This window comes from Saimiri boliviensis, chromosome 2 (assembly GCF_048565385.1).
Source record: "Saimiri boliviensis isolate mSaiBol1 chromosome 2, mSaiBol1.pri, whole genome shotgun sequence".
NCBI lineage: Eukaryota > Metazoa > Chordata > Mammalia > Primates > Cebidae > Saimiri > Saimiri boliviensis.
In genome coordinates this window covers 69,377,398-69,447,529 of record NC_133450.1, presented here as the reverse complement: position 1 = coordinate 69,447,529, position 70,132 = coordinate 69,377,398, and the positions used below count along the sequence as shown (strand labels likewise).

The window sequence follows — 70,132 nt, the reverse complement described above, 5'->3', positions numbered from 1 at the left end:
AGCTAGACAAGGTCAGCATTTAGGCAAGAAACCAAGGCCCGCTGACTCAGAGGCCCATGTTCCCAGGCCAGGTTCTTATCCACTTCGCCATGAGGCCTGGGGACATTAACAGCCACTTTCTACTCCCTGGGAAATAGTGAGTTATATAATATGATCGTAGGATGTTTGAAATTCACAGTATTTTTAGCAGCCCACTCTTTTTTTCTCAGTTAAAATCTTCAGCCAGGCGTGGTGGCTCACGCCTGTAATCTCAGCATTTTGGGAGGCCGAGGTGGGTGGATTGTGTGAGCTCAGGAGTTCGAGAGCAGAGTGGGCAACATGATGACATTCCATCTCTACAAAAAAAATAAAAAAATTAGCCGAGTGTGGTGGTGCATGCCTACAGGAGGAAGAGGTGGGAGGATGACTCAAGCCCAGGAGGCAGATGCTGCAGTGACCCATGATGGTGCCACTGCACTCCAGCCTAGACAACAGAGTGAGACCCTGTCTGTGAAAAAAAAAAAAATTATTAAAAGGTAGATCCATGTTAAATGCTTTTACTACAATAAAAGAAAAATCAGAGAGAAATTTGGGGGAATCGCTTTGCTTCACAATGCATTTCCTCCACCGCAGCATGCAAGTGTTTTGTGTTTTACTTTGACCCACCTGGGACCCACAGAGTCCCCTTTGCAGAGCAAAGTTCTATGGGCCACACCTTCCGGGCTCTCGGGTTACCCACCTGACCCTCCTAATGAGCCTGTGGGCATCTGGGGCCCACACAGACAAGCCATATTGGACCACTTTTCTCTGCCACCCCTCCATCCCCCCACCCAGGCACAGGGCCATGGGGAGCACAGATGCCAAGCCTGGTTTGGTGAGATTTTCTCCAGCAGGCCCTGTCTGCCCTGCCCTGCTTACCTTCCCTCCTCCCAGTCCTGGCAGCTGCAGGGGGATCTCTAGACCTGCAAAGTGACAGGGCTGTTGTGGCCCAGGGGCCAGCTCTGAACAGCCTCTGGAAACAATTTCTTCTGCTATGCTCTGGGGGTCTGTGAAATTTTCTCTACTGTCTCCCTGCTGCCTTTCTCGGCCACATCCCCGGGGCTCTGCTTTGCCTCCTCCCCAGCCTGCTCTGTGTGTGTGTGTGTCTGTGTGGGGGTGTGTGTGTGTGTCTCTGTGTGTGTGTGTGTGTCTGTGTGTGTATGTGTCTCTGTGTGTGTGTGTGTGTCTACATGTCTGTGTATGTCTCTGTGTGTGTGTGTCTCTGTGTGTGTGTGTGTGTGTGTGTCTGCATGTCTGTCTGTGTCTGTGTCTCTGTGTGTCTCTGTGTTTCTGTATATGTGTCTCTGTGTGTGTGTGTCTGTGTGTGTGTCTGTGTCGCTGTGTTTCTGTATATGTGTCTCTGTGTGTGTGTGTCTCTGTGTGTGTGTGTGTGTGTCTGTGTGTGTGTCTATGAGTCTATGTGTCTGTCTCTCTGTGTGTGTCTGTGTGTGTGTGTGTCTGTGTTTCTGTGTATGTGTCTCTGTGTGTGTGTGTCTCTGTGTGTGTCCATGTGTGTGTCTATGTTTCTGTGAGTGTGTCACTGTGTGTGTCTGTGTGTCTGTGTCTCTGTGTGTGTTTCTGTGTGTGTGAGTCTGTGTCCGTGTGTGTGTTTCTGTGTGTCTGTCTCTGTGTCTCTGTGTGTCTGTGTCTCTGTGTGTGTGTCTGTGTGTGCCCGCCTGCTGTCTTTGGTATGGCTCTAGGACCGGCATCTAGTAAGAGCCAGGTGTAGGGTAGTTCTCCAGATAACCTTGGATGGTCCAGCTCTCCTCCATTTCTTTCTCATTTGTAGTCCTCAAGAATAACTGTAGCACGTGCTGGGAATGCAATACCCTGAGACAGGGAGAGACTGGCCAGGACAGCCCAGGCTGTTCCCATAGAAACATGATGTTCTTCAACACTTCAGCCCAGCAATCACGTTACCCCTGTGTATAAAACCCAGTGCTAAAGATTGGATATGGTTTGTTTGGCCCCACCATGTCTCATGTCAAAATTTGATTCCCAATGCTGGAGGCAGGGCCTGCTGGGGTCCCATTCGGATCATGGGGGTGGATCCTTCATGAATGGCTTGGCGCCACTTTCATAGGAGTAAGTGATTTCTCACTCAGTTTCTGAGAGCACTGATGTTAAAAAGAGCCTGGTGCAGCCCGGCCAACATGGCAAAATGCCATAAAAAATTAGCCAGGCGTGATGGTATGTGCCTGTAGTCCCAGCTACTTGAGAGGCTGAGGTGTGAGGATTGCTTAAGCCTGGGAGGTTGAGGCTGCAATGAACTGTGATCACGCTATTGCACTCCAGCCTGGGCAACAGAACGAGACTCTGTCTTAATAAAAAAGAAAAAAAGATCCTGGTGCCTCCCTCCCCTCTCTCTTGCTTCTGCCCTCCCACCACGTGATCTCTGCACACGATGGCTTCCCTTGTCTTCCACCATGAGTGGAAGCAGCCTGATGCCTACTCCAGAAGCAGATGCTGATGCTATGCTTCTTGTATAGCCTACAGAACTGTCAGTCAAATAAACCTCTTTTCTTTACAAGTTACCCAGCCTCAGGTATTCCTGTGTAGCAATGCAAACAGATCAAGACACCCGGGGCGGGCTGCCGTGCAAATGGAGCACACACAAATGAGACCCCATGTTCCCCAGGCAGCTTTCCTACACCTTGGGGACCCAGCTTGCAATGAATCCTAGGCTTCTGCTGTATTTTCCTTCCCATCTGTCAGTAATAAACCCATTTAACTCACGTGTGGGTCTCACTGGACTCAGGCAATTTGGTCACCAGTGTACAGTGAACCTGCTTTGCACCAGATGGAATATTTGGTCTCAGATGTGCCTGGCCCTAAAGCCTGTGTGGGTCTCTTCTTTTGTGCAGTTGGAGATCCAGGAATGTGAGCCAGCTGACAGCCAAAGTCACAGTTGCAGAAACTTACATGGAAGATGATATGGTTTTTGGCTCTGTGTCCCCACCCAGATTTCACCTTGGATTGTAATAATCCCCATGAGTCATGGGACGGACCTGGTGGGAGGTAATTGAATCATGGGTGTGGGTTTTTCCCATGCTATTCTCATGATAGTGAATAAATCTCATGAGATCTGATGGTTTTATAACAGGCAGTTCTCCTGCACACACACTCTTGCCAGCCGCTATGTAAGATGTGCCTTTCTCCTTTTTCACCTTCTGCCATGAGTGTGAGGCTTCCCCAGCCATATGGAACTGTGAGTCCATTAAACCTCTTTTTCTTTATAAATTACCAATTCTTGGATATGTCTTTATTAGCAGTGTGAGAACAGAAGAATACAGAAGGTAACTCACAGTTACAAATGTCCACTGTGTGTCTAGACTGGGCAAAACATCTTTATTTAGGATACTTGTTTTCCCCAATCTACTCATTAATAGGTGACCTTAAAGCAAGCTTTGTCTGTAGGCTTCAGAAAGGTATTGCTCATATTTTTCTCAACGCCACATGTGGATTAAGGGGCCAGTGTCACTCCTCTGCCCCACTGGCCACACCAGCTTAACCTCTCTGGGGATTATGGGGCCAAGTGCATTTATCAACCTGTTGCTCAACGTGTGACCACCCTACCAGCAGCCTCAGCATCACTGGAATCTTATGAGAAAGATGGGACCTCAGGCCCCATCCCAGACCTATTGAATTAAAATTTGCTTTTTTCCTGTGGATCTTTTGATCCACAGGAAATTTGTACATATTGTAAAGTTTGAGATTCATTAATTTAGCAAAATGGATAAGACTGAAATGGAGCTCACCTGCTGTCTAGCTCAGTGAGCCTGGGCACGTCTTTAAAATTCTCTGATCCTCAGCTATGGTAAGGGTTGAATCATAAGAAATTGCCCTTTTTTTGTATCTACAAAATATAGGTACAACCCAAACGTAAGCAATTTCATATGGTTCAACTAAATACTTACCTTGTTAGATTGTTGTGATAATTCATTGTAAAATGAGATAAGAGATAGAAAGCATTTGGTGCACAGTAGGTGTTTACTCAATGGTAGCTGCTAACCGTATGTGGGAGAACAGCCTTGTTCAATGTTACTATCCTCATCCCCACAGGTTCCTGTGAAAACCAAGCAAAAAACCCAGGTATATGTAACTTCTCATTAAACTTGAGCCTGCAATAGAAGTTCCCTGTTGTGTAGGCCATTTTGTTTCCTCTGAGTCGTCCAGCATGTCGGAGAGAGCATTATCCCAGCGGGTTTACAATCTTCCCTCGAAAAAGCATGCTTCTCGTTTCCATGTGGAAAGTCATCATCAGGGAGGGCTGACTGAACTCAGTACCTGAAGTGGGTGGGAGGTCAAGGTCTGGCGAGGCTCTGGGGTGAGCTGGACGTTGGTGGCTGCAGCAGCTTCAGAGCCCTTCTCATCCAGAGTCATCATGGCCTTATGAGTGACCTGCAAGGAAAATTCTAGAATCATCAAGCCACCACATAAGATGCAAAAACCAGGCCTTGATGTTGGGGCCAATTTTTTTTCTATTCTGTTACTTAACGCCGTATGTATCCATCTGTTCACTTACCCAGTCAGTCATTCTTCTATGTATCCTTTAAAATCTTCTACTCTTAAATACTCCTGTCTGATGCTTGTCCATTTGTCATTGATCCATTCAACCAGCCAGCCAGCCAGCCATACTCCACACCCCCTCAGCCATTCACTTATCTCTGCATGCACCCTTCATGTGTTCATGTGCCTGTCCATGCACCACTTACTTACACACCCATCCACGCATCATCCATGCACCCTGCTACCCACGCATCTTTCCATCCACGATTCCGGCTATTCACTTCTCACCTATTCATTCATCCAATCACCAATATCCCCATCTACACCCATTTTTATGGCTGGCATCTGCATTACATTGGTGGCAGTTTATTTTGAATATCACACCAGCATCTATCTGTCCACCCACCCATTGCTTCATCTGTGTATCCATGCATTCATCCAACCACTCCTTCACCCAATCCTAATTGACTTATTCTTTCATTCACTTCATTTCACTCATTTCTCCTCACTCACTCCATCACCCATTTAGTCATTCATTTATTCATTAAGCATTTACTGACCACCAATGCTGTGCAATCCACTGTGCCAGAGACGGTAGGGGATAGAAACATGGATTGGACCGACTTTGAAGGAGCTCATCATTTGATTGAGAGGATAGGACAGGTAACGAAAGCAAGAGTGGAAAGCCATCAGGAGAGATTTCTTTTTGAGAGTGGGGGTGAAGGATGTGTGCAGAGAAACCTTCACGGAGAAGGTAACATTTGCGCAAGACCTTAAAGGCTTGATATCATTTGAATATTCAGAGATGGGGAGAACATTCTGAGTGGTTTAAATATTAAAAGTCTGAGCCAAAGTGAGAAGGTAAAAACTATTGGGGCATGTAGGATGCCGTGAAGCTCAGCCACGCAGCATGCCTTGGACAGGAGACATGCTCTGGGCAGGAGGGTGCTGACTAGATCATGGAAGACTCAGAAACCTGCGGTTCCCTGAGGACCAAGCTGTTCCCCATGTTCCCTCTCAGTCTCTTCTTTCATAGCTTGTCCTTTAGGCCTAAAAGCAGGAGTGACCTCCCCAGGAAGCGTCCTCTGCTCTCTCAACCTGGGACATGTTGTGAATATCTAATGCCTTCCCTCTCCGTATTTCCTTCGGGATCCCCAGTGTCCTGGCAAAGGCAGGTTGCAGTCATGGAATCAATGGAAGGAAGCAAAGAACAACTTGCAAAGTTGAAGGAAACAGCATCTCCTGTCTCTAAGGAGGTCCTGGACCTCTCCCTCCAGTGTTCATCCGAAGACACCAAGAGCTCCTCTGAACTCACCATCCCCAACTTACTTTAGAGATGTTCAGTCCAGGCTGCCTGGGGAAGCCTCCACCCACAGTCACTCTTGGGAGGAGTATCTCCAGTCTGTGGGTTCTGGAAATGGAAAACTTGGGGAAGTGGAAATCGAGTTCTCTGTGGAGAGACACAATTTGGGTTGCAGTAGAGATCCTGAAACAGCCTCTCACCTTCTTCCCTGCCTTGGGTCCCTCTGCCCCCCACACCCACTCCGGCCCATTCTCCAAAGGGCAGTGGGTGTGAGATTGCTAAACGGCATACAATCCCCAATTCACCTCGGTGTGGAAAGGGGGTTGTAGGTACAACGACATGGAAGCCCTATGAGGAAGACACTGTTAATCTCATGTGATAATAGCAGGTGATACGATGATGCTCCCAGGAACCCAGAGAGGGCACACCTTGCCTGTTCTGTTGAGCCATCAAGCCTTCACAGAGCAAGTGATAGCTCTGCTATGCCATGAATAAATAAGAATCCCAAAGAGGACTGGGTCAAAAAAGGGCACGCCAGGATGAGAATTTACACACACAAAAGCCCAGGGCTGAGGAATAGCCTGGCAAATGCAAGGAACTGCAGGGAGCTCAGTGGGTTCCAGGAACAAGCATTGAGGGGTTGGGAACACAGAAAGAAAGGCAGAGGAGGGAGAAGGCTGAGACTGGGATAGGCCAGAGCACCAGGCTCTTAAACAGTGTGAGGGGCTCAGGGAGCCCATGACAGGTCACGGTGTCTGCAGCAGAGTTGGGACTGGGACCAGCCTCCAGACTGCTGGGCCAGTGCTCTCTCCAGCCCTTCCTCCCCAGCACCCAAACTGATATCTTCAAGGAGGCCAGTGACAGTGTCCTGGAGGGTGACAGAGCCCTGAGGGGTGACAATACCATGAGAGTGACAGCATCTTTGGGGAGTGACTGTGTCCCTGCGGTGACAGTGCCATGACAACGTGTTCTGGAGGTGATGATGCCGTAGGTGGGAGATGATAGTGTCCTGGGGGCAACAGTGTCTTGGAGGGGTGACAATACCTGTAGGGTGACAGTGTCCTGGAAATAACAGTGCCCTGGGGAATGACAGTGTTCTGGGTGTGACAGTACTCTGGGAGAGTGACAATATCCTAAGGGATGACAGTGTCTTAGAGGTGAGAATGTCCTGGGGGTGGCAGCATCCTGGGGATGACAGTGCACTGGGAGTGACAGTGCTCTAAGTAGAAACAGTGCCCTGGGGGGTGACAGTGCCCTGGGAATGACAGTGTTCTGAGTAGGGATGGTGTCCTGGGGTGACTGTGCCTGGGGATGACAGTGCACTGGGGGTGACAGCATCCTGGGGGATGATAGTGCCCTGGGGTGACAGTTCACTAGACATAACAGTGCCCTGGGGTGACAGTGCCCTAGACATGACAGTGCCCTGGGGGGTGACAGTGTTCTGAGTAGGGATAGTGTCCTGGGGCGACTGTGCCTGGGGTTGACAGTGCACTGGGGGTGACAGCTTCCTGGGGGATGATAGTGCCCTGGGGTGACAGTGCCCTTGGGGTGACTGCCCTGGGGACACTGTAGAGTGGATGAGGGAGACAGCAGGGCCCAGCCTCCATGGGGCTCTGCTGTGTGCAGACTACCTGTCCTGAGCAGACCGTCCCATTTAACCAGTGTTTCAGGAAGCAGAGCATCTTCCAGCTGCCTCACCTTGCCCCTGTTGGGGAAGATGAAGAAGGTGGTGGTGTTCCCAGCATGGTCCATCTGCAGCACAGAGCACCTCAGCTGAGGGTCATGCAACTCAAACGCTTTGTGTTTCCTGAGCTGGCTTGAGGGCACGTATGGCACAAAGTGATGGGCAGCTTGAGTGCAGATAAGGTTCACAGGGGTAACGGGTCTGAGTCTAACTGCTTTTCTTCCAGCTTAGCTTGTTATGACTTTACTTTTACTCTGCTTATCCACTGTCTTGATGTCATGGTCACACAGTCACCTCTTGTTGACTTCCTAGCACCTTCAGTTCTGGATGTTCATGTAAGGGATGGCACAGCAGGGGTCTATGATGAGATTCATCGTATTCATTCATTCACTCAGGCATTCATTCATTTATTATGGAATACTTGCTGCCTCTGAGGATGGTGCATTAAGAACTGAGGAAGAAGGCACAATCCTGCTTCAAGGTGTTTTTTCTATTTTAATGACTTGACTTAGATAATTTATATATTATTCATTTCACCCACGCAAAGTGTGCCATTCAATATTTTTAATATATTGACAGAATGATTTAACCATCACCACAATCTAATTTATTTATTTATTTATTTTTATTTCAGTAGGTTTTAGGGGAACAGGTGGTATTTGGTTACACGAATAAGTTCTTCAGTGGTGATTTCTGAGACTTTGATGCACCCATCACCCGAGCAGTGTACACTGCACCTATTTGTGGTCTTTTATCCCTCGCCCCCTCCCAGCCTTTCCCCAAGTCCCCAACGTCCTTTGTATCATCTTATGCCTTTGTGTCCTCACAGCTAAGCTCCCACCTGTATGTGAGAACATACAGTGTTTGGGTTTCCCTTCCTGAGTTACTTCACTTAGAATAATGTTCTCCAGCTCCATCCTGGGTGCTGTGAATGCCATTATTCTGTTCCTTTTTATGGCTTAATAGTATTCCATGGTAAAAATACATACAGCACAGTTTCTTTATCCACTCCTTAATTGATGAGCATTTTGTCTGGTTCCATATTTTTGCAACTGCAAATTGTGTTGCTCTATAAACACGCGTGTGCAAGTATCTTTTTTGTATAATGACTTCTTTTCCTCTGGGTAGATACCCAAGAGTGGGATTTCTGGAGGATTTTTTATTATGGAATGATGCAAACATAGAAAAACAGAGAGAGAATGGTGTAATGAACCCCTACATGCCCGTTAGCAGCTTCAGTTATTTTCGATGTCAGACCAATATCATCTTTTGATTCCTCCCAATCTCTTTCTCCCTGCTCAATATTTCAAAGAAAATCCTATGCAATATTTCATTTTATGTATAAAAACTGCGGAAAAGACATAATTGCAGTAGCATGTCACGATTTTAAAAACAATAATTTCTTAATGTTATCAAGCCATTGTTTCCCTAACTGATTCCTAATTGTTTTCTTTTTCTTTGAATGCTAGATGTCTTCCTTCCTTTCTCTCTAACATCACAGACTTTGCATGAAGATACATAGCCATGACAGCAGATTTCTTTTTAAAGCTTAATAGTAAATATTAAATATCTTTCTCCATTTAAATTTTACATTACTCTGCCAAGAAAAAACAAAATAAAACTCAACTTAGCTGGGCAATGTAAGAGTTGGAGGCTTTATTCTTTCTGTTATGTAAGCAGATCCAGGCCCTAGAAAGATGGGACCAGGGTATTCAACTGTTTTGAAAAGTGTGCTACAAAAATGGATAGCCTGCTTTAAACCAGGATACAAAGTAAGGATGGGAGTAAGGGAGGAATATTTTCTTCCAGAAGAAAGAGCATTTCTCAAGAGTCCTAGTTCATAACTTTCCCAAAATGGTTGGGGCAAAATCTCAACATGAGCTTCAAAGTACTGTCTCTGTGGGGGGCCGGTAGTTGCCTTGCTGAGGCAGGTGACTGCTGCGGAGGGAAGGGATGAGTTTCACCGTGTCCCATCCTCTGCTAGCAGAATGGAAATGGCTAGGTTACTGCCCAGTGGGTGTGAAAGTGGCTGAAGCTTGGTTGGTATTGAATTCTCTAAGAGGTTTCTTGTAGAAACAGACAACTCAAAGTCTTCCTCTCACTTCAGCAAAGAAGATACTTTTAAAAGTGCCTGGGCTGAGTGCAGTGGCTCATGCCTGTAATCCCAGCACTTTGGGAGGCCAAGGTGGGTAGATCACTTAGGTCAGGAGTTTGAGACCACCCTGATCAACATGGTGAAACTCCATCTCTAGTAAAAATACCAAAATTAGCTAGAAAAATACAAAAAATAGGCACATACCTGTAGTCTCAGCTACTCGGAATTCTGAGGCAGGAGAATTGCTTGAACCCAGGAGGTGGAGGTTGCAGTGAGCCGAGATGGCGCCACTACACTCCAGCCTGGGTGACAGTGAGACTCTGTCTCAAAAGATATAAACTAATGTAAAAGCACTTGAGAGGTTCCTCCTCCATCCCTGAAATGGGAAGGTTCAGAGAAGGGAGTCATTAGTGCAGCCACCTGGAATTCCTGAAGGTTGCAGACCCCACAGAAGTGGACAAAGGCCACTGTCACCATGAGGACATGGAAAATCGGCTGAGACTGGAACCATACATCAAATTCTCCAGGAAAGAAGTGTTCAGGAATTCGAGCAGCACAAAGGCCAGCTCTGGTGATGTACGTGACAGTCATGAGGAAGAACCAGCCCATCTGGCCCACTGTGGTGACCTTGGCAAAGTCCTCACTCAGTGGTAGTAAAGGAGGACACAACACCACTCAAGCCAAGTCCCAGCAACACCCCGGCCCTTGTCTGCCGGTGCTTAGAAATGGCAAACAAGTCCCACTGTGCCACAAGGATGGCAGAGATGACCAGGACACAGACGATGGAGAGGTGGACAGGCCGTGGCTGTGGGGAACAGTAGAAGGAGGAACAGAGCCAGGGGAAGAAGCTTCTTATAATCAGTGGAGCAATCCCTGCATAGCTCAGTTTGGAAAACGTGTGAGAAACTTTCTCTGAATGACAGTTAACGGTGGGGATGAGCCAGGAGGGGATGAGCCAGGAGAGGCTGAGCCAGAGCACGACACCCAGAAAGAAGATCCCCTAAACCACCTTCTCCTGAAGAGGATCCATGAAGTACATCTTTGGTCTGAGCATGGTGAAGATTCCCAAAAAGAGAAAGAGCACGAAGTGAAGCAGATGGGTCCAGATGTTGCCGATTTCTGTACGGATGGAGAAGATGCTCTTGAAGCAAGGCCAGAAGGAGGGCATGGGTTGTCTATGGCCATATAGCAGAGAGTTGTGGTACTTCAGCCAACCAGGGGGCATATCATACTGATGGTGGCAGCGGCCTGTCTGTAGCTGCCACTGCAGGGATGCCAGGTACAGTGGGGGATTCACAGCCAGGGCTGTGTGCCACAAGATGGTCCCCTACCAAATTGCTCGAGTGGGAGTCCCATGCATTCAGGTGCAGGTGCAGCCGTCCAGCCTCAACTCCAGACTCAGGCATCTCTGTGCTCTTGGGGACCCAGGAAGCCCCTCGCCCTAACAGGTTTTAAATGCCTGCTCCAGTTTCCAGTGTCCACTCCAGGATGGAGCAAAGTTGTGGCCGAGCCCAGGTGCTGTTGCAAGCCAGCTGGGTATGCGCATGCTCAGGGCAGTGTTGACAAGCCAGCCCCCTGTCGCCTCAGCACGCTCCATACTTTGGGCTTTGAGGAGCACAAGAAGGAGGTCAGTGGGGTGCTGAGGGTAGTACACAGTGGGCCTGCAGGCACCCCACAATACAAACAGCCTGGGTGCTGTGGACAGCAGGTTAATAGCAAGAGGCAGACAGATTCCTGGACTAGAAAGGGTGGGTCCCCAGTGAAACTCCACCTTCAAGCAGAGGACAGCCTGAAGCCTGGGGACCAGGCTGCCAGTTCTGGGTGGGGCTCTTGGCCCGGAGCGAGAACATGATGCTTTTTCTGGGCCTGCCCATGACACCCGTGGACCCATTAACATGCGGTTTCTCCCTTCTGAGCCTACAAAATTCCCAGATTCAGCCAGACTCTAACAGACGCCAGGACAGCCTGCCTGTGGAAAGCAGCTCTCCCCTGCAGGTCTCCTGAGAGCTGTCCTGTTACTCAATGAAGCTCCTCTCTGCCGTGCTCACCCTCTATTTGTCTGTGTACCTCATTCTTCCTGGGCGCAGGATGAGAACTCGGGACCCATCGACTGGCAGGACTGAAAGAGCTGTAACGCAGACAGAGCTGAAACACGTCCCACTGCTCACCACGTTGTGGGCAAAAAAAGGAGCGAAGAACTGCTGCCTTTTGGGGAGCCCACACCTAGGGGATCCCCAGGCCAGGGCTGTGGGGCTGTGGCACCCTCTTAGGGGCTCTCTGGTTCCTGGTGTCTCCAATCTTCTGGGTGCCGCCATGTTCCCCTTGTCCAAATGTGGGTGCCCACAGCAGAAGCCACGTGTGGTACATCTGGTCCAGCCACAGCCCTACATGGAGCCAGCACCTGTGCCAGTGCCTAGAGCTGCCCGCCGAGCCCCAGCAGCCAGCATGTCTGCATGTGCGCTGTGGCCAGACCCTGTGCTCACTCACTCACACACCCCTCGCCGCTGCGCTCCTGGCTTGCCCCTGGCAGGTGTGGGATGCGGGCTGGTAGTGTGAGCTGAGTGCAGTCTGCTGAGCTGAGTTGGCGGAATAAGCCCAGCAGACACAAGCAATACTCAGGCATTAGGTGCTGCTGGCCACAGAGTGTGCTGACTGGCAAGGCGACCCCTTCCCCCCAAGGTTCCCATGACAATGTGGGATGACCCTCTGACATCTATCCGTCCCAGATCTTGGACACAGACTCCTCCATCTTCTCCATGGTGTGGCAGGCTTGCAGGGGAAGTCTCAGTACCGACACCTCCTCCTCCTCTTCCTGGGGCACTGGGCACGTTTGCTCTTCTTCAGCTTTGGTTAGGTTGGCGATTACCCATTTGCCCTTCTGTTGTAGCAGGGGTCCCAGTTCAGAGTTCAGCCAGTTCTACCATGTCAGTTTCCCTGCTACTGGCAGGAGCCCCCCTCCCGTGCCACCACTGGTCCTTTGTGAGAAGACATCTGGCTGGTACCTCAATACCCTGCAGCTTCAGCTTGGGGCATGGTTGGGGTTTCTCAGCCCCAAGGGGCAGAGATCTCCCTGTGATGATAGACAAGCCAGGCAGGTGGGCTCTGCTGGGGACCATGGTCCTCCAGGCTACATTTCATGGTACTGGAGGAGGCCTGTGGCCGAGAGATCCTGATCTTCAGTGGCCTCCCTGTGCCAGAAGGGGCATGTAAGCACCATCCTCATTGTTTTTTATAGTTGGTTTGTTTCAATTAGGATACAAATACGTTCTATACACGACATTTAGTTAATTTCTCTCTCTCTCTCTCTCTCTCTCTCTTTCTCTCTCTAATTGAGATAAAATTCACATTACCTAAAGTTAACCATCGTAAAGTGTTTAATTTGGTGACATTTAATACATTCACATGTTGTGTAACCATCACCTCCATTTGGTTTCAAACTATTATCATCACCCCTAAAGGAGATTCCTTACCCATTAAATAGACATCCCTGTTCTTTCCTCTCCTTAGCCCCTGATAACCACTAATCTGCTTTTGTGTCTGTGGATTTACCTGTTGTGGATATTTACTTCAATGGAATCACACAATACGTGGCCTTTTGTATCTCGCTGCTTTCACTCAGCGTAATGGTTTCAAGGTTCATCCACATTGTAGCAAGTACCAGTGCTTCACTCCTTTCAAACAAATCTGGGTTTATTAAACTCTCTGAGCAAGGGAGAACACCATCTTGGCTGCTCAGCAAAGTCTGGAAGGAGGGTAGCTAAGAGAAATACAGGGTTCCATGGGCTGGAGTTGGTCTATGGTAGTTTCTGAGTGGTACTTAGAAAGCATGGTCAGGATTTGTAAAGTAAGCAAGTAGTCAGTATTCTTACCTATAAAACCTACAAATCTCTGTGGACTTACTCTTAGAAGCAGTTGCTATGGCCATTCCTTTGAACACATGGGTCTGATATGCTGCTATAGATACATTCTGGACCTAATACATGGAACAAGTTATGTTCCAGGTAGAGTTTGCCTGTTTTGCAGATCCCGATTCAGTTTGCTTTGCAAATTCTGATTTTGGTTTCATTTCTTATTGGGGTCAACAATTTTGCCCAGGGAGGATGCTCTGAGGGTCTGGGGAGAGGAATGGCCATCAGGAAAGTTCTGTTGAAATGCACAGTGGTCAATGGTTTTTTTTGTTGTTGTTGTTGTTGTTGTTGTTTTTTTTTGTAGAGAATTGAAACTTAATTCCTCTGTGCCCTTCTTGGCCACAACAATCACAGCCCTAAGCAGTACCTGTGGGCACAAGAGGGCATCACGGATGTTTCTGGTGTGACAGAGGCTGTGGTCAGTGGAGCACGGGTTGCGGAACCCAGCCAGGGCTTTGACATGTGTCATTGTTATTATTCTTTGTAATCCTGCAGAGGCAGTAACAGTGATGCCAGGTAATTAGGCCAAAATCACGTGAGCAAGATCTGAACTGGACTTTGAAGGTTTGCTGACCCGAAAGTCACCATGGGAGCTGTGTGGCAAGTGGAAGGGCTCTGAGAAGAAAGGGGGAGTAGAGAGGAGAACCAGTTGTGTGGAATTTGTGGGCGTTATTTCCTCATTTCCAAGCTGGTAGATCTGGGTAAAAGGGACGTGGAGAAGGTGGAAGGAACCCTTTTATCAATTTATGAATTACCCCACATCTTCGACCTCAGTGTGCCAACCCCTATTCAACTTCCAAGTGCCATCTTGTTTCCAGACACCTGTCACCCATCAGCTCTGCCTGTTACGGCTCCTTGATGTCCCCGGCCTGGAATATGAAAATCTCATCATTTGAATGACTCTCTGATTAATATTTTCAGATATATTCATTTTTCCTGTGTCAACCGCTTATGGTCCCTCCTTCCTGTAGCCAGGGGAAATTTCAGCTACAGTAGCCACCTGCAGTCTATCCCCTTTTTGTCGTGTGTCTGAACTGCTGAGTATACCTGGAACCACCCACCTGTGCAGGCTAATGACACAGTGGTCTACAGCCCCCAAGGGTTCCTTATTAGTGCCTGCTAGAGTGTCAGGTTTCCTGATGTGTCCTTGTCTCCCCTCATCCAGACTTCTAGGTTTTTTTGCTTCCCCATGATGGACTTAGCAGATAACATCTCTTTCTCTGTCACAGGCAAAAATAGAAGTCATTTGGCAGGACTGTCTTCACCTTTTTGCCAAGAAGAAATCCTGAGGTCCATCCCTCCCACCCGAATTTCCCTGTTGAACTTAGATCCATAGAGCCCATTCTCCACTGGACTTGTCTTCTTAGATGACATGCAGGCACCTCCAAACCCACATGTCCACATCAGGACTTACCTTCTTCCTGCACAAAACATTATTCATTCTGTAATCCTTAGCTCATGGAATGGCATGTGAATTTCAGTTCCCCAAGTTCCCAACACAGCAACTTGGGTGCCATCTTTGCTTTCTTTCTGTCCCTCACACAGTCAACCATAAAGTCTCATCACTTCTGTCTAATAAATATCTCTCCCCTCAGTCTCCTTTCCTCTGTATCCTCTCTCATTTCCTAGCTAAGGCTGAAACTCCTGGTCATTCTGTTTCTCTTCATTTCACCAGACACTCCAAACCCCATCCATCCTCCACATTCAGCCAGGGTGATCTTTCTAATGAAATCCATCAAAACGCACTCCCTGTGTATATAAGATTCACTGTGTCTCACCACTCTTTGAATAAACTCTGAGATCCTTAACATGGTGTACAAGACATGGTTTTGTTCATGTTTTTATCTTTAGCTCCACAAATGACCACGGTTCCCTCAAACACAGTTATCCAGACCATAGGATCTTCTTCTAGCTCTGTGGACACATTGCATTTTGTCTCCTTTTCTGCTGGTACAATTCCCTGGTGTCTCCTCTTCACTGTACAGGATTTTGCATTTGAGGACAGCTCTTCTAGTTGACCAAACTTGACTCTTCCAGTATGGGGTTGATTGCTGCCTTCTCTTGGCATCCTCTACCCCACTCATCAGGGCTGCTGGCATATCCATGTTCAGTTTTCTCTCTTGTCCAACAAATTGAAGATTCTATGAGGGCAAATTCCAGCTCCACATTGTTTACTTGGGAATCCCCAGAGCCAAGCCAGGGCCTGCACTTAGAGGGTTGGAAATTTGCGTGGACTGAAAGAGAGAGTCGGTAGGTGTCTTTTATTGGTGTCAACGCCTCTCACCAAGTGGTCTTCACTTCTGCTTGGTGAGAGAGGGAATAAGTCAGGACAGGGGCTGGCTTGTCCCTGTAGCTAGTGTCGGGAAGCCATTTAGGGCCAATAGTGACCAGAAGGTGGATGGGTCATCAGCTCCCAGGAGAGGGAGAAGAGTGAAACCCAGCCTCACCCTCACAGGTCTGGGGCCCAGGTGCCCCCTTAAGGGAGGAACTCAGTTTACAGCCAGCAATTATGAGACCGAAGTCACAGAGGAGAATGAGCCCTGGGCTGTGGTAAGTCTCCTTAGACACCTGGACTGAGGCCAGGAGGGAATGGGGGCAGGAGCTGGGCAGGTCAGAGCCTTGTCCTGTGCAATGCCATCCAGCCCCAGCTGAGGGATGAGAAGCCATGCCAGCCTGGATAAGGAGTTAGTTCACATGGAAAAGATCATCTCGGGAGTTTTTAAATTGCTGTCCAGGGAACGTTCAGACTCAGGAGCGAACATTTCAGTGACTTCCTGACTTCTTACACATGGATGCTCACAGACATGCACACGCTATCATGCACATCCTATCATGGTTTCCACTGTACAGGCGAGAAAACTGAGTCAATGAGAAAAAACCCTCGTGAGGGGGAAAAGTAGCCTTTATAGTTCATATGGCACTTCTAACAGGTCATTCCTTGCCCTCCTGCGGACCCCATCTCCCCATCCTCAGGCTTCCCCAGTGATCAACTCCCTCTGCTCTCATTCGTACACCCCAGTGCTGGTCTCAAGTCCACACTGGTCTCAAGCCTTCTCTCTTCTGTAGCTCCAGCCCCTTGACTCCTGTCCTTCTGATCAGCGGTTGGCCTTCTTGAAACCCACAAGAGCGCTGGTAATGTCACTACTCAGGTGACTTTGCCTTCCACACTAGGAATCATCAGATTCATCAGCGGAGAGGAGGTCTCACCTGATCCTACCAAGAAACACACACTCTCACCGGCCCCCTCACCCCGCTCCCTGCATTCCCTTCACAGTGGAAGCCTTGATCCTTGATCCTTGCCCTCCACCTGTGCCCTCTCCCGTGATGCTTCATGCTGCCTGGCTGGCTGCTCACTCTGTAACTCCAGGTTGAAGACGGTGTCAAACCACCTGCGAATTGTGACCTTAGGAGCTGTGCCACTCTGCAACCCTGGTTGCTTGCCGCCCTGCCTTCTGAATCCTTTCTCTGGTTATGAAAGCTTGCTCAAGGCTCTGACATCTGTGGAGCACTGCAGTGAACTTCAACTTAGCACCCACTACCCACGACCCGCTCTCTCCCCTCCCCTAAAGGTCAGTCTTTAAATACACATTTGCAGGCTGTGTGGCCTTCCCTCTCTTACTCTCACGCTCACTCTCCAGCCCCCTCCTGTCCCCCTTAATTCTGCTAATGGTGAGCCCCGAGTAGCTTTACATCACTGAATCCTATGGACACATTCATTCCATTCATTCATCACTGTTTCTGCATTTTCTCCCCTATCCTTGGATAAGTCTCTCCTCTTGGTCCTGCGGTGACAGCTTTCTTCCTGTCCTCTTGTCTCCTGCCCTATGCTGGTGACTCTCCTTGGTGGGCTGCCCTTTCTTAGCCGGTCCTTCTTTGGGAATGGGGGATGTTCTCCTTCTCTTTGCACTCCATGGCATTCATTTGAAGGGACACCTCAATACTCACTTGTCCATCCCGGGGGAGGAATCCTGAATGCTCCCCTCCAGCCCAGGTATCTCTCCTGACTTCAGCCCAGCTGCTTCCTGAGCAAGTCCCAGGGGATTCTCCCAGGAACCTCAGACATGGGAGTTCCAAATCTGAATGTGTCGGCTTCCGTTGCCAGCAAGAACCTGCTGGGTTTCCTAGTCAGAGAATAGGTAGTCACCACCCAGGTGCCCAAAGCCAAATACAGTTCTTCTCCCTTCCTCCCCACCGCCAATCATAAATTCCCACCCACTCTTCTCAAAGCCTTCAAGCAGAATCATCCCTGCTCGCCCTCCCCAGCTCTGACCTACCTTTGCCCCAGTTCCCACAGAGGCCCCTTGATGTCCAACCCACATCCTTCTCCTGGGGCACGAATCCCGTTTCTGCTCAGCAGCCAGAGTACTTTCCTAGCACGCAGCGCTGCCTCCATCGCCTCTCTGCTGAAACTCCCTTAGAGCTCCCTGTGGCTCTAAGGAACCACTTGGGAATCCTTGCGGTGGCCCGCCCCTCTGCAGTCCAGCGGCTCTGTCGTGGCCCGTTCCTCTCTGCAGCCGCTCAGCCTCGCTGCTCTCTGCCCCAGAGCCGCTCGTCTTCTTTTGGTTTCTTGACTGCTACCATTGCTCTTTCTCCCGTCTGAAGCACTGTCCTCTCTCTTGGCTTTACCACCTTCACTTTCTCTGATCTTAGAGAAGCCACCTCCTCCAAGAAGCCTTCCCTGAGTTCCCAGAATGAGTTTGGTGCTCTCCCTCAGCTTCCACAGACTTGTTTCACCATCTATTTGCCATCAGGTTGTACATTCCATGAAGGCAACTCCTGCGGAAATCACTTTGTGGTTAAGAGTGCGCCTCTGGTGTCAGGAGGGTTGGGATAGTATTCTACTGGGAATAATTACTAGTTATGTGGCTTTGGGAAAATGACTAAGCCTCTCTGTGCCTCAGTTTCCTCATCTATAAAATGGGACTATTAATAGGATTTATCTCATCGGGTCATCAGGAGGATTCAACAGGATATTTCAGGGAGATCTTAGCAGACTGACTGGCATAAAATTCTCAGGAATTCAGTTGTTGCCAACGTTATCATTGTTGCCTTTGTAGCAGAGATTGCAAGGTACCTGAGAGCCTCAGTTAAATGCCTGACTGCACGATTGCTCTTACTGCAGTTGTGCTGTAATGGCTCATTTGCCCTCAGCCCTGCATTCTGGTTGTTGAGGGAGGTCATTCACAGAGCGAGGGCTAGGAACTGGTGAGGCAGTTGAGGGGCTCAGTCTGGAAACCCAGAAAGGAACTACTCCCCCTAAATTGGGGGTGCTAAATGGCAAAAGGGGGGCATCCCATGATAAAGCCCTGGTCAGCTACAGGAGCGAAGGACCTGGGGGCTGTCCAGATGTGGTCAGGGCCAGGAGCTCTGGCAAGAGCCAGGTGGAGACTGGACTCTGTGGGTGGAAAGAGAGAAACTAAACGTGGGCACCCCAAAGCCCAGCAGGCAGGAATTGGCCTTAGGGCAGCAGGTTCTGCCAGCTCTGGGCCTGAGGTCCAAGTGGGCATGGCCACAAGCTTGGGTGGACCTGGGCAGGCTGCTGTAGATGAAGGCAAAAGGAGCCCAGATCCTGGGGTGGAGCTCAGCCTGCGTGGGAGGTCAAAGGATTTGGCTTTGGGACACAAGTGGCCTCAGGAGCACAGAGTCCGGCAGTCAGCATGGAAAGGCACAAGCAGCGTGTCCAAGGAAATTGTTTATTGTTGTCAGGAGGCCCAGGGCCCTCCCAAACAAAGAGTCCATGGGCCCCTGTGCATGTGGGAGCTCCACAGGCAGTCACTGTCACCTTTAAAGGGTGAGCACACAGGGCCAGACATGCCCTGGCTGCTTGGTGCACGGGGCCAAGCTGTACCCAGAAACCCAAGCATCCAGCTTCCATTCCCGGCTCCTTAATGGGAGCCCCACTGCTCAATGGCAAGCTCTAGGCTTGCTTGGGATTGGTGACTTTGCTCATGAAGAGGATGCTCGGGGTGTCGGTTTGGGCGATGATCATCAGGAAGGGCTTGTTGAAACGCACAATGGTCTTCGGGCCCTCCCTTGCAGATAAAAGCATGATTCTGACTCCTGTGGCAGCAGATGCTTCTGTGCCCTCCTCAGCCACATCAAGCACAGCCTTGTGGGTCACCTGTGGGGACAGAAGCATTACTCAAGGTCGACACAGAAAGGCAGGAGGTCAGCAACCTGCCTGTGTGCCGCTAGGGGGCCCACAGTGCATAGAGCGCTCAGCGAGGGCCTGTCTCTGCTGTGGAATGTTTGCTCCTCCCAACCCCCTGCCAACTAGATTTACACAGTCCGGATGCCTAGAGGTGCAGATGGAGACCCAGGTGTGGTGTGTGATCTGCCCAGAGCCTTCAAGGTAAAGAATGGAACCCCTCATATGCATCCCTTTCTGTCTGAGTTGAGAGTCTGTGTTACCCCCAAAACTCCCACTGCTGTTGGGAGGAAGAGCAGGAGCAATGCGAGGCATGTTTCTTCCAAGCAAGGTCCAGGCAGCCCTTGACCCCCAACGGCTGCTGCAGAAACCGCCTCGCCAGGCCAGCATGGCTCTCAGCATCTCTCCTGCTCCAGCTTAAACATCCTTGGGGCTTTCAAGTACTTTTCAAAGTCTTGCATTCCTGGATTGTCTGCGTCTGTTCCTCGACACACACCCCTCCGTTACTTTGCGCCTTGGAAGGTGGAGATGCAGACTCACCCCAGTGCTCTGTGTGAGCACTCAGGCCAGACAGGAGCAGAGGGCGGTATGGCCACCCTGCCTTGGCACCTCTGCTCTTAGTAACACAGGCTGAGTGTCCCAAGTAGTCCTCTCTCGTGCTCTGAGCATGTTTTCCTCACAATTGCCAGATTGTCATTGTTACTCCCGACTGGTATTACCTCCCCAGTCGGGCACTGCATAGCAGCCAAGAACTATCACCAGCATTTTACAGATGAAAACGCTGGCGACAGAGGACTTTGTTTGCCCCCATGGGTAGTAAATGGTGCAGTGTGGAATGATGTCCATGGCTGTCTGATTCCAAGCCTGTCAACATGTCTGTTCCATCTGAATAATCGACACAACTACGTCTTTCCATCTGAGAAACACACACAACCGTGTTGCGGAGGACCAGTCCCCAGCACGGCAGGAGGAGCTGGGCTGTAACCGAGCTCTTCTTGGCTTGGGGTGTCCCAAGCAGGGTGAGCGCATAATGAGAAGTGCAGTTGCATTGACACAAGGTCAAGAGTGCCCAAACGTGCACCTGGCCTTCACCATTCACGTTCAGATACAGAGATGATTGACCAAAGTCTGAAGACTCACCTGGGAGACCTGTAGGTTTCTGGCCCCTGTGATCCCTGACAGGTCAGCCTTGCTGGTGAAGACCTCCTCAATGCCCAGCTGGGGAAGTATGTCTTCTAGGTTATAGTCCCCCGAGATGGAAAACTTTGGCAGGAAGAGCTCATCTATCCATCTAGAAAATAAGAAAAGAAAATATCCGCAGCTCTGCTGATCAGTGCCCACCTGCCTCCTGCCTGGCTGCATGGTCTTCCCTGGTTTCCTCCACAATCACCCCCTTCTGATTAGAAATAAATACTCTGTTCCTCAATCTCTGTCTTTACTCTTCTTTTTATTAATTATTCGTTCCCATCTATAAGTGTGAAAGGCTGCAGGCTGGGCCCTGAGCCTGAGCCTAGTCTTTTCCTGCAGCCTGCAATGGAGTTGAAGCACCTTCACACCAGCAGGGACCCCTGAGGTTGTGGAGAACCTGGGTGGGGCCAGCTGCACTGGCTGCATGGCAGCCTGCTTCAGGGTCACCAGGAAGGCTTCCTGTAGGAGGTGGTGTTGAGGACGAGTCCCAAGGTGGGAAAGGAGTTAGCCAGGTAAAGAGGTGGGCAGGAGGCAGATGGAAGAACCTGGAGGAAGGCGGGAGCAGGAGGAGTTGCTCCACAGGCTGGAGGTGACCTCAGGGTGGTAGGGAGGAGGGTAGTGGGGGATGAGGTGGGCCAGGAGCCAGAGGCAAGTCCAAAAGGTCTGGGGGCCTTTGAGGAGTCTCATTGTATTGGGAGAGTTCAGGGATCCTGAAACAATCAATTGGAGGTTCCCATCTTGCCTCCCTGGGGGGTACTGTCCCTTGAGTCACGTACAGGCTGGCATAGGGCATGGTTACACCTCCCACCTGCAAGCTCCCCCTTCCTTGGTTTATAGCCTCCTCAAGATGTCTGTCCCTGTCTGCCAGGTCTTACCGTTATACAGGAGGCTGTGTCTTCCACTAAACTCTGAGTCCCATGGAGGAGGTAGGGGTTCTATTTCCATTTTTTATTCATTCATTCATGTGTTTGTCTGTTCATTTCATCCTTCATTCAACAAGCACCCATTCAGCATCCTCTGTGGGCCAGGAGTGTGTGGACACATATTTCCTCAGCATTATGTGAATCAAAGTGTTTGGTGAATTCTTTTCATTCAGAACTATCTGCTGAGCTCCTGCTTCCTGGTGGCTATTTGGTGCTAAAGGAGGAAGGAGTCTAGGAGTGAACGGATGGGTGGGGTAGGACCCCACATCCTGGCATCTCCTGGGATCCAGAGTGAGGAGGGGCGGAGCGTCAGGCAGGCCCGAGAGGCGTCCAGCCCTCTGGACAGGGACTGGGGCAGGAGCTACAGCCTCAGGTCAAAGCAGCTGCCCTGCCCTTGGTGGTTTATTATGGCTTCCACATACAACACCTTGCCGGATTCTCATAACCACCCAATGAGAACAGGGGTGGCAGGGAAAGGACCCTCCTCCTATTCAGCAGGCAGCTGAGCTCCAGAGAAGAGCAGCGACCTGCTCCAGGTCACACCAGCCACCATGGTCTGAACCTAAGGCTTGTGCTCCTCCTTGCCCACCCGGCACAGCTGCCCACATGCACTCCCTCGGCCCACTGCAGGGTGGGCTTAACTACTACAAGGTGGCCTGGAACTACTGCTCTGCCTCACTGTGTCCCCATGAAATCGGTCAGCTCAATTCCATGTGCCCAGCCTGTTCCTCCACCCTCAGATTTATCCAGAACTTAACCACTCCTCACACACACGGCTCCCTCCCGGGTCCCAGCAGCTGTGGGCTCCCACCTCATGTCTGCGCCTGGTTCCTGTGGGTGTCCCCGACTCCACACCCGCTCCACTGTCTATTCTCTCAGCAGCCACGGTTAGTCTTTTGAAACAACGCTCAGATCACACCCCTCCTCTAAACCTCCTGATGGCTCTCCATTTCAGAGAGGAGGAAGGGCAAGGTTTTCCAGGGCTCTATGTGTTCCTATACAAGCTGCTCCACCCCTTTGGAGGCTCCTGACCTAGCTCAACTCTCTCGTCACTCCCTCTGCTCCAGTCACTCTGGTCTCGCTCTTCCTTGAACATATCAAGCTCAGTCCTACCTAGAGGGTTTTCACTGGCTGTTCCCTCTGCCAGGAATGCTTTTCCCCAACATACCAACACGACTCCACCCCTCCCCTCCATTACATGGATGCTCACGCATCACCGAATGGCCATGCTATTTAAAATCACAAACTAACACAAGGTCCAGTTTTCCTGCTTCTTTCATTCCTCTCTACTCAAGTTCTATCCTCCTACTCTATTTTCTGCCTTCTAACATGTCAAATAACTTATTTGTTATATTTATTGCCTCTCCGCTCTCCAATTGCAAGGTATGCTCCAGGAGGGCAGGGAATCTTGTGTTTTATTTGCTGATTTACTGTCAGGGGACAAATCAATGTCTGACACATAGTAGGTGCTCAACTAATCATGTAGCAAATGCTGAGTGAATGAATACATATATTGGTTTAGCAGTGCAGAGCTGATTCGCAGAGCCCATGTCACTGCAGCCCTCAAATGACCACAATTCCTTCTGTGTCTCTGTTCCTTCAAGAGACTGAGACCAGGAGAAACCATGCATGAGTATTTGGGTGTGTGTAGAAGATTTCTTATGACTTAGAACAAGCTGGAGTCAGAGGAAGCCTCAGCCCCTTGTTCTGTCTGATGTCATCATCTTAAAAAAGGAAAAAAGAAATCAGGCTCATAGCCACGCAGGCAGCACAGAGAAAAGGAAGTGAAAATTCCCCCTGTCCCTGTGTGAGTTCTCCCATCGCCATGCCCTTGTCCCTGGACACTGGTGAGACCTTGAGGTGGAGAGATGTGGACTCTCAGGGGGACAGAAAGAATCACCTGGTCTTCAGTGAGTCTCTCCACCGCTTCAGGGTCTTCGGGAGCAGCATGGCTTCCAGTTCCTCCATCTTGTCTCGATCGGGGAGGATGAAGAGTGCGCTGGCATTGGCTGTGTACGGCAGCTCCAGCACGGTGCAGGACAGCTCCTCATCCCGGAGGTAAGGGGTGGCCAGGTCCTCCAAGCTCATCATGGGCACCTTCACCCAATTCCTCTTGCTAAAGTAGAACCTTGACTCAAAAGTATCACGGGGGTCAAAGGGAGTCTTCCACTTGGCTGAAAGTGGAGCAAGCATTTGAAGAATGTGTTAGTGCAGGGGTCATTCTGCTTCGACCCTGCTTCTCCAGCAGTGGAAGTGCCTAGTCCGACACACTGAGAGGCCCTCATAGGAGTGGCCCTGCCTTCATTTAGAGAAATAGCTAGGCAAGCAAAAAAGTTGTTGGGGGTGAGGGAAAGCCCAGCAGGCTTAGATTGGGAAAAGGGCCATGAAAGAAAGACCTGGTTCTTTATGCTAAACGAGAAATCAATAGGAAGCTGGGAATAAGGAGTGCAAGAGAGAGAGAAGGTGTAGGGAAAGTGAGGGAAAGAGGCATGACCACACGTGGGAGGCTGTAGCCCAAGGAGAAATGGCTCAGCCTTGGTTCCTTGAGAGGAAAAACCTCTTGTGAGCAATTATTAGTCACTGGTATTACAGGGATGTGAACATGCAGCAATGGCTTGTGGGAGGGCTTTGGGTGGAAAGAGGAGGAAAGAGACCAGGTTCTGTATGTGAGGTGGTGAGGGCAGAGAAAGGAGATGCCCATCAATGTGAGTGACGGGAGAAACAGGGAGGATCTTAGTAGAAGACAGAACTCAGAGCCAGGAGAGACCATGGGAATAAAAGCCTAGGGCACTTGTGACATCTTAGGCATGGGGCTGTTGGAAAACGGAAATGCCATGAGCTGCTCCTCAGCTCATATATAACTCATGTCCACTTTTGCAGACCATGAACATCCAGCTAAGACTTGCCCTGGATTCTGTGTCTGTCTGGGTGAGGATTCATTTGCAGGGGCTCTGACTCTTAGGTTGCCTCGGCTCTCAGTGTTGCAAAGGTAAGATTCCACGAAACTGCCTCTGGCACCTCTAGCTATCACAAACATGCAATGGGGGCTGACTCCTAGCCAGAGTGACATACTTCCTCTCACTAAAAGCCTATTTACCACAGTAAAGAGAAAGAGAACATCTTGAAAGAGATAGAATTAGGGACAGAGTAGAAAACTCCACCTTATGCAAAAAGGAATAAGGATAAAAATGACAGCAGACTTCTCATGAGAAACTATGCAAGCAAGGGAAGAATGGAGTAAAATCTTTAAAATGTAGAAAATTCCATGAAACTCATTCTTTGGGAATCATGACATGGGCCTAGGATTTGCATGAATTTAATTGGGTACAATTATTTTCCTCCTCTAAAACAGGGATCAGGAAACAATAACCTCTCATTCAAGACAATACATAGCCTATTTCTATATGTACCTAAAGCTAAGGATGGTGCTTATATTTTTCAAAGGTTATAAAAAAAAATGAAGAAGGAGAAGAAGGTGAAGAAAAAGCAGAGGAGGAAAACAAAAAGACGAATCTGCAAAAGAGACCTCCTGGGGACCACAGAGCCGAAAATACTACCAGGTCCTTTATAGAAAAAGCTTGTCTAACCTTTTGCTAGATTTTGGGCTCCACAATCTTTCACCTCCATTCGTAGTTTTGGGAGGTGCTTGGTGAAAGCTTATAAAATCATAGGTTAACTTAAGGGGTTAACACAAGGAAGAAAAAGGGATTTTCAGATGGGCCCAGGTCAAAGCTGAATGTTTAATTATTTGTTTTCTGGGCTTCATGTCTCCTAACTGACAAATGGCACCACCACTGTCTACTTTTCAGAGCTGCTCCGAGGAGTAAACGAGGTACTGCAGGTAACTGGGTGGTATGAGTAGGTGCTCAATAAATGGGAGCTTCTTTCCTTTCTTTTTTCTGCTTTTTCTATTGGTAATTGCAACTAGAGCCAGCTTCTTGTGGCCCTACATTCTCTCATGCCATCGTTTTCTTCTAGACTCTTCTCCACCTTTGGACTTTCTCTTTGGGCCTTCTAAGACCAAAATCACAGCCCGTTTTTCCTTCCCCCTCCTGGAAGACCATCTCAGGTTCTCTGGTACCTGCAGCCTCCCAACATGGAATGACCCAGGACAAACCTAATTGTAAAGATGCCTCAGAGCAAGGACCCATTACAGGGCAGGAGATATTTCAGTTGAGCAGGTGTCCCCGTCACCAACTGCAGCAGCCATTCAGGTGCTTCGGTGGCCTCCATGAGGGCAGTGCCATGGAGTGCCACCCTATATTACCCAGGGCACCAGGCTCCTTTGGGGCCTTTAGCTGGTCAGATCTCCAGCATGGCTTCCTGCTAGGAAGACTGGCTGCCTCTGGGGACCTCGACTGCTGCCTTGTAGGCCAGAATCAAGAGAGGGACAGGTTTGAGGGATGAAATTACCACCCGGGCTCTACAAGCCTTTAAATGTTGTCACGTCTGCCCCTGTCTCCCCCCATTTCTGTCTGCCAGTCACCAAGTTTTCCGACTCTGCCTCCTTACCATCTTCTGACATCCTCAGCTGTTCAACTAGGGGCCCGAATGTCTGGTTAGACTAGTGTCTCTAGGATCTGATCTCTGTTTGACTCAACTTCTCTCTGCTGTAATGGCCTTCCTTTCCAATTCTATCTGGATTTAAGAGAAAAGAAGAAAACAGTTTTCTAGAGGAAACCTTCCTTTCTTGAATTCCCATCTTCTGCCCCTGGTTGGATGCCCACCCTTACTTTCAGTCAAATACATAGTCCTAACATCATTGGGTGAGTCAGTACTTGCATGCTCGTGGGTCCAGTGGGTGCAATGGAACAGGAAGAGCAGAAAGGGAGGGAACAAGCACTCCAGGGTTCTGAGCTGGGACCCTCTCAGCCTGAAGCTCATGCATGCCCAGCCCCCTCCGCCTTCCACAGGTCAACAGAGCAAGGGGAGGGGCCCTGCAGGTCTCAACTCCAGGAGGACCAGAGCACTAAACAGTGAGGGGAGTGGGAGCTTCAGGGGAGGCTGGAGACCTGGGGCCACCTCCACTGCCCACCTGTTTCCTGCCTGCCTATTTCCCATTGTTAGAGGCAGGTGGGGAGGGGAAAGCTGCACTGGCTACTGTGTCCCTGGAGGGCAGAGAGTCCTAGCGTAGGGCTACGTGGCAGGAGGACAGAACACAGGACACTCAAAGCAGAAATGGCAGCTCAGACACCAAGTAGTCTCAGTGGGAGATTCGGATCCACGCCTTTGTTTACAGATGAAGACCCTGGCCTAGGAGGAGAAGGGGCTTGCCCAGGACTCAACCAACGGCCCCCAGGCAGAACTCTGCTTCCAAGCAGCGCATGTCTCCTAAGCACCTTTCTGCCCTCTGACAGGTGGGCACTCTTTGTGTCCCTGTGTTTTTTTCTCCCCATCTGGATTCCAGGCTCCAGGAGGCAGGAGGTACCTGCTTGCACTCTGCCCCTTGGGAGCTTGCAGGCTGAGGTTTGCACTGGTTGAGTTCCTATCCATGGGGTTGGGCACTGGACCAGTTAGAATCTGGCAGGGGTTGTGTCTTGGATACCGCCCACCCTTGAGGCTCTTTCCCAGAGCGGAACAATGCCATTTCTGCCCTCATTTATGTGTCAATGACATTTTAAAATATAATTACAGAAGATTATAGGAGAGCAGAATCGTAGAACCTTGGGAGGGGCCAGGCTCTTTGGGGGTTGGCTTCCCCTGTGAAGATGGCCCCAGCCCCACCTGGCCACCTCCAGAGACTGAGGCCCCTGGCTGGACAGTGTCCCTCGCCCATGTGGAGGGCAGAAGCCCCAGGTGCGTCCACACAGAGGGTTTTCCTGGCCCAGTCCAGCAGCGGCCCTGCAAAAATGGAGCTGTAGTCCCTGTGGGCCCTGGTGTGGTTTCAAGGGTGAGCTCCTTCCTTCTGTTTGCTGGACAAGTTTAAATCGGAGTGAAAAGCACCACACTGACTCAGACCAAGGGCTGATGTGCTTCACTGATAGGCTGATGTCTTGGAAGAACAAACTGTAATTTGGAAAAACCGACAGGAGAAGGTGATGCCTATGGGCAGGGCGGGGCCTTGGTGCCCACGATGCCCCCAAGCCGTGGACACTCTCCTCTACAGTGGTTTCCCTAATAACACAGTTGTTGAGCCAGGACAGAAATGGCCCTGAGGCTCAGAACGAAACCCCCACCTCTTCTGAACCCCAAGCTGGGCACTCACCTTTAAAGAAGATGTAATTCACCAGGACCATCATTGTCTGCTGGTCAAGGTCCTTGATCAAATCCCTGATTTTCCCCCGGGTTCCGTTCTGCACGTAGTCATTGATGAGCTTCTTAGCTGCCTCTGAGTCCTGAAAGTCAGTGGCAAAGGCCTCAGCGCCATACAGGCTCTTGGCGTCCTCCGTGAACCTGTCCAGCAGATTGAGCTGCTCTTTGACGAACATGGCGTTTCCCACACTGAGCTGCAGCTCGTCACTGGACTGGTTGAGGGTGCTCAGGAGGTGCTGGAAGCTCTGGTGAATTTCTGCCTCGGAAGTCTCTGTGAGGCTGAACTTGAGGCCCTGGAGAATCTCCATCAGGGTGGAATTACGGGCCCCCAGGGACAGGAAGGCCAAGGCAGTAGAGATGCTCAGCGGGGAGAAGATGACATTCTTACCAGGGGCTTTCCGTGTCAACTGCTTGTACAGGCTGAAGGCAAAGTCCATGTTGTTAGAGGCTAATCGGAAGTCCACATGTGTCCCCTGGTCTTGTTCCTCCTGATTCGGATTCTTCTTGTCTAGTGTGCTCTTAGGGTCAGAGAGGACAGCAGGGCAGAATCCAGCCATCAAGAGCCCTAGAGCCAGGAGAGGTAACATTCTCCCCATTGTCAACTCTGCAAACCAAAGATCCTTTAGGTCTCAGAGGGCCAGATGGAGCCCTGACCACCTCCCCCTGCCCCCACCGGCCTGTGTCCTGGTCCCTGTTCTGCTGCCTCCTGCTGGCTTTGCAGCCTCCCTCAGGTAGGGGCTCTCCTGGGCCCCAGCACATCACTCTGCTTCCTATCACCCATTGAGGTAAGTGCCATAATTGTTTCCATTTTTTCCAGCGGGAAACCTGGGCGCAAAGAGGTGAAGTGGCGGCCACGGTCCCAGGGCAAACAGGTGGAGGAGCCCAGTGGGCAGCCAGGTTTGCCTGGCTCCTGGGTCTGGAAGCTGATGGGGGTCCGAGGTTCAGTCCAACCAGAATGCCCACTGCTCTCCTCCCTCCTGGTGAGCAGATCCCATCCTAGGGCATTAGAAAGCAGGGGCTCCCTTCCCCGATTCCCCAACTGCCACCAAAGAAGACCTCAGGAATGAAGGAGCCCTGGCCAGAGTCAGAGGCCATAGTGATGCTCCCAGCCTCTCGGTGACACGTGGTTTGGCCCCTGTGGGCCTCCTGGCGTGATGCTGGGTTGCAGTGAGGCTTGACTGAGAGAGGGAAATGGGGGCTCCTGGGAGTATCTGGAGCCTAGACGGCCCTGACAATAGTGGGCATCAAGGCCAAAGAAAGGTGAATGTTCTTTTCCGCCCCTGCCAGGTCGCCACGTGGTCTCTGTTTCCACGGTAAGCCGGGAAGGGCCTCCTGGTGGGGAGAAGGCAGCTTAGGCTTTGGGGTCTCCCAGACTGAGACTGGAATTTCGTTTTGGCCACTTTTGATTGCTATGTAATGACAAGCAGGTGACTGAACCTCTCTGAACCTGTTTCCCTCTCTGCACCACATGCTAAGTGGCTCAGGTGAGATAAATGATGAATGAAGGCACCTGGCTCAGAACAGACGTTACCGAGGGGCCTCTACCTCCCATACTACCCGTGCCTGAAACCACAAGCCGGAGAAGAGGCGTGAGCAACTGCTCAAGAGACCCTGGAAGCGCTGAGTTCCAGGCCGGCGACTGCAGCAAACAAGAGTATTGACCTTCAGCCTCTGCCCGCTCAGTCCCAGAATCAGAAGAGAAAAGGGGCAGCTTGGGTGCCTGGGGAAGAGAGGGGAATAGAGGGGAATAGAGGGGAAGAGAGGGGAATAGAGGGGAGAGGAAGCAGGGGGAGGGGAGACGGGTAGAGAGAGGGGCAGAGGAAGAGGGGAAGAACCAGGGGAAGGAAGGAAGGAAGGAAGGAAAGGAGGGAGGGAGGGAGGGAGGGAGGGAGGAAGGAAGGAAGGAGGGGAGGGAGGAGGGGAGGGAGGAGGGGAGGGAGGAGGGGAGGGAGGAGGGGAGGGAGGAGGGGAGGCCAGTGGAAATGCCTTCAGTCAAGCCCTGGGACAGAGACCGCTTGTTTGCTTCAACTGTTTACTCTCAGGCTGATGCAACCCTTTCTCTGGGAAAATGTTCCACAATATTTGCCTCTGGAATTATTTTGGGGCCAAGCCTGGTGTTTTCTGCCTGGGCAAGTTGGAGGACTGGCTGTTTCCCAGCAGTTTGTCTCGCAGTGTGTGCACAGAGGCACCGCCCATCTGTGGACTTGGCCAGGGGTCCTGGTGGGGAAGTGGAGCCCCCGAGGCAGCCCCATGGAGACCCTGAAATCACCGTGGGGCCTGCGGCCGCTGCTCACAAAAACCCGCTGCAGCAGTCACATCTGCCACAGGTTCTGAGAGCTGTACCCTGCGCCAGACAAGGGGACAGTGCCTCTCGCCCCGAGGGTCAGATGTACAGCTGACTCGAATCAGAACCTTAAGTATCAAGGCAGAAATGACCATAGAGGCCCCAGGGCACCTCCACCCTTTACAGGTGTGAAAACTCAGACCCAGAGAGGATGCCTCTTAAAAAGGCACGGGGAATCACAACAGTCCCCTGGCCCCAACCCAGTGCCCTGGGCACACCTCCTCCTGGCATCCGCTCACTGCACACTCCACACGCTCCAGGCTGCCATCTAGAACACTCAGAAAAATGGATTCCTCTGCTCCCAGGATGAAAAGCATCATGGATTACCTGCCTCTGGGGGCTGGATGGAGCTGGTGATTCCAAAGCCGTCTGTCTGGAGTGATTGACTCTCATGAATGCCAAGGTTTATTTATTCCGGCAAAGAACTCCTCCCCCTTCTGGGAAACACTGGCCAGGACAACCCAGTGTTCTGTTCTCAGACTGGAAACGACCAGATGAATCATTTCTGGTAACATGGACTTGTTACATCCATTCAAATAACCTGGTGATGGGAATAGCTCTAATCTCTTTCTTAAAAGATAAAACAAACACACAAACAACACTCTGTCATGTTAAGTTTTAATCTGTTTATTAAATACTCATTGAATAAGTTGGAAAATATGAGAAAATATAAAGAAGGACTTTGCAAAATATCCCCCAGCACTGTACTACCCGGAGAAGGCCCCAGATAACATCTGGTGTATTTCTTTTTATTTTGAGATGGAGTCTTGCTCTGATGCCCAGGCTGGAGTGCAATGGCATGATCTTAGCTCACTGTAATCTCCGCCTCCCCAGTTCAAACGATTCTCCTGCTTCAGTCTCCAGAGTTGCTGGAACTAAAGTGAGTGCCACCACATCCGGCTAATTTTTGTATTTTTAGTGGAGATGGCATTTCACCATGTTGGCCAGGGTGGTCTCAAACTCCTGACCTTGTGAGCTACCTGTCTCTGCCTCCCATAGTGCTGGCTGGGATTACAGGCATTAGCCACCACACCCAGCCACATTTTGGTATATTTCTAAGGCACTTTTCTTTGGTGTCTCTGGTGTGTCTGTGTGATGTGAATGTCCATATACCATCCTAAATATATTTGAAAAATACAAGACTCTATTTTTCTGTAGACAGTTTGCATTTTGGGCGCCCGTTCTCACCCACCTCAGAGAGTGGGGATTTGTGTCAGGGCCCCCATTCCAGAGTTGCGCCTAGAGAGTGGGTGGGAAGGGAGCTTTTGGGGAGCACAGGGCTTGTGAGGAACCCCTGGTCCTAGGCTCTGCTTCTCTGTGGGGCCCTCCTCAGCCTTGGCCTGTGTCCCGCTGAGCCTCTGCCCCTGGTTCTCGCCAACACCTGGTTGTCCCTCCTCCCTGGACTTCAGGCCTCCTTGGGCCTCTCTCCTAGCTAGTCCGGGGTCTTTCTTTAGCTCATCACATCAAAAAACCAATCCTGGCTGGCAGTGGTGGCTCGTGCTAGTAATCCCAGCATTTTGGGAGGCTGAGGCGGGCAGATCACCTGAGGTCAGGAGTTTATGATTATCTTGGCCAACATGGGAAAATGCCGTCTCTACTAAAATCACCACACAAAAGAAAATTAGCTGGGCATCATTGCACACTCCTGTAATCCCAGCTCCTCGGGAGGCTGAGGCAGGAGAATCGCTTGAACCCAGGACGCTGGGGTTGCAGTGAGCCGAGATCAAGCCGCTGCACTACAGCCTGGGTGACAGAGGGACACTCTTTCTCAAAAAAAAAAAAAAATCGTAACTCTTGATTCCTCGTGGTCACAGTCCCTGTCCGTGACAGCCCCTGACAGGCTAGAGGGCTTGCTAGGAGGCCATGAGACCCGTGGAGAGGTTCTAGCTCTGACATGAGCCGACCTGGCTTGAATCACGGATGTCTGACTCACCGACTGACTCACTTCAAACACATCATGGGAAATCTCTACAGCTTAATCTCCTAGTGTCTAAGATGCAAGGTAATCTTTCCCTGACAGAGTGGTCATTAAGATGAAATGAAGTCATATGAAGGTACACTCTACGAGGACAGGATTTTTAGTTTGTCTGTTGTGAGAGTGGACTGACGTATCTGTTGACTGTATGGCACTGAGATGACCAAGAACTGTTTATCCCATATTCCTTAAATGACTTTCGGGTTCCAAGTTTAAGAACTGCATACACACACACACACACACACACACACACACACACACACACACACACTGTATATATGTGTTTGTATACATATCTTTTTATCTATGTATATATAAACACACACATACATACATACACACACATACACACTCATATGTATATATGTATGTGAGAGAGAGAAAAAGAGAGAGAGAGAGAGAGAGAGAGAGAGAGAGAGAGAGAGAGAGAGTTCTGCTTTGTCACCCAGGCTGGAGTGTAGTGGCACAATCATTGCTCATTGCTCACTGAAGACGACTCCTGGACTCCAGGGATCTTGCTGCCTCAGCCTTCTGAGTGGCCAGGACCACAGGCACACAATGCTATGACTGATTAATTGTTCAATTTTTATTCTTTGTAGAGACAGGGTTTCGTTGTGTTGCCCAGGCTGGTCTTGAAATCCTGGCCTCAAGGGATCCTCCCGCCTCAGCCTCCCACAGTGCTGGGATTATGAGTGTGAGCCACTGTACCTGGCCAGTCCCTATGTTTAAGTTACACGGAATCCTACAGAAATCGTGGCTGAAGTGAGACTGAAGTTCAGTGCCCTCTCGCGCAGGTCCAGGTGGAGGCAGTGGGTGGACGTGGCGGCTCCACGTTGTCAGAATCCACGTCCTCCTGCCTGGTTGCTCGGCCGCCTCGCCATGCCTGCTTGCCTGGGCTAAGAAGGCTCACTGCTATGTCCCCCTTCCAGCCCACAGAAAGGGCCTCAGGGGAAGGGAAGGGCACACCTGCTTTGGAAAGGAAAGCCTTAAACATCACCTGTCATTTCCGCTCGTGTTCTGTTGGCCGCAGGTCTGCTCCATGGCCACGCCTAGCCACAGAGGAGGCTGCGCGGTGCGGTCAAGATGCCAGGGAGCCACCTCCCAGCTGAGAATTGGAGTTCCATTGCCATGAGAGACAAAGACAGTGGGCATCGGGGATGACTGGTCATCCTGCCTCAGGACATTACCTGAGTGTTCTCAGGTTCTCCAGCCTCAGAAGAGCACCATTTTCTTTACAGCTGAGCTGACTTAAGTCTTAACCTTCATCCAGTGTGAAAGCAGAACATGTCTGACCTTATTCAGGTCCTGCTGAGGATGCTTCTGGGAACCTGCAGATGCTCAAAATGCTCTGGGTGCTGCTGATCACCTGGAGCTCCAGGCTGATGCCACAAGCCCACATGCACCCCATGCCCACCCATCTCCCAGCCTCTTCTCTGGGCTCTCACAACTCTCCATTGGTCCGTTTTGCCCAGGCATTGGCACAGACCCTTCCTTCGGTTCTGCAAGCACCATTTGTTTAAGGATGGCAGATGTCGCTGTGGACTCCCACGGCTGGATAGAACCACAGGGAACTAAGACAGAAAAGTGAATCAACGCTAATCCCCAATCATACACTTCCACAACCACTGCTCTTCCTCTTTGGAGCGGCCCCTGTGGGTCGGCTCCCCACCAGCCCGTGGGCTTCAGGGTCGCTGGAGCCTGTTTGCTTCACGAGTCCTCAATCCCCTGAGAATATTCTCTCATCAGAATCCAGGCACTCTCATTTTTGGAGTCCCATAGAAGGAAGCAAAGAGGAAATGAGGAGGTTACTAGGGTCTGAGGAGGTGCTCCTGCCTTTGAGGAAGACAGCTGTGACATCCTTGCTGTACTGCAAGTGTGGTTCGGGGCCAGTAGCCGCAGCAGCACAGGGGAGATTGTTAGAAACGCTAATTCCTGGGGCCCAGCCCAGGTTGACTAATTGAGAATTTTCAAACTAATAATAGCCCCAGGTGATCTGTGTGCACCAGAAAGCCTGAGAAACACTGCTTCTTCAGCTAAGCAGCAGAGCAACCTCTGTGGGAGGTTTCTGCCTTTGGATTTCCTCTCTGTCTCCAGCTCCCTGGGTTGGGATCTGCCCTGCCTCTGCATAATGTGGCTTCAGGCCAGGCTCTCCCGGAACCCACTGAGAGCCTTGTCCAAGGGCAGAGCCCAGCATCCCCTCCAGGACAAGAACAGGTGCAGTGGACTTTAAAATAGTACGTAAGTTAGGCACGGTATTTTATGCCTGTAATCCCAGCACTTTGGGAGCCCAAAGCGGGTGGATCACCTGAGGTCAGGGGTTCACAATCAGCCTAGCCAACATGGCGAAACCCTGTCTCTAATAAAAATACAAAAAAATTAACCAGGCATGATGGCACACGCCTGGAGTCCCAGCTACTCGGGAGACTGAGGCAGAAGAATCTCTTGAACTCAGGAGGCAGAGGTTGCAGTGAGCTGAGATAGCACCACGGCACTCCAGGCTGGGCAACAGAGCAAGACTCCATCTCAAAATAAATAAATAAATAATGTATTTTTATTGCCCTATACTTGGACTTTGTAGGTTACCAAGTGCTTTCCTATACATTGTGCATTCATTTGGTTTTTTCCTTTATTCCACAGATATTTATGGAATGATTTTATGTGCCAGGCATAATCCTAGGCACTGGGCATCCAGCAACAAACAAAACAAATAATGCTCCCACTCTCAGGGGGGTCATTGTCTCTGTCGTTTTTGGACAGTGGCCTCAATGCAAGGGAGCAGGGTCTGCATTCCTGGGGTCTGCCAACTTTTCTGTAATAGGCCAAACAGGAAGTGCTTTAGACTTTGATGGACTCGTATGGTCTCTGTCTCCTCTTCTCTCCATCTCTACTAAAAACACAAAAATTAGCCAGGTGTGGTGGTGCACCTGTAGTCCCAGATAGTCAGGGTGTTGAGGCAAAAGAATGGCTTGAATCTGGGAAGCAGAGGTTGCAGTGAGGGGAGGGGTGGGAGGCGTCTCATGGTACAGAGAGGAGTCCAGGGCTCTGCTCATATAAGCCCAGGGACCTTAGGCAAGTGGCTTTGCCCCTCAGGACCTTGGCTTCCACTCTGTGGGATGCTGCTAAGAATCCCCACATCACGAGGTTACAGAAATTGAAAGCAATCATGCAGGGAGCACACTCAGCCCAGGACCTGGCGCAGAGCCCCAGGAGTGGCAGCGGACTTGGGGCCTCCCTTCCAGTCTGACTCAGCAGGCCTGCATGGAGCCTGGAATCCATTTGCCAAGGGTCTGAGCTGGTCCTGGGTGCCACTTAGGGAGCCACTGTGATCCTTTTAAAAGGTAAATCAGATGTTTTCACTTCCTGCTGGAGGCTTACAATGGCCCTATAGAACTAAGAGAAATCCTGTGTTTCTCACCACACCTTAGGAGGCCCGACAGGACAGGGCCCTCTAGCTTTTCTCACCTCCTCCCCTTTTATTTTTTTGGAGACAGTCTTGCTTTGTCACCAAGCTGGAGGACAGTGGCACAATCTAGGTTCACTGTAACCTCCGTCTCCCAGGTTCAAGTGATTCTTCTGCCTCAGCTTCCCAAGTAGCTGGGATTACAGGCGTGTGCCACCACACCCGGCTAAAACTTGTTTGTATTTTTATAAGAGATGGGGTGACACTTGTGGTCTAGGTTGGTCTTGAACTCCTGACCTCAGGTGATCGGCCAACCTCAGCCTCCCAAAGTGCTGAGATTACAGGCATGAGCCACCACACCTGGCCTCTGACCCCCTTCTGACCATCCTTTCCCTTCCTCCCCCTGCTCCAACCATCCTGGCCTTCTTGCCGGTCTAGAACAGACCACGTTTCTTCCCGCTCAGGACCTGCGCGCTGGCCGTCGGCCGCCCAGAGCAGCCTTGCTCTCGCCTTTCCACAGCTCACTTCCTCCCTTCACTCAGTGTCTGCTCAATGGTCACCTCCCCAGAGAGACCCCGCCTCTGTCCTTGCCACCCTCATCCTGCCTGGTTTTTCTAATGCCCATCTGGCATAATAAGACACATTTGTGTGATTTCTCCACCAGAAGATAAGCTCCACGAGAGCAGATACTGTGTCTCATGCACGGTTCATTCCTAGTGCTCAGGGCAGAGTGGATGCTCAACCAATATTTGTCGAAAAAACCAATGGTTCCTGGGCTAACCTTTGGGGGCCCCTTCTAGGGCTCAGCCTTTACCTGGAGCACAGGCATTTCCTGCCTCTCTGGGACCTAACACTGGACCATTCCCAGCTCTCTCTGCCACAAGTGCTTGGCCTCACGTGTCCAGTCTGCGTTTGGGTTAATTACTGACAGAATCGACATCTGTGTAGGAAACAGTCAGCTCAACCTTAGCCTCCAGGAAACCTGTGTTCCCTGTGATTTCCTTATTGACAGAGAACCAGCCATCTCCATCTGCCCATTTGCCTGGTCATCTGCTCTGGTGACTGTCTTGGTTTTGCTGAAGTTTGCATTTTCGTTCTCTTATTATACTTAAAGTTGACTCACTCACTCATTCATTCATGAACAAACGTAGAAAGTCTGCTACATGTCCGGACTTGAATTGCATGCTGGGGACACAAGATGAGTGTCACAGCAGGTCCCTTGGGGAGGCTCGGGTCCTGTGGGACAGGCATGCAGAGATTCACGCAGGGTGGTGTATGCTGCGTGGCCAGGTGGGTGACAAGCTGTCTCGGGTCCAGTGTCCTGTCAACGCTCGCATTCTCTAGGTGGGATTCCATTGTGCCTTGCTGGCGAGGGTGTAGATGGAACAGAGCAGCAGCAGAGGCTTCCTCTGAGGCCCCCAAACTATGCAGCTTTTGAGCAGAAAGGATGCTCTGGTCCACCAAGCCAGCCCCTGGGCAGACAGGGACACTGAGGCCCCGAGAGAAGCTCGTTCATGTACTCACTGACTCACTCACTGAACAAATATTCAGCAGTCAGGGCACGAGGGACTGGCAACCTGGGCCCTGCTGGAAGGAGCGTGCCAGCGATTGCAGGGAGATGCAGGGAGCTGATTACAGCTCAGTGGGGAAAGGGCGATGGCAGTCAGAGGCGACCTGCAAAAGGTGAGTGCGGAGCCTACAGGAGGCATGGAAGGTAGAAATTCCTGGAATGCTTCCTGGAGGAGGTGGCATCTGGACTGAAACAGAAAGATGGAGCAAGAGAGAGGCATAAAAGGGCTTTGGGGATTTCAGCAGAGGCAAGACCACACTTGGGGCCATGGAGGCAGGGTGAGTCGGCAGCACTCCAGATTGCTGACTACATGCGCAGCTCCTGGTGCACAGTGGGCAGGTCAGTGTGTGTGTGTGTGTGTGTGTGTGTGTGTGTGTGTGTGTGTGTAGCTGATGATGTAACATGCAGCAAGTTCAGCAAGTCAGCTGGAGAGCTGGGGATCCAGCCGCACCCGCAGCTCCCAACTCACCTGAAAGTGAATGCTTTCCATGAGCTTTTGGTGGAACTGGGGAGATTCCGCAGATTGAATGGCCCTTGAAAAAGTGTGTCCCTGCAGGGAGGGTTGTGATGGGCTGGATTTCTGGGATTAACTCAGACTGAATAAGGCTGCTCTTGGCTCAATGTCTACCCTTGGCAAAACCCAACAGAGGAGAACAAGCTGCCCTCCATTAGGGTTGTGTGGAAATCTGTGTGTGGAGAAGGAGCGGTGGAGCCTGGCGGTGCCCTGGAATTGGGGTGGGTATCCTGGGGGCAATCCCAGTTCCTCCACTTCTGTTCTGCCTGACACTCCCAGGCCTCAGTTTCTTCCCTCACCATCCTTACGGCTCAAGGTTGACAGGAAAGTTAAGCCTAGTGCTACACACAGAGCTTCTAGAAAATTAGCCAGAGGCCAAGCAAATCGGAGCAATGCTCTGCCCTCTCCTGGCTACATTCTCTTGTCCAAGACACATTACGGCACTTCCTGTTCTCAGACACTGAGCTCTTCACGGGAACACAGAGATACTCAAGTCACAGTTCTTGCCTCCAAGGAGTTTGGGCTATGAAATTTTAAAATATCCTAATTGCTTTTTTAATTTGGCTCTAATAAAGTTGTCTTGGCTCGTCACCATGTAATGCCTGTTTCTTCAGGAAAGTCAATAGAACTTTCCCCTGTAATGCAATGTGAACAGAAAAGTTAATATGTACTCAATAGAAAGAGTGTTTGCAAAGCCTCAGCAACTCAAACGCTTTGTGTTTCCTGAGCTGCCTTGGAGGCTGGGATGGCACAAAGTGACGGGCAGCTTGAGTGCAGACAAGGTTCCCAAGGGTAAGGGGTCTGAGCCAGAACTAATTTTCTTCCAGCTTAGCTTGTTATGACTTTACTTTTACTCTGCTTAACCACTGTCTTAACGTCATGTTCACACAGTCACCTCTTGTTGACTTCCTAGCACCTTCAGTTCTGGATGTTCATGTAAGGGATGGCACAGCAGGGGTCTATGATAAGATTCATCGTATTCATTCATTCACTCAGGCATTCATTCATTATGGAATGCTTTCTGCCTCTGACGATGGTGCATTAAGAACTGGGGAATAAGGCACAATCCTGCTTCAAGGTTTTTTTTTTTATTTTAATGACTTTATTGAGATATAATTTATATATTATTCATTTTACCCCCTCACATATTGAAAGTGTGCCATTCAGTATTTTTGGTCTATTGACAGAATGATGTAACCCTTACCACAATCTAATTTTATTATCTATTCTTTTATTAATTTTTATTTCAGTAGGTTTTAGGGGAACAGGTGGTATTTGGTTACACGAATAAGTTCTTCAGTGGTGATTTCTGAGACTTTGATGCACCCATCACCTGAGCAGTGTACACTGCACCTATTTGTAGTCTTTTATCCCTCGCCCCCTCCCAGCCTTTCCCCAAGTCCCCAGCGTCCCTTGTATCATCTTATGCCTTTGTGTCCTCACAGCTAAGCTCCCACCTGTATGTGAGAACATACAGCGTTTGGGTTTCCATTTCTGAGTTATTTCACTTAGAATAATGGTCTCCAATTCCATCCTGGGTGCTGTGAACGCCATTACTTTGTTCCTTTATATTGCTGAATAGTATTCCATGGTGTATACATATATATATATACATATATATATATATATATATATATATATATACATATATATATATACATACACACACATATACATATATAATATATATGATAGTATGATATATATATATAAATAGTATGATATATATAATAGTGCAATATGGATATAACAGTGTGATATATACATATAATAGTGAGATATATCTATATCTATATCTATCTATCTATATATGCATAAGATTCACAGTTTCTTTGTCCACTCCTTAATTGATGAGCACTTTGTCTGGTTCCATATTTTTGCAGTTGCAAATTGTGTTGCTCTATAAACACGCGTGTGCAAATACCTTTTTCGTATAATGACTTCTTTTCCTCTGGGTAGATACCCAAGAGTGGGATTTCTGGAGGATTTTTTATTATGGAATGATGCAAACATATGAAAAAAAAACAGAGAGAGAATGGTGTAATGAACCCCTACATGCCCGTTAGCAGCTTCAGTTATTTTCAATGTCAGACCAATATCATCTTTTGATTCCTCCCAATATCTTTCTCCCTGCTCAATATTTCAAAGCAAATCCTATGCAATATTTCATTTTATGTATAAAAACTGGGAAAATATCATAATTGCAATATTATATCACAATTTTAAAAACGATAATTTCCTCATGTTGTCAAGCCATTGTTACTCTGGTTCCTAATGTTTTCTTTTTCTTTTCATACCCAGTGTCTTCTGTACCTTCTATTATTAACATCACAGACTTTGCATGAAGATACATAGCAAATCTGATGGCAGATTCCTTTTTAAAGCTTAGTAGTAAATATTAAATATCTTTCTCCATTTAAATTTTACATTACTCTGCCAAGAAAAAAAACAAAATAAAACTCAACTTAGCTGGGCAATGTTAAGAGTCAGAGGCTTTATTTTTTCTGTTATGTAAGCAGATCCAGGCCCTAGAAAGATGGGACCAGGGTATTCAACTGTTTTGAAAAGTGTGCTACAAAAATGGATAGCATGTTTTAAGCCAGGATACAAAGTAAGGATGGCAGTAAGGGAGGAATATTTTCTTCCAGAAGAAAGAGAATTTCTCAAGAGTCCTAGTCCATAATTTTCCCAAAATGGTTGGGGCAAAATCTCAACATGAGCTTCAAAGTACTGTCTCTGTGGGGGGCCGGTAGTTGCCTTGCTGAGGCAGGTGACTGCTGAGGAGGGGAGGGATGAGTTTCACCATGTCCCATCCTCTGCTAGCAGAATGGAAATGGCTAGGTTACTGCCCAGTGGGTGTGAAAGTGGCTGAAGCTTGGTTGGTATTGAATTCTCTAAGAGGTTTAACAGACAATCCAGACTCTTCCTCTCACTTCAGCAAAAAGGTTATTTGTGAAAGTACCTGGGCTGGGTGTGGTGGCTCATGCCTGTAATCCCAGAAGTTTGGGAGGCTGAGGTGGGCAGATCACTTAGGTCAGGAGTTTGAGACCACCCTGGCCAACATGGTGAAACCCCATCTCTAGTAAAAACACAAAAATTACCTGAATGTGGTGGTATGTGCCTGTGGTCTCAGCTACTCAGGATGCTGAGGTAGGAGAAGTGCTTGAACCCAGGAGGCAGAGGTTGCAGTGAGCCCAGACGGCGCCACGGGACTGCAGCCTGAGTGACAGAGTGAGACTTTGTCTCAAAAAATATAAAAATAAAAATAAAATAAAAGCATTCAGGAAGTTCTTCCTCCACACCTCTGATGAGAAGGCTCACAGAACTAAGTCAGTGCAGGCACCTTCTTGGCTGTAACAGAATTCCTGAAGGTTGGAGACCCCACAAAAGTGGACAAAGGCCACTGTCACCATGAGGACATGGAAAATCGGCTGAGACTGGAACCATACATCAAATTCTCCAGGAAAGAAGTGTTCAGGAATTCGAGCAGCACAAAGGCCAGCTCTGGTGACATACGTGACAGTCATGAGGAAGAACCAGCCCATCTGGCCCACTGTGGTGACCTTGGCAAAGTCCTCACTCAGTGGTAGTAAAGTACATGGTGGGCACAAGACACTCAAGCCAAGTCCTAGCAACACCCCTGCCCTTGTCTGCCGGTGCTTAGAAATGGCAAACAAGTCCCACTGTGCCACAAGGATGGCAGAGATGCCCAGGACACAGAGGATGGAGAGGTAGACGGGCCATGGCTGTGGGGAGCAGTAGAAGGAGGAACAGAGCCAGGGGAAGAAGCTCCTTATAATCAGTGGAGCAATCCCTGCATAGCTCAGTTTGGAAAATGTCTGAGAAACTTTCTCTGAATGACAGTAGATGGTGGGGATGAGCCAGGAGAGGCTGAGCCAGAGCACGGCACTCAGAAAGAATATCCCCCAAACCACCTTCTCTTGAAGAGGATCCATGAAGTACATCTTTAGTCTGAGCATGGTGAAGATTCCCAAAAAGAGAAAGAGCACAAAGTGAAGCAGATGGGTCCAGATGTTGCCAATTTCTGCATGGATGGAGAAGATGCTCTTGAAGCAAGGCCAGAAGAAGGGCATGGGTTGTCTATGGCCATATAGCAGAGAGTTGTGGTACTTCAGCCAGCCAGGGGGCATATCATACTGATGGTGGCAGCGGCCTGTCTGTAGCTGCCACTGCAGGGATGTCAGGTACAGTGGGGGATCCATGGCCAGGGCTGTGTGCTCCATGGGGCCAGGAGGGGCTACGAACAGGTGGGAGACCCTCCCCTACTGAATTGGTAGGGCTGGAGCCCCATGCGTTTAGGTGCAGCTGCAGCTGCCCAGCTTCAGCTCCAGACTCAGGCATCTCTGTGCTCTTGGGGTCCTAGGAAGCTCCTTTCCCCAGCAGGTTTTAAATGCCTGCTTGAATTCCTCGGTGTCCACTCCAGCGTTGGACAAAGTTGTGGCCAAGCCCAGGTGCTGTCCCAAGCCAGCTGGGTGTGCGCATGCTCAGGGCAGTGTTGACGTGCCAGCCCCCGTCGCCTCAGCACCCTCCGTACTTTGGGCTTTGATGAACACGGGAGGGAGGCCAAGGGGGTGCTGAGGGTAGCACACAGTGGGCCTGCAGGTGCCCCACAATACAAACAGCCTGGGTGCTGTGAAGAGCATGTTAATGGCAAGAGGCAGACAGATTCCTGGACTAAAAGGGGTGGGTCCCCAGGTAATCCCCACTTTAAAGCAAAGGACAACCTGAAGCCTGGGGACCAGGCTGCCAGTTCTGGGTGGGCCCCATGGCCCAGAGTGAGAACATGATGCTTTTTCTGGGCCTGCCCATGACACCCGTGGACCCATTAACACGCGGTTTCTCCCTTCTGAGCCTACAAAATTCCCAGATTCAGCCAGACTCTAACAGACGCCAGGACAGCCTGCCTCTGGAAAGCAGCTCTCCCCTGCAGGTCTCCTGAGAGCTGTCCTGTTACTCAATGAAGCTCCTCTCTGCCGTGCTCACCCTCTATTTGTCTGTGTACCTCATTCTTCCTGGGCGCAGGATGAGAACTCGGGACCCACCGAATGGCAGGACTGAAAGAGCTGTAACGCAGACAGAGCTGAAACACGTCCCACTGCTCACCACGTTGTGGGCAAAAAAAGGAGCAAAGAACTGCTGCCTTTTGGGAAGCCCAGACCTAGGGGATCCCCAGGCCAGGGCTGTGGGGCTGTGGCACCCTCTTTGGGGCTCTCTGGTTCCTGGTGTCTCCAATCTTCTGGGTGCCGCCATGTTCCCCTTGTCCAAATGTGGGTGCCCACAGCAGAAGCCACGTGTGGTACATCTGGTCCAGCCACAGCCCTACATGGAGCCAGCACCTGTGCCAGTGCCTAGAGCTGCCCGCCGAGCCCCAGCAGCCAGCATGTCTGCATGTGCGCTGTGGCCAGACCCTGCGCTCACTCACTCACACACCCCTCGCCGCTGCGCTCCTGGCTTGCCCCTGGCAGGTGTGGGATGCGGGCTGGTAGTGTGAGCTGAGTGCAGTCTGCTGGGCCGAGTTGGCGGAATAAGCCCAGCAGACATAAGCAATACTCAGGCATTAGGTGCTGCTGGCCACAGAGGGTGCTGACTGGCAAGGCGACCCCTTCTCCCCAAGGTTCCCATGACAATGTGGGATGACCCTCTGACATCTATCCCTCCCAGACCTTGGACACAGACTCCTCCATCTTCTCCATGATGTGGCAGGCTTGCAGGGGAAGTCTCAGTACCGACACTTCCTCCTCCTCTTCCTGGGGCACTGGGCACGTTTGCTCTTCCTCAGCTTTGGTTAGGTTGGCGATTACCCATTTGCCCTTCTGTTGTAGCAGGGGTCCCAGTTCAGAGTTCAGCCAGTTCTACCATGTCAGTTTCCCTGCTACTGGCAGAAGCCCCACTCCCGTGCCACCACTGGTCCTTTGTGAGAAGACATCTGGCTGGTACCTCAATACCCTGCAGCTTCAGCTTGGGGAAAGGTTGGGGTCTCTTAGCCTCAAGGGGCAGAGATCTCCCTGTGATGATAGACAAGCCAGGCAGGTGGAGTCTTCTGGGGACCCTGGCCCTCCATGCTACATTTTGTGGTACTAGAGGAGGTACCACTCTCTGTGACCAAGAGACCCTGATCTTCAGTGGCCTCCCTGTGCCAGAAGGGGCATGCGATCACCACCCTCATTGTTTTTTATAGTTGGTTTGTTTCAATTAGGATCCAAATAAGTTCTATACATGACATTTAGTTAATCTCTCTCTCTCTGTATCTCTCTCTCTCTCTCTCTCTCTCTCTCCCCCTCCCTCTCTCTCTCTAATTGAGATAAAATTCACATTACCTAGTAAAGTTTTTAATTTGGTGACATTTAATACATTCACATGTGAGTAACCATCACCTCCATTTGGTTTCAAACTATTATCATCACCCCTAAAGGAGATTCCTTACCCATTGAATAGTCATCCCTGTTCTTTCCTCTCCTTAGCCCCTGATAACCACTAATCTGCTTTTGTGTCTGTGGATTTACCTGTTGTGGATATTTACTTCAATGGAATCACACAATAAGTGGCCTTTTGTGTCTGGCTGCTTTCACTAAGCATAATGTTTTCAAGGTTCATCCACGTTGTAGCAAGTACCAGTGCTTCACTCCTTTCAAACAAATCTGGGTTTATTGAACTCTCTGAGCAAGGGAGAACACCATCTTGGCAGCTCAGCAAAGTCTGGAAGGAGGGTAGCTAAGAGAAATACAGGGTCCCATGGGCTGAGTTGGCCTATGGTAGTTTCTGAGTGATACTTAGAAAACATGGTCAGGATTTGTAAAGTAAGCGAACAGTGTTCTTTTCTATAAAACCTGAGTCTGTGTGGAGTTACTCTTAGAAGCATTTGCTGTGGCCTTTCCTTCGAACACATGGGTCTGATATGTGGCTATTGATACATTCTGGACCTACTACATGTAACAAGTCATGGTTGAATATAGTTTACCAGATTTGTAGATCCCAATTTAGTTTACTTTGCAAATTGTGATTTTAGTTTCATCTCTTTTTTGGGGTCAAAAATTTTGCCCAGAGAGGATGCTCTGAGTGTCTGGGGAGAGGAATGGCCATTAGGAAAGTTCTGTTGAAATGCACAGTGGTCAATGGGGTTTTTTTGTTTTTTTGTTTTTTGTTTTTTTGTAGAGAATTGAAACTTAATTCCTCTGTGCCCTTCTTGGCCACAACAATCACAGCCCTAAGCAGCACCTGTGGGCACAAGAGGGCATCACGGATGTTTCTGGTGTGGCAGAGGCTGTGGTCAGTGGAGCAGGGGTTACGGAACCCAGCCAGGCCTTTGACATGTGTCGTTGTTATTATTCTTTGTAATCCACCTGATGGTCCTCTGGAGTAGATGCTCTCCCAACATTCAAGAGCAGAGGCAGTAACAGTGATGCCAGGTAATTAGGCCAAAATCACGTGAGCAAGATCTGAACTGGACTTTGAAGGTTTGCTGACCCGAAAGTCACCACGGGAGCTGTGTGGCAAGTGGAAGGGCTCTGAGAAGAAAGGGGGAGTAGAGAGGAGAACCAGTTGCGTGGAATTTGTGGGCGTTATTTCCTCATTTCCAAGCTGGTAGATCTGAGTAAAAGGGACATGGAGAAGGTGGAAGGAACCCTTTTATCAATTTATGAATTATCCCACATCTTCGACCTCAGTGTGCCAACCCCTATTCAACTTCCAAGTGCCATCTTGTTTCCAGACACCTCTGTCACCCATCAGCTCTGCCTGTTATGGCTCCTTGATGTTCCCGGCCTGGAATATGAAAATCTCATCATTTGAATGACTCTCTGATTAATATTTTCAGATATATTCATTTGTCCTTGTGTCGGCCACTTATGGCCCCTCCTTCCTGTAACCAGGGGAAATTTCAGCTCCAGTAGCCACCTGCAGTCTATCCCCTTTCTGTCTGTGTCTGAACTGCTGATTATATTTGGAACCACCCACCTGTACAAGCTAGTGACACAGTCATCTCCAGCCCCCAAGGGTTCCTTATTAGTGCCTGCTAGAACATTACGGTTTCCTGATGTGTCCTCGTCTCTGCTCCTCCAGACTTCTGGGTTTTCTGCTTCCCCATGATGCACTCAGCAGAGAGCATCTCTTTCTCTGTCACAGGTGAAAATAGAAGTCTTTTGGCAGGAATGTCCTCACCTTTTTGCCAAGAAGAAATCCTGAAATCCATCCCTCTCACTCAAATTTCTTTATTAAACTTCAGATCCATAGAGCCCATTCTCTATTGGACTTGTCTTCTTAGATGACATGCAGGCACCTCCAAACCCACATGTCCACATCAGGACTTACCTTCTTCCTGCACAAAACATTATTCATTCTGTAATCCTTAGCTCATGGAATGGCATGTGAATTTCAGTTCCCCAAGTTCCCAACACAGCAACTTGGGTGCCATCTTTGCTTTCTTTCTGTCCCTCACACAGTCAACCATAAAGTCTCATCACTTCTGTCTAATAAATATCTCTCCCCTCAGTCTCCTTTCCTGCAGCTAACGGCAGGAAGCCATTTAAGGGCAATAGTTAGTGACCAGCAGGTGGATGGACCCTCAGCCCCCAGGGGAGGGAGAAGAGTGAAACCCAGCCCCATCCTCACAGGTCTGGGGCCCAGGTGCCCCCTTAAGGGAGGAACTCAGTTTTCATCCAGCAATTTCTAGACCTAAGTCACAGAAGACAATGAGCCCTGGGCTGTGGTAAGGCTCCTTAGACACCTGGACTGAGGCCAGGAGGGAATGGGGGCAGGAGCTGGGCAGGTCAGAGCCTTGTCCTGTGCAATGCCATCCAGCCCCAGCTGAGGGATGAGAAGCCATGCCAGCCTGGATAAGGAGTTAGTTCACATGGAAAAGATCATCTCGGGAGTTTTTAAATTGCTGTCCAGGGAACGTTCAGACTCAGGAGCGAACATTTCAATGACTTCCTGACTTCTTACACATGGATGCACACAGACATGCACACGCTATCATGCACATCCTATCATATCATGGTTTCCACTGTACAGGCGGGAAAACTGAGTCAATGAGAAAAAACCCTCGTGAGGGGGAAAAGTAGCCTTTATCGTTCATATGGCACTTCTAACAGGTCATTCCTGGACCTCCTGCGGACCCCATCTCCCCATCCTCAGGCTTCCCCAGTGATCAGCTCCCTCTGCTCTCATTCGTACCCCCAGTGCTGGTCTCAAGTTCATGCTGGTCTCAATCCTCTCTTCTGTAGCTCTAACCCCTTGACTCCTGTCCTTCTGATCAGTGGTTGGCCTTCTTGAAACCCACAAGAGCGCTGGTAAGAATGGAAAGATATTCCACCAGACAGGGCATTTCACAGCTGTCTGTAAAGGTTGGAACCACTAAGAATTTCTGGAGCTGGACCTCCAGGGCACTGATTGCTGAGCGTGGCTGACCTGCCGTGACACCCTGGTCAACTTTCTGTCCCATTTTGTGCCTTCTCCTGGCCCAACCTCTGGCAAATGTCACTACTCAGGTGACTTTACTTTCTACACTAGGAATCATCAGAGTCATCGGGGGAGAGGAGGTCTCAACTGATCCTACCAAGAAACACACACTCTCACCGGCCCCCTCGCCCCACTCCCTGCATTCCCTTCACAGTGGAAGCCTTGATCCTTGATCCTTGCCCTCCACCTGTGCCCTCTCCCGTGATGCTTCATGCTGCCTGGCTGGCTGCTCACTCTGCAACTCCAGGTTGAAGACGGTGTCAAACCACCTGTGAATTGTGACCTTAGGAGCTGTGCCACTCTGCAACCCTGGTTGCTTGCCGCCCTGCCTTCTGAATCCTTTCTCTGGTTATGAAAGCTTGCTCAAGGCTCTGACATCTGTGGAGCACTGCAGTGAACTTCAACTTAGCACCCACTACCCACCACCCTGTCTCTCTAAATACATATTTGCAGGCTGCCTGGCTTTCTCTCTCTTCCTATCCTGCTCACTCTCCAGCCCCCCTACCCCGTCCTCCCTTAATTCTGCTAACATTGCACTGGTGAGCCCCAAGTGGCTTTAGATCACTAAATCTTGTGGACACATTCATTCCATTCAATCATCACTGTTTCTGCATTTTCTCCCCTATCCTTGGATAAGTCTCTCCTCTTGGTCCTGCGGTGACAGCTTTCTTCCTGTCCTCTTGTCTCCTGCCCTATGCTGGTGACTCTCCTTGGTGGGCTGCCCTTTCTTAGCCGGTCCTTCTTTGGGAATGGGGGACGTTCTCCTTCTCTTTGCACTCCATGGCATTCATTTGAAGGGACACCTCAATACTCACTTGTCCATCCCGGGAGAGGAATCCTGAATGCTCCCCTCCAGCCCAGATTTCTCTCCTGACTTCAGCCCAGCTGCTTCCTGAGCAAGTCCCGGGGGATTCTCCCAGGAACCTCAGACATGGGAGTTCCAAATCTGAATGTGTCGGCTTCCCTTGCCAGCAAGCCCCTGCTGGGTTTCCTAGTCAGAGACTAGGTAGTCATCACCCAGGTGCCCAAAGCCAAATACAGTTCTTCTCCCTTCTTCCCCACCGCCAATCATAAATTCCCACCCACTCTTCTCAAAGCCTTCAAGCAGAATCATCCCTGCTCGCCCTCCCCAGCTCTGACCTACCTTTGCCCCAGTTCCCACAGAGGCCCCTTGATGTCCAACCCACATCCTTGTCCTGGGGCACGAATCCCGTTTCTGCTCAGCAGCCAGAGTACTTTCCTAGCACGCAGCGCTGCCTCCATCGCCTCTGTGCTGAAACTCCCTTAGAGCTCCCTGTGGCTCTAAGGAACCACTTGGGAATCCTTGCGGTGGCCCGCCCCTCTGCAGTCCAGCGGCTCTGTCGTGGCCCGTTCCTCTCTGCAGCCCCTCAGCCTCGCTGCTCTCTGCCCCAGAGCCGCTCGTCTTCTTTTGGTTTCTTGACTGCTACCATTGCTCTTTCTCCCGTCTGAAGCACTGTCCCGTCTGTTCGCTTGAGCACCTTCTCTTCCCCTGATCTCAGCACGGAAGCCACCTCCTCCAGGAAGCTTTCCCTGACTTCCCAGACTGGGTTTGGTGCTCTCCTTTGGCTTCCATAGACTTATTTCACCATCTACTTGCTGTAAGTTTGTACATTCCATGAAGGCAACTCCTGTGGAAATAACTTTGTGGTTAAGAACGTGCCTCTTAACCACAAAGTGTCAGGAGGGTTGGAATAACGTTCTGCTGGCAATTATTACTAGCTATGTGGCCTTGAGAATATTACCAAGCCTCTCTGTGCCTCAGTTTCCTCATCCATAGAATGGGACTGCTGACAGGATTTATCTCATCGGGTCATCAGGAGGATTCAACAGGTTATTTCAGGGAGAGATCTTAGCAGACTGACTGGCATAAAATCCTCAGGAATTCAGTTGTTGTCAACGTTATCATTGTTGCCTTTGTAGCAGAGATTGCAAGGTACCTGAGAGCCTCAGTTAAATGCCTGACTGCACGATTGCTCTTACTGCAGTTGTGCTGTAATGGCTCATTTGTCCTCAGCCCTGCATTCTGGTTGTTGAGGGAGGTCATTCACAGAGCGAGGGCTAGGAACTGGTGAGGCAGTTGAGGGGCTCAGTCTGGAAACCCAGAAAGTAGATACTCCCCCTAAACTGGGGGTGCCAAATGGCAGAAGGGGGGCATCCCATGATAAAGTCCTGCCCAGCTACAGGAGCGAGGGGCCTGGGGGCTGTCCAGTTGTGGTCAGGGCCAGGAGCACTGGCAAGAGCCAGGTGGAGACTGGACCCTGGAGGTGGAGAGCAGGGAATTGAAAGCGGGCAGCCCAAAGCCCAGCAGGCAGGAATTGGCCTTAGAGCAGCAGGTTCCGCCAGCTCTGGGCCTGAGGTCCAAGTGGGCGTGGCCACAAGCTTGGGTGGACCTGGGCAGGCTGCTGTAGATGAATGCAAAAGGAGCCCAGTTCCTGGGGTGGAGCTCAGCCTGCGTGGGAGGTCAAAGGGTTTGGCTTTGGGACACAGGTGGCCTCAGGAGCACAGAGTCCGGCAGTCAGCATGGAAAGGCACAAGCAGCGTGTCCAAGGAAATTGTTTATTGTTGTCAGGAGGCACAGGGCCCTCCCAAACAAAGAGTCCATGGGCCCCTGTGCATGATGGCGCTCCACAGGCAGTCACTGTCACCTTCAAAGGGTGAGCACACAGGGCCAGACATGCCCTGGCTGCTTGGTGCATGGGGCCAGGCTGTACCCAGAGGCCCAAGCATCCAGCTTCCATTCCCGGCTCCTTAATGGGAGCCCCACTGCTCAATGGTAAGCTCTAGGCTCTTGTGGGATAGATGACTCTGCTCATGAAGAGGATGCTTGGGGTGTCAGTTCGGGCGACGATCACCAGGAAGGGCATGTTGAAACGCACAATGACCATTGGGCCCACATTTGGGGGAAGGAGGGAGAGTGAGAGCGCTGGGGAAGTAGATGCTTCTGTGCCCTCCTCAGACACATCAAGCACAGCCTTGTGGGTCACCTGTGGGGACAGAAGCATTACTCAAGGTCGACACAGAAAGGCAGGAGGTCAGCAACCTGCCTGTGTGCCGCTAGGGGGCCCACAGTGCATAGAGCGCTCAGCGCTGGCCTGTCTCTGCTGTGGAATGTTTGCTCCTCCCAACCCCCTGCCGACTAGATTTACACAGTCCGGATCCCTAGAGGTGCAGATGGAGACCCAGGTGCGGCGTGTGATCTGCCCAGAACCTTCAAGGTAAAGAATGGAGCCCCTCATATGCACCCCTTTCTGTCTGAGTTGAGAGTCTGCGTTACCCCCAAAACTCCCACTGCTGTTGGGAGGAAGAGCAGGAACAATGTGAGGCATGTTTCTTCCAAGCAAGGTCCCGGCAGCCCTTGACCCCCAACGGCTGCTGCAGAAACCGCCTCGCCAGGCCAGCATGGCTCCCAGCATCTCTCCTGCTCCAGCTTAAACATCCTTGGGGCTTTCAAGTACTTTTCAAAGTCTTGCATTCCTGGATCGTCTGCGTCTGTTCCTCGACACACACCCCTCCGTTACTTTGCGCCTTGGAAGGTGGAGATGCAGACTCACCCCAGTGCTCTGTGTGAGCACTCAGGCCAGACAGGAGTAGAGGGTGGCATGGCCACCCTGCCTTGGCAACTCTGCTCTTAGTAACACAGGCTGAGTGTCCCAAGTAGTCCTCTCTCGTGCTCTGAGCATGTTTTCCTCACAATTGCCAGATCGTCATTGTTACTCCCGACTGGTATTACCTCCCCAGTCGGGCACTGCATAGCAGCCAAGAACTATCACGAGCATTTTACAGATGAAAACGCTGGGGACAGAGGACTTTAATTGTTTGCCCCCATGGGTAGTAAATGGTGCAGTGTGGAATGATGTTCCATGACTGTCTGATTCCAAGCCTGTCAACATGTCTATTCCATCTGAATAATCGACACAACTACATCTTTCCATCTGAGAAACACACACAGTCGTGTTGCGGAGGACCAGTCCCCAGCACGGCAGGAGGAGCTGGGCTGTAACCGAGCTCTTCTTGGCTTGGGGTGTCCCAAGCAGGGTGAGCGCATAATGAGAAATGCAACTGCATTGACACAAGGTCAAGAGTGCCCAAATGTGCACCTGGCCTTCACCATTCAAGTTCAGATACGGAGATGATTGACCAAAGTCTGAAGACTCACCTGGGAGACCCGGAGGTTTCTGGCCCCTGTGATCCCTGACAGGTCAGCCTTGCTGGTGAAGACCTCCTCGATGCCCAGCTGGGGAAGTATGTCTTCTAGGTTATAGTCCCCCGAGATGGAAAACTTTGGCAGGAAGAGTGCTAGCCATCTAGAAAATAAGAAAAAAAAAAATATCCGCAGCTCTGCTGATCAGTGCCCACCTGCCTCCCGCCTGGCCGCATGGTCTTCCCTGGTTTCCTCCACAATCACCCCCTTCTGATTAGAAATAAATACTCTGTTCCTCAATTTCCTAACCCCTGTCTTTACTCTTCTTATTTATTAGTTATTCATTCCGATCTGCAAGTGTGAAAGGCTCCAGGCAGCACACCAAGCCTTGAGCTGTGGCCCAGCCCGGGCCTGGCCCTGCTCTTTTGCTGCAGCTTGCAATGCAGTCGAAGCACCTTTGCACCAGCAGGGACCCCTGAGTGTGTCCAGAGCCTGGGCCAGGCCAGCTGCACTGGCTGCATGGCAGCCTGCTTCACGGGTATCAGGAGGGCTTCCTGTAGGAGGTGGTGTTGAGGCTGAGTCCCAAAGGCAGAAAAGGAGCAAGCTAGGTGAAGAGGTGGGCAGGAGGCAGATGGAAGAACCTGGAAGAAGGCGGGAGCAGAAGGAGTTGCTCCACAGGCTGGAGGTGACCTCAGTGAGGCAGGGAGGAGGGTAGTGGGGGATGAGGTGGGCCAGGAGCCAGAGGTAGGTCAGAAAGTGCCTGGGGGCCTCTGAGGAGTCTGATTATGTTGGAAGAGCTTTGGGAATCCTAAAACAATCAAATGGAGATTCCTATTACAGTGAGCATCGTCTTCCGAGCCGGGTGCAAGCTGGCCTAGAACACGCAGCAAGCTCTTAGAGGCCCAGCTCCCCCTCCCTGGAATTACAGCCCCCTCAAGATGTCTGTCCCTGTCTGCCTGGTCTTATCATTATACAGGAGGCTGTGTCTTCCACTAAACTCTGAGTCCCATGGAGGAAGTAGGTGTTCTATCTCCATTTTTTATTCATTGATTCATGTGTTTGTTCATTGCATCCTTCATTCAACAAGTGCCTACTCAGCATCCTCTGTGGGCCAGGAGTGTGTGGACACATATTTCCTCAGCATTATGTGAATCAAAAGTGTTTGATGAATTCTTTTCATTCAAAACTATTTGCTGGGCTTCTGCTTCCTGGTGGCTATTTGGTGCTAAAGGAGGAAGGAGTCTAGGAGTGAATGGATGGGTGGGGTAGGACCCCACATCCTGGCATCTCCTGGGATCCAGAGTGAGGAGGGGCGGAGCGTCAGGCAGGCCTGAGAGGCGTCCAGCCCTCTGGACAGGGACTGGGGCAGGAGCTGCAGCCTCAAGTTAGTGTTGAAGCAGCTGCCCTGCCCTTGGTGGTTTATTATGGCTTCCACATACAACACCTCACCGGATTCTCATAACCACCCAATGAGAACAGGGGCGGCAGGGAAAGGACCCTCCTCCTATTCAGCAGGCAGCTGAGCTCCAGAGAAGAGCAGCGACCTGCTCCAGGTCACACCAGCCACCATGGTCTGAACCTAAGGCTTGTGCTCCTCCTTGCCCACCCAGCACGGCTGCCCACACGCACTCCCTGGGCCCACTGCAAGGTGGACATAACTACTACAGGGTGGCCCGGAACTACTGCTCTGCCTCACTGTGTCCCCATGAAATCGGTCAGCTCAATTCCATGTGCCCAGCCTGTTCCTCCACCCTCAGATTTATCCAGAACTTAACCACTCCTCACACGCACGACTCCCTCCTGGGTCCCAGCAGCTGTGGGCTCCCACCTCATGTCTGCGCCTGGTTCCTGTGGGTGTCCCCGACTCCACACCTGCTCCACTGTCTATTCTCTCAGCAGCCACGGTTAGTCTTTTGAAACAACGCTCAGATCACACCCCTCCTCTAAACCTCCTGATGGCTCTCCATTTCAGAGAGGAGGAAGGGCAAGGTTTTCCAGGGCTCTACGTGTTCCTACACAAGCTGCTCCACCCCTTTGGAGGCTCCTGACCTAGCTCAACTCTCTCTTCACTCCCTCTGCTCCAGTCACTCTGGCCTCGCTCTTCCTTGAACATATCAAGCTCACTTCCATCTTAGAGGGTTTTCACTGGCTGTTCCCTCTGCCAGGAATGCTTTTCCCTAACATACCAACACGACTCCACCCCTCCCCTCCGTTACATGGATGCTCACGCATCACCGAATGGCCATTCTATTTAAAATCACAAATGAACACAAGGTCCAGTTTTCCTGCTTCTTTCATCCCCCTCTACTCAATTTCTGCCCCCTTACTCAATTCTCTGCCTTCTGACATATCAAATAACTTATTTGTTATATTTATTTATTGCCTCTCCCCTATCCAATTGCAAAGTAAGCAGGGAATCTTGTGTTTTATTTGCTGATTTATTTTCAGGGTGCAAATTAGAGTCTGACACACAGTAGGTGCTCAATCATGCAGCAAATGCTGAATGAATGAATAAATATAGAGGTTCACCAGTACAGACCTGATTCTCAGGGCCCATCTCACTGCAGCCCTCAACTGATCACAACTCCTTCTGTTTCTCTCTCCCTTCCAGAGATTGAGACCAGGAGAAAGTATGCATGAGCGTTTGGTGCAGATTTCTCATGACTTAGAACAGGCTGGAGTCAGAGGAAGCCTCAGCCGCTTGTTCTGTGTGATGTCATCATCTTAAAGAAGAAAAGAATCAGGGCCGAAGCCACACAGGTGCACAGGGCAAAGTAAGTGAAAATTCCCCCTGTCCCTGTGCAAGTTCTCCCATCACCATGCCCTTGTCCCTGGACACTGGTGAGACCTTGAGGTGGAGAGATGTGGACTCTCAGGGGGACAGGAAGAATCACCTGGTCTTCAGTGAGTTCCTCCATCGCTTCAGGGTCTCCGGGAGCAGCATGGCTTCCACTCGCTCCATCTTGTTTTGATCAGGGAGGATGAAGAATGCGCTGGCATTGCCTGTGTACGGCAGCTCCACTATGGTGCATAGCAGCTCCTCGTCCCAGAAGTAAGGTGCAGCCATGTCATCCATTCTCATCATGGGGACCTTCACCCACATCAGGTTGCCAAAGTAGAACTTTGACACAAAAGTTTCACGTATGTCAAAGGGAGTCTTCCACTTGGCTGAAGGTGGAGCAAGCATTTGAAGGATGTGTTAGTGCAGCGGTCATTCTGCCTCAACTCTGCTTCTCTGGCAGTGGAAGTGCCTAGTCCAACAGACACTGAGAGGCCCTCATAGGAGTGGCCCTGCCTTCGTTTAGAGAAATAGCTAGGCAAGCAAAAAAGTTGTTGGGGGTGAGGGAGAGCCCAGCAGGCTTAGATTGGGAAAAGGGTCAGGAAAGAAAGACCTGGTTCTTTATGCTAAACGAGAAATCAATAGGAAGCTGGGAATAAGGAGTGCAAGAGAGAGAGAAGGTGTAGGGAAAGTGAGGGAAAGAGGCATAACCACACGTGGGAGGCTGTAGCCCAAGGAGAAATGGCTCAGCCTTGGTTCCTTGATAGGAAAAACCTCTTGTGAGCAATTGTTAGTCACTGGTATTACAGGGACGTGAACATGCAGCAATGACTTGTGGGAGGGCTTTGGGTGGAAAGAGGAGGAAAGAGACCAGGTTCTGTATGTGAGGTGGTGAGGGCAGAGAGAGGAGATGCCCATCAATGTGAGTGACGGGAGAAACAGGGAGAACCTTAGTGGAAGACAGAACTCAGAGCCAGGAGAGACCGTGGGAATAAAAGCCTAGGACACTTGTGACATCTTAGGTGGTCGGAGTGTTGGACATTGCAAAAGCCATAAGCTGGCTGTGGTCCTCAGCTCATATCTAGCTCATGTCCACCTTTACAAACCATGAACATCCAGATGAGACTTGCCCTGGATTCTGTGTCTGTCTGTCGGAGGAGTCAGTTGTGGGGCTTTGAGCCTGAGGCTGTCTAAACTCTCACCATTGCAAAGGTAAGATTCCACGAAACTACCTCTGGCACCTCTAGCTATTGCAAACATGAAATGCAGGCTGACTCCCAGCCAGAGTGACATAGCTCCTCTCACCAAAGGCCTATTTACCACAGTAAAGAGAAAGAGAACATCTTGGCAGAAGTAGAGGTAGGGGTAGAGGGAGGAAAACTCTATGTTATCTAAAAAGAAATAAGGATAAACATGACAGCAGACTTCTTGTCAGAAACTATGCAAGCAAGAGAAGAATGGAGTAAAATCTTTAAAATGTAGAAAATTCCATGAAACTCCTTCTTAGGGAATCATGACATAGACCCATGATACACAGGTGTTTAGTTGTGTACAATTATTTTCCTCCTCTAAAACAGGGGTCAGGAAACTATAAGCCTGTAAACTAATATAGCCATAGCCTATTTCTATATTAACTTAGTGCTAAGAAAGGTGCTTATATTTTTCAAATATTGTAAAACAATGAAGAAGAAAGAGAAGAAGATAATAAAAAAGCAAAGGAGAAAGACAAAGTGAAGAATCTTCAAAAGAGACCTCCTGTGGACCACACAGCCAAAAATACTTAGTACTAGGTCCTTTATAGAAAAAGTTTGTCAATCCTTTTTCTGGGTTTTGGACTCCACAATCTTTCACCTCCATTCTTGGTTTTGGGAGATCCTTGGTAAAAGCTCATAAAGTCATAAACAGGTTAACCTTAGGGGTTAACGTGAGGAAGAAAAAGGGATTTTCAGATGGGCCCAGGTCAACGTTGAATGTTTAATTATCTGTTTTCTGGACTTCATGTCTGCTAACTGACAAATGGCACCACCACCGTCCACCTTTCAGAGCTGCTCCGAGGAGTAAACGAGGTACTGCAGGTAACTGGGTGGTATGAGTAGGTGCTCAATAAATGGGAGCTTCTTTCCTTTCTTTTTTCTGCTTTTTCTATTGGTAATTGCAACTAGAGCCAGCTTCTGGTGGCCCTACATTCTCTCATGCCATTGTTTTCCTTCTAGACTCTTCTCCACCTTTGGACTTTCTCTTTGGGCCTTCTAAGACCAAAATCACAGCCCATTTTTCCTTCCCCCTCCTGGAAGACCATCTCAGGTTCTCTGGTACCTGCAGCCTCCCAACATGGAATGACCCAGGACAAACCTAATTGTAAAGATGCCTCAGAGCAAGGACCCATCACAGGGCAGGAGATATTTCAGTTGAGCAGGTGTCCCCGTCACCAACTGCAGCAGCCATTCAGGTGCTTCGGTGGCCTCCATGAGGGCAGTGCCATGGAGTGCCACCCTATATTACCCAGGGCACCAGGCTCCTTTGGGGCCTTTATCTGGTCAGATCTCCAGCATGGCTTCCTGCTAGGAAGACTGGCTGCCTCTGGGGACCTTGACTGCTGCCTTGTAGGCCAGAATCAAGAGAGGGACAGGTTTGAGGGATGAAATTACCACCCGGGTTCTACAAGCCTTTAAATGTTGTCACGTCTGCCCCTGTCTCCCCCCATTTCTGTCTGCCAGTCACCAAGTTTTCCGATTCTGCCTCCTTACCATCTTCGGACATCCTCAGCTGTTCAACTAGGGGCCCGAATGTCTGGCTAGACTAGTGTCTCTAGGATCTGATCTCTGTTTGACTCAACTTCTCTCTGCTGTAATGACCTTCCTTTCCAATTCTATCTGGATTTAAGAGAAAAGAAGAAAACAGTTTTCTAGAGGAAACCTTCCTTTCTTGAATTCCCATCTTCTGCCCCTGGTTGGATGCCCACCCTTACTTTCAGTCAAATACATAGTCCTAACATCATTGGGTGAGTCAGTACTTGCATGCTCGTGGGTCCAGTGGGTGCAATGGAACAGGAAGAGCAGAAAGGGAGGGAACAAGCACTCCAGGGTTCTGAGTTGGGACCCTCTCAGCCTGAAGCTCATGCATGCCCAGCCCCCTCCGCCTTCCACAGGGCGGCCCCAGCACTGACCAAGCCCCAGCACGTACGTTGTATGTAAACCAGGATGAGGCAAGGAGCAAAATGGGCACCTGGAGGGTGAGTAGAGGTCAACACAGCAAGGGGAGGGGCCCTGCAGGTCTCAACTCCAGGAGGACCAGAGCACTGAACAGTGAGGGGAGTGGGAGTTTCAGGGGAGGCTGGAAATCTGGGGCCACCTCCACTGCCCACCTGTTTCCCGCCTGCCTATTTCCCATTGTTAGAGGCAGGTGGGGAGGGAAAAGCTGCGCTGCCTACTGTGTCCCTGGAGGGCAGAGAGTCCTAGCGTAGGGCTACGTGGCAGGAGGACAGAACACAGGACACTCAAAGCAGAAATGACAGCTCAGACGCCAAGTAGTCTCAGTGGGAGATCGGGATCCACGTCTGTGTTTACAGATGAAGACCCTGGCCTGGGAGGAGAAGGGGCTTGCCCAGGACTCAACCAACAGCCCCCAGGCAGGACTCTGCCTCCAAGCAGCGCATGTCTCCTAAGCACCTTTCTGCCCTCTGACAGGTGGGCACTCTTTATGTCCCTATGTTTTTTTCTCCTATCTGGATTCCAGGCTCCAGGAGGCAGGAGGTACCTGCTTGCACTCTGCCCCTTGGGAGCTTGCAGGCTGAGGTTTGCACTGGTTGAGTTCCTATCGATGGGGTTGGGCACCGGACCAGTTAGAATCTGGCAGGGGTTGTGTCTTGGATACCGCCCACCCTTGAGGCTCTTTCCCAGAGCGGAACAATGCCATTTCTGCCCTCATTTATGTGTCAATGACATTTTAAAATATAATTACAGAAGATTATAGGAGAGCAGAATCGTAGAACCTTGGGAGGGGCCAGGCACTTTGGGGGTTGGCTTTCCCTGTGAAGATGGCCCCAGCCCCACCTGGCCACCTCCAGAGACTGAGGACCCTGGCTGGACAGTGTCCCTCGCCCATGTAAAGGGCAGAAGCCCCAGGTGTGTCCACACAGAGGGCTTTCCTGGCCCAGTCCAGCAGCGCTCCTGTAAAAAGAGAGCTATAGTCCCTGTGGGCCCTGGTGTGGTTTCAAGGGAGAGCTCCTTCCTTCTGTTTGCTGGACAAGTTTAAATCTGAGTAAAAAGTACCACACTGACTCAGACCAAGGGCTGATGTGCTTTACTGATAGGCTGATGTCTTGGAAGAACAAACTGTAATTTGGAAAAACCGACAGGAGAAGGTGATGCCTATGGGCAGGGCAGGGCCTTCGTGCCCACAATGTCCCCAAGCTGTGCACTCTCCTCTACAGTGGTTTCTCTAATAACACCGTTGTTGAGCCAGGACAGAAATGGCCCTGAGGCTCAGAACTAAACTCCCACCTCTTCTGAACCCCAAGCTGGGCACTCACCTTTAAAGAAGATGTAATTCACCAGGACCATCATTGTCTGCTGGTCAAGGTTCCTGATCAGATCCCTGATTTTCCCCCGGGTTCCCTTCTGCACGTAGTCATTGATGAGCTTCTTAGCTGCCTCTGAGTCCTGAAAGTCAGTGGCAAAGGCCTCAGCGCCATACAGGCTCTTGGCGTCCTCCGTGAACCTGTCCAGCAGATTGAGCTGCTCTTTGACGAACATGGCGTTTCCCACACTGAGCTGCAGCTCGTCACTGGACTGGTTGAGGGTGCTCAGGAGGTGCTGGAAGCTCTGGTGAATTTCTGCCTCGGAAGTCTCTGTGAGGCTGAACTTGAGGCCCTGGAGAATCTCCATCAGGGTGGAATTACGGGCCCCCAGGGACAGGAAGGCCAAGGCAGTAGAGATGCTCAGCGGGGAGAAGATGACATTCTTACCAGGGGCTTTCCGTGTCAACTGCTTGTACAGGCTGAAGGCAAAGTCCATGTTGTTAGAGGCTAATCGGAAGTCCACATGTGTCCCCTGGTCTTGTTCCTCCTGATTCGGATTCTTCTTGTCTAGTGTGCTCTTAGGGTCGGAGAGGACAGCAGGGCAGAATCCAGCCACCAAGAGCCCTAGAGCCAGGAGAGGTAACATTCTCCCCATTGTCAACTCTGCAAAGCAAAGATCCTTTAGGTCTCAGAGGGCCAGATGGAGCCCTGACCACCTCCCCCTGCCCCCACCGGCCTGTGTCCTGGTCCCTGTTCTGCTGCCTCCTGCTGGCTTTGCAGCCTCCCTCAGGTAGGGGCTCTCCTGGGCCCCAGCACATCACTCTGCTTCCTATCACCCATTGAGGTAAGTGCCGTAATTGTTTCCATTTTTTCCAGTGGAAAACCTGGGCACAAAGAGGTGAAGTGGCGGCCACGGTCCCAGGGCAAACAGGTGGAGGAGCCCAGTGGGCAGCCAGGTTTGCCTGGCTCCTGGGTCTGGAAGCTGATGGGGGTCCGAGGTTCAGTCCAACCAGAATGCCCACTGCTCTCCTCCCTCCTGGTGAGCAGATCCCATCCTAGGGCATTAGAAAGCAGGGGCTCCCTTCCCCTATTCCCCAACTGCCACCAAAGAAGACCTCAGGAATGAAGGAGCCCTGGCCGGAGTCAGAGGCCATAGTGATGCTCCCAGCCTCTCGGTGACACGTGGTTTGGCCCCCGTGGGCCTCCTGGCGTGATGCTGGGTTGCAGTGAGGCTTGACTGAGAGAGGGAAATGGGGGCTCCTGGGAGTGTCTGGAGCCTAGACGGCCCTGACAATGGTGGGCATCAAGGCCAAAGAAAGGTGAATGTTCTTTTCCGCCCCTGCCAGGTCGCCATGTGGTCTCTGTTTCCACCGTAAGCCTGGAAGGGCCTCCTAGTGGGTAGAAGGCAGTGTGGGCTTTGGGGTCTCCCAGACTGAGACTGGAATTTCGTTTTGGCCACTTTTGATTGCTATGTAATGACAAGCAGGTGACTGAACCTCTCTGAACCTGTTTCCCTCTCTGCACCACATGCTAAGTGGCTCAGGTGAGATAAATGATGAATGAAGGCACCTGGCTCAGAACAGACGTTACTGAGGGGCCTCTACCTCCCATACTACCCGTGCCTGAAACCACAAGCCGGAGAAGAGGCGTGAGCAACTGCTCAAGAGACCCTGGAAGCGCTGAGTTCCAGGCCGGCGACTGCAGCAAACAAGAATATTGACCTTCAGCCTCTGCCCGCTCAGTCCCAGAATCAGAAGAGAAAAGGGGCAGCTTGGATGCCTGGGGAAGAGAGGGGGATAGAGGGGAATAGAGGGGAGAGGAAGCAGGGGGAGGGGAGACGGGTAGAGAGAGGGGCAGAGGAAGAGGGGAAGAACCAGGGGAAGGAAGGAAGGAAGGAAGGAAGGAAGGAAGGAAGGAAGGAAGGAAGGAAGGAAGGAAGGAAGGAAGGAAGGAAGGAAGGAAAGGAGGGAGGGAAGGAGGGAGGGAGGGAGGAAGGAAGGAAGGAGGGGAGGAAGGAGGGGAGGCCAGTGGAAATGCCTTCAGTCAAGCCCTGGGACAGAGACCGCTTGTTTGCTTCAACTGTTTACTCTCAGGCTGATGCAACCCTTTCTCTGGGAAAATGTTCCACAATATTTGCCTCTGGAATTATTTTGGGGCCAAGCCTGGTGTTTTCTGCCTGGGCAAGTTGGAGGACTGGCTGTTTCCCAGCAGTTTGTCTCGCAGTGTGTGCACAGAGGCACCGCCCATCTGTGGACTTGGCCAGGGGTCCTGGTGGGGAAGTGGAGCCCCCGAGGCAGCCCCATGGAGACCTTGAAATCACCGTGGGGCCTGCGGCTGTTGCTCACAGAAACCCGCTGCAGCAGTCACATCTGCCACAGGTTCTGAGAGCTGCACCCTGTGCCAGGCAAGGGGACAGTGCCTCTCGCCCCGAGGGTCAGATGCACAGCTGACTGGAATCAGAACCTTAAGTGTCAAGGCAGAAATGACCATAGAGGCCCCAGGGCACCTCCACCCTTTACAGGTGTGAAAACTCAGACCCAGAGAGGACGCCTCTTAAAAAGGCACGGGGAATCACAACAGTCCCCTGGCCCCAACCCAGTGCCCTGGGCACACCTCCTCCTGGCATCCGCTTACCACACACTCCACACGCTCCAGGCTGCCACCTACAACACTCAGAAAAAAGGATTCCTCCGCTCCCAGGATGGAAAGCATCATGGATTACCTGCCTCTGGGGGCTGGATAGAGCTGGTGATTCCAAAGCCGTCTGTCTGGAGTAGCTGTTTCTCATGAATGGTTAGGCTTATTTATTCTAGGAAAGAACTCCTCCCCCTGCTTGGGAAACACTGGCCAGGACAACCAAGTGTTCTGTTCTCAGACTGAAAATGGCCAGATGATCATTTCTAGCAACATGGACTTGTTACATCCACTCAAGTAACCTGGTTATAGGGATAGCTCTAATCCCTTCCTTAAAAGATAAAGCAAGCCGGGCGCAGTGGCTCACGCCTATAATCCCAGCACTTTGGGAGGCCGAGGTGGGTGGATCACAAGGTCAAGAGATCGAGACCATCCTGGTCAACATGGTGAAACCCCATCTCTACTAAAAAAATACAAAAAATTAGCTGGGCTTGGTGGTGCATGCCTGTAGTCCCAGCTACTCGGGAGGCCGAGGCAGGAGAATTGCTTGAACCCAGGAGGCCAAGGTTGCGGTGAGCCGAGATCGTGCCATTGCACTCCAGCCTGGGTGACAAGAGCCAAACTCTGTCTCAAAAAAAAAAAAAATAAAAGATAAAGCAAACACACAAAAAACCCTTTGCTGTGTTAGTTTTAAATCTGTTCATTAAATACTCATTGAAGAACTTGGAAAATATCAGAAAATATAAAGAAGGACTTTGCAAAATATCCCCTAGCACTTTACTACCTGGAGTAGACCCCAGCTAGCATCTGGTGTATTTCTTTTCAATTTATTTATATTTTGTGATGGAGTCTTGCTCTGATGCCCAGGCTGGAGTGCAGTGGCATAATCTTAGCTCACTGCAACCTCAGCCTCCTGGTTCAAACGATTCTCCTGCCTCAGCCTCCTGAGCAGCTGGGACTAAGTTGAGTACCACCGTATCTAGCTAATTTTTGTATTTTTAGTAGGGATGGGTTTTCACCATATTGGCCAGGCTGGTCTTGAACTCCTGACTTCGTGATCCACCTGTCTCAGCTTCCCAAATTGCTGGGATTACAGGTGTGAACCACAGTATCCAGCCACATTTTGGTGTATTTCTAAGGCACTTTTCTTTGTTGTCTCTGTGTGTGTGTCAGTATGATGTTAATGTCCATATACAATCCTAGATATATTTTAAAAATACAGGACTCTATTTTTCTGCAAATCATTTGCATTTTGGGTGTCCCTTCACCAACCCCAAGGAGTAGGGGTTTGTGTCAGGGCCCCCATTCCAGAGTTGCACCTAGAATGGGGGTGGGAAGGGAGCTTTCTGGGAGCACAGGTGTTGTGAGGAACCCCTGGTCCTAGGCTCTGCTTCTCTGTGGGGGCCTCCTCAGCCTTGGCCTGTGTCCCGCTGAGCCTCTGCCACTGGTTCACACCAACAACTGGTTGTCCCTCCTCCCTGGCCTTCAGGTCTCCTTGGGCCTTTCTCTTAGTTAATCCGGGGTCTTTCTTTGACTCTTCAAAAAGGTAACAATCTTGGTCGGCAGTGGTGGCTCATGCTAGTAATCCCAGCACCTTGGGAGCCTGAGGCAGGCAGATCACCTGAGATCAGGAGTTTGTGACCAGCTGGACCAACACAGCGAAACCCTGTCTCTACTAAAAAAAAAAAAAAAAAAAAAAAAAAATTAGCTGGGCATGATGGTGTACTCCTAATCCCAGCTACTTGGGAGGCTGAGGCAGGAGAATCGCTTGAACCCAGGAGGCAGAGGTTCCAGTGAGCCGAGATCACGTCACTATAGCCTGGGTGACAGAGGGACACTCTTTCTCAAAAAAAAAAAAAAAAAAATCCTTCCTCTTGATTCCTTGTGGTCACAGTCCCCATCCATGACAGCCCCTGACAGGCTAGAGGGCTTGCTAGGAGGCCATGAGACCCGTGGAGAGGTTCTAGCTCTGACATGAGCCGACCTGGCTTGAATCACGGATGTCTGACTCACCGACTGACTCACTTCAAACACATCATGGGAAATCTCTACAGCTTAATCTCCTAGTGTCTAAGATGCAAGGTAATCTTTCCCTGACAGAGTGGTCATCAAGATGAAATAAAGTCATATGAAGGTACACTCTACGAGGACAGGATTTTTAGTTTGTCTGTTGTGAGAGTGCTGCATCTTTAGAGGACTGACATACCTGTTGACTGTGTGGCACTAAGGTGACCAGTAACTGTTTAGTCTCATCTTCCTTAAATGACTTTCAGGCTCTAAGTTGCAGAATTGAATGTGTGTGTGCGTGTGTGTGTGTGTGTGTGTATCTTTATTTATTTATTTTTTAAATTTTGAGATGAAGTCTCTCCCTGTTGCCCAGGCTGGAGTGCAATGGCACAATCTCAGCTCACAGCAACCTCTGTCTCCAGGGTTAAAGCGATTTTCCTGCCTCTGCTTCTCAAGTAGCTGGGATTACAGGTGCCCACCACCACACACACACACATACACATATACATATATCATATATATATATATATATATATATACACATATATATAAAATATATATATGGGGGAGAGAGAGAGAGAGAGAGAGAGAGAGAGAGAGAGAGAGAGAAGGGGGGTCCCACTTTGTCACCCAGGCTGGAGTGCACCCAAGCTGGAGTGTAGTGGCACAATCATTGCTCATTGCTCACTGAAGACTCCGACTCCTGGACTCCAGGGATCTTGCTGCCTCAGCCTTCTGAGTGGCCAGGACCACAGGCACACAACACTATGACTGGTTAATTGTTCAATTTTTATTCTTTGTAGAGACAGGGTTTCGTTGTGTTGCCCAGGCTGGTCTTGAAATCCTGGCCTCAAGGGATCCTCCCGCCTCAGCCTCCCACAGTGCTGGGATTATGAGTGTGAGCCACTGTACCTGGCCAGTCCCTATGTTTAAGTTACACGGAATCCTACAGAAATCGTGGCTGAAGTGAGACTGAAGTTCAGTGCCCTCTCGCACAGGTCCAGGTGGAGGCAGTGGGTTGACGTGGCGGCTCCACGTTGTCAGAATCCACGTCCTCCTGCCTGGTTGCTCGGCCGCCTCGCCATGCCTGCTTGCCTGGGCTAAGAAGGCTCACTGCTATGTCCACCTTCCAGCCCACAGAAAGGGCCTCAGGGGAAGGGAAGGGCACACCTGCTTTGGAAAGGAAAGCCTTAAACATCACCTGTCATTTCCGCTCGTGTTCTGTTGGCCGCAGGTCTGCTCCATGGCCACGCCTAGCCACAGAGGAGGCTGCGCGGTGCGGTCAAATGCCAGGGAGCCACCTCCCAGCTGAGAATTGGAGTTCCATTACCATGAGAGACACAGACAGTGGACATCGGGGATGACTGGTCATCCTGCCTCGGGACATTACCTGAGTGTTCTCAGGTTCTCCAGCCTCAGAAGAGCACCATTTTCTTTACAGCTGAGCTGACTAAGTCTTAACCTCCATCCAACATCATCTCTTTGCATAGCTCCCATCTCTGATAACGTTGAAAAAATCTGTTTTTTTTTTTTTTGTTTTTTTTTTTTTTTTGCGACACAGTCTCACTCTGTAGCCCAAACTGGAGTGCAACAGTGCAATCTCACCTTACTTTCAGCTTCGACATCCTGGGCTCAAGTGATCCTCCCACCTCAGCCTCCCAAGTAGTCGGGATTACAGGTGCACACCACCATGCCCGGCTAATTTTTGTAATTTTTTGCACAGACATGGTTTCACCACATTGCCCAGGCTGGTCTTGAACACCTGAGCTCAATTGATCCACCCACCTTAGCCTCCTAAAGTGCTGGAACTACAGGCGTGACCCACATCACCTGGTCTCTGCCCCTTCTTTTATCCTAAGTTTTCTTACCAAACTTTGGTCTGTGTCAGCCTCCAGGAAGGGGAGTTAGAAAGGAGGAAAAAGCTTCCAATATCCAATCATGTGATTTGCCCAAGTACCGCCAGCTGCTAAATGCTGGAGCTGTTGGAGCTCAGGGGAGACCAATCCAGTGGCAAACCCAGACTGTCACCGCCGCTCCCTGCTCTTTCCTTAAAAATGAAGAAAGACATTTCCATGCTTGGACATAGGAGAGAAAGTGACAATTCCACAGGCTTTAGGGGCGATGCCTTTTTAAGGCTTGGTTGTCTGTGGATCTGTGTAGGGAAAAATTTCTTTACTGATTGAGGTCTCAGCTGAATGCAAGCTTTGTCCGCACCTCTCCTTTGACTATGGATGGGCATGTTCCTCTGACTTAAAATGGACCCAGAGGGTCAGCCCATGGTGAGACCGAGAGTTCACTCTGGCTTTAGGGAGGTCAGGGCTAGGGTGTCCAGGGGACTGTTCTTTGCTTTACCTTTTTTTTTTTTTTTTTTTTTGAGATGGAGTCTCACTCTGCTGCCCAGGCTGGAGTGCAGTGGCATGAAATCAGTTCACTGCAACCTCCGCCTCCCAGGTTCAAGTGTTTCTCCTGCCTCCGCCTCCTGAGTAGCTGGGATTACAGGTGCCTGCCACCATGCCCAATTAATTTTTGTATTTTTTGTAGAGACAAGGTTTCACCATATTGGCCAGGCTGGTTTCAAATTTTTTATCTCAGGTGATCTGCCCCCCCTCAGCCTCCCAAAGTGCTGGGATTACAGGCATGAGCCACCATGCCCGGCCTCCAGGAGACTATTTCTGAAGGTCAAGGAATCTGGTGGAATGCAGGAGTGGAGAGAGCAGAGGCAGTGGGTGGCACTGGCCTCTGGGGCCTGCGTGAGGGTGGCTGTAGTGCCTCTCTTAAAGGTAAAGAGACGAAAGATTCACATCAAATGCTCAGCCAGGGACCTGGGACAACCAGATGCTCAGTCCAAGGAATAATGACTTTCACTGTCCCTGGATTGGAGTCACCTTGGTACATATAGAGTCCATCAGACCCTGGGATTCTGCAAGCTTGAGCGCTGTGATGCCGCTTGTAGTCTTCACAGCTATTGCCTTTGTGGTGCCACTCTGGATTCTGAATGCTGACTTGGTGCAGTGGGGTAAGGAACACCCTAGGAAATGAGTAGTGTCCACACAGGGTCCGGGACTGCAGATGGGGAAGAGAGTGCTTCTGGGGCCTACTGGAGCGACCAGCAGGAGCCCAAACACAAGCCTGCCTGCCTGCATGGGAAAGTGAGGCAGAGAGAAACCAGGGCTGCTGCCTTCCAGAGAGGCAGGGGCCATCCAAAGGGCGTCACCCACAGGGCTTCTTTTGCACTGTGCCTCTGCCACATCTACTTGCTGGATGACTTTAGGCCAATTACTTTAGCTCTCTGAACTTCTTTTGTCAACTGTAGCTGATTTAAGAATTCTTAGGAGGCTGACCTCAGTGGCTCATGCCTGTAATCCTAGTGATTTGGAAGGCCAGGGCAAGTGGATCACCTGAGGTCAAGAGTTTGAGACCAGCCTGGCCAACATGGCGAAACCTTGTCTCTACTAAAAACACAAAAATTAGCCAGGTGTGACGATGGGCATCTGTAATCCCAGATACTTGGGGGGCTGAGGCAGGAGAATCACTTGAACCCAAGAGGCAGAGGTTGCAGTGAGCTGAGATTGCACCATTGTACTCCAGCCTGGGCAACAAGAGCAAAACTCCAACTAAAAAAAAAAAATAGAATTATTAGGAAGAAGAAATAGATACTGACTGACACCAGCAGTTCTAAAGAACTCTGAGAAGGCCCAGTCTTCTCTGTGACAGACAGAGGACTCTGATCTCTGTCAGAAAAGGATGGAGTTGCCAGGCACAGTGGCCCACGCTTGTAATCCCAGAACTTTGGGATGCTGAGGCGGGCAGATCACCTGAGATCAGGAGTTCAAGATCAGCCTGACCAACATGGAGAAACCCCATCTCTACAAAAATACAAAAATTAGCTAGGCATGGTGGTGCACGCCTGTAATCCCAGCTACTCAGGAGGCTGAGGCAGGAGAATCGCTTGAACCCAGGAGGCAGAGCTTGTGGTGAGCCAAGATTGAGCCACTGCCAATGCAACCTGGACAAGAGCGAAACTCCATCTCAAAAAAAAAAAAAAAAAAAAAAAGCCTGTTTTTGCCCAACACCCATGCTGCACTCCAGCTGGTTTGGTGCTGATTTGGTGGCTATTGGGGGAGATACTGGCTGCAGATGTGAGGCAGGATTTGCCAGTTTCCTTCAGCATAGCCAGACCCTTGGCTGTCCCCGTGTGGATTGCAAGACGCCTGCAAAGGGTTTGGTGAGAGCAGGGAGAACTCCTGACTCTGTTCAGTGTGTCTGTTCTCCTGGGGGAGGGCGGGAGTGGCTGCTGTAGCTTACCACCCTCGGCTTCCATTTCAGAACTGCTGCAGGCTGCACGCTGCATCTCAGAATTCTGGCAAACCAGCCCAGCTCCCACCCCTTACTGCCTGGACAACCTCACACATGTCCTAATGGCTCTGAGCCTCAGTGCCTTTCCTGTGCGTGAAATGAGACAGAAATATCCTGCTCACTCTCTCATTCATTTATTCATTCAGCCAGTCCATCTATTTTTAAAAAACATTTATAGTCTACTATAAGGGCAATTACTTTGCTGGATTCTGAGGTTCTAACACTCTGGTCATTTTACAGATGTGTCCACAAATGTCTGATGCCACTACAGGGAAGAGACAGAGCTTAATTACCTCCCCTCACATTAGACTGAACTTAGTGCCTTTCTTCTAAGGCAGAAGGGGCGGGGTGTCATTTCTGAGATTGAGTTATAAAAAGACTGCTGCTTCTACCCATGGGTTCTCTCTCTGTGTCCCCCTCTGTCTCCCTCACTCTCTCTGTCTTTCTCTTTCCTCTCTCTCTCTCGTGCTCTTTATAGCCTTTCTTTATCCCAACACATTAAACAAACAAACCTCTGCTCTCTCTCTCTCTCTTTCTCTCTCTCTCTCTCTCTCTCTCTCTCTCTCTCTCTCTCAGTCACATTCGAGCAGCCCTGTGAATAGTCCACATGGCGAGGAACTGAGAATTTCTACCTATGGACTCGTGAGTAAGCCTTCTGGGATTGCCCTGACCAACAGCTTGACAGTAAGCTCATGAGAGACCTGGGCTGGGACCACCCAGCTCAGCCCCTCCTGATGGGTTCTCTCTCTCTGTCCCGCTCTCTCTTCCTCACTCTCTCTGTCTCTCTCTTTCCTCTCTCTCTTGAGGAAAGAATTATCCTGAGGCTAATTCCTGACCCTCAGGAACTCCCTGAGATAATCACAGGTGGATGGACTATGCAGCAGTAGATGACTAACACGTTCCACAGCTCCTGTCCTCTTGACTCTCGGGAACCATGGGAAGCAGATAAGGAAGGAAATTTGAGGATGATGTAAGAAAACCAGTCAGTCTCATAATACAACGTGTGCCACATGGCTGATGCCTTACTACCTTCCCCCGCCTTCATTGTACTTAAGCAAATCTGTGTCTCCTTCCCTCCCGCCCAGAGACCCAGTGACATAGATGGTGGTTATCTTAGCTGCTCTGCTCTTTATGCATAACAGCATGTGGAATCCCTATGAATACCCACTGAGCCGGTCCCATTACTCCCTCTATTTTAGGTATGAGGAAATGGAAGTACAGAGAGGTGAAGCTAATTCCCAAGGCCACACCACCACTGGGGGTAAGTGCCAAGCTGAGACGGGATTTTGAATCAGGCAGGCTGGCTTCGACGTCCACCCTCATACCTTCCCTGCAAACACATCTCCACTTCCAGATGACCTGTGCCCAGCCAGGCTGTGGAGACACGGTGACCCCAGAGATAAGGAGACATCCTCTGAGGTTGCCCAGCTGAGGAAGGTGGAGACCTTCCGACTCCTTTGGCAGTCCTCTGTGCCAGCCCTGGAAGGAGCCTGGGTTTTGCATCAGAAATAATAGGCTTGTGTCCCGGCAGTGTGGATGATGGATCATGCTTCTCTCCTCACCAGGACACAGATAGGCTTCTGATTTTAAGGGTCAAGGGGGCGTGCCTGCTGCATTTTACCTGTGGCTCTGTCTTTATCAGAGGCCTCTGGTAACTAACATTTGGACCTGGGATTCTGACACAGGCTCCTCCTTGGCACCTATCCTTAGCAACCCTCACATGGAGCATTGCCCCCAAATAACCCCCTTGACTTCCTCACTTGCTCTTCTGCTCCTCATAGTCTGCAAGCCACTCTTCTGCTCCTCATAGTCTGCAAGCCACTCTTCTGCTCCTCATAGTCTGCAAGCCACTCTTCTGCTCCTCATAGTCTGCAAGTCACTCTGCAAGCAGGAAGTGAGTGGCTGGTGCCTCTTCTCCCAGCTCAGCTTCCACCTCCCCTCAGGGCCCCCAGTGTGAGACAGGGTCTCCCGGTCTACATCCCTACTGCCCACCTCTGCTGCCCATGTGGGTCCCAACCTGTCTGGCTGCGCCTTCAGTGACCTCTGAGCGGGTCCTCACTTCCACCCTCACCCGACCAGGCTGTTTTCTACTTGGCCACTGGGATATCCTTAAAAATATGAGTCCTTCAGGTCACTGGCCTGTTTGAAGCACCCCCACTGGCCTCCCAGTGCCCTGAGGCCCAACCCCACCTTCCCCTGGTCCAGAAGATCCCCTTTCTGGACTGGCCCCTCCAGTCTCTGCAGCTGGAACATCCAGGAGCTAAGTTCCCTAGAGGGGGACTCTCCCTGCAGGGCTCTCTCCTTCAGCCAGGGGAGAGAAGGAGAGGAGCTCTGGGAAAACCTGAGGTAGAAAAGCCTCTTTGCTAC

General features: G+C 50.4%; 2 protein-coding genes and 2 pseudogenes across 3 annotated transcripts; all 4 read right to left on the bottom strand.

The window, feature by feature from the left end:
- Nucleotides 1-10,000: 10,000 nt before the first annotated feature.
- Nucleotides 10,001-12,600, bottom strand: LOC120363890 (adiponectin receptor protein 1 pseudogene; annotated as a pseudogene).
- Nucleotides 12,601-19,196: 6,596 nt separating this feature from the next.
- On the bottom strand, nt 19,197-30,806 carry SERPINA3 (serpin family A member 3). 2 transcript variants are annotated; one of them, XM_010339463.3, is made up of 5 exons: nt 30,700-30,806; nt 27,982-28,632; nt 23,677-23,950; nt 20,806-20,956; nt 19,197-19,638 (listed from the first exon to the last, which is right to left on the bottom strand). In XM_010339463.3, exons 2-5 carry the CDS (start codon nt 28,622-28,624, stop codon nt 19,435-19,437), a joined length of 1,272 nt encoding a protein of 423 aa, XP_010337765.2. In that variant the 5' UTR covers nt 28,625-28,632; nt 30,700-30,806; the 3' UTR covers nt 19,197-19,434. The 2 variants fall into 2 exon arrangements, with proteins under 2 accessions (XP_010337765.2, XP_010337766.2); XM_010339464.3 differs by having other exon boundaries at nt 30,704-30,773.
- A 9,600-nt stretch (nt 30,807-40,406) lies between these two features.
- LOC104651556 (adiponectin receptor protein 1-like) lies at nt 40,407-43,977 on the bottom strand (annotated as a pseudogene).
- A 501-nt stretch (nt 43,978-44,478) lies between these two features.
- LOC120363889 (alpha-1-antichymotrypsin-like) lies at nt 44,479-61,556 on the bottom strand. The gene is given in 6 exon segments (XM_039468625.2): nt 44,479-50,313; nt 51,486-51,633; nt 54,365-54,638; nt 58,781-59,431; nt 61,491-61,520; nt 61,523-61,556. Coding segments are annotated over 6 exon segments (1,341 nt in total). The 3' UTR covers nt 44,479-50,109.
- Between the last annotated feature and the right edge of the window lie 8,576 nt (nt 61,557-70,132).

Bases quoted from the DNA above. Each gene is read 5' to 3' on its own strand.
- SERPINA3 (XM_010339463.3), bottom strand. From the start codon at position 28,624: ATGGGGAGAATGTTACCTCTCCTGGCTCTAGGGCTCTTGATGGCTGGA. The intron at 23,951-27,981 runs GTGAGTGCCCAG...CTCCACTTTCAG, and splicing joins GAATTACATCTTCTTTAAAG to CCAAGTGGAAGACTCCCTTT. The intron at 19,639-20,805 runs GTGAGTCTTCAG...CTGTCCCCACAG, and splicing joins GAAACCTACAGGTCTCCCAG to GTGACCCACAAGGCTGTGCT.